Genomic DNA, 72,089 nt, shown 5'->3' with positions numbered 1-72,089 from the left:
AGCTGATTCTGACCAGCGAAAGGTAATCAGACTCAACTTTGGTCCAATATCAACCGCACATGTGGTTTGGCTGAGCTGAGGCGGGGCAGGTGGCCCCTTGCACGGCAGGGCACGCAGCACTCTCTCATGGAGATCTCTCTGCTTTTCAAGTAATAAAAGTAACAGCTGCCTGCTTGGAAACATTCTCCTGGAAGTCTAAATTTTATGCTCCACTGCCCTGTGAAATGCTTTCCTGTTTAAGCAGTGAGCAGCCTGTGAGTTTGGAGGGTTTGTTAAATCCCTTAGGATTTAGGCTGTTTGCATTACACACCAAGGGATTTCTTCAAACTGAGACTCTGTCTTTTTTGGGCGGGTGAGGTTTGTAGGGGGATAATGATGTCCTGCTTGATTTTTACCATGTGACGGGATAAGTGAAAACAAACCTCAACAGCTGGTGCCAGACTTCTCGGTTGGAATGTGAAATGTCTTTGTTGAGGACATAGTTTTAAATATGTCATTTGGGATGGCACGTGAGACCCTGAGATGTGAGAGAACAGGAAGCGGGGTGAGCGATGGCTGAGCTGTTCTGTTTAAAAGCCAGTGAGGGAAAGCCAAGACGAAAGGGGAGTGAGAAGAGAGCCAGCCGAGGCCCAGGATGAAGTAAAGGCTGCAGTGCAGGCGGAGTGAAGCACACAGGCCAGTCCACCTGCCCGCCACCCCCTCCACCCCACAGAAAATCCTCCCCTCTTCCTCTCCGCTGTCCTAGGCCCCAGCTCTGCATGCTGCAGCCTTGCTATACACTCCATACAATCCACTTCCCAGGCTCTTCTGCACCCCGTGTGACTGTGTGACAATGCCCTGGCCAGCACAGTGAGCATGGGAAGGGTGGGACAGCTGTGTCCCTAGAAGGATGTGCTTGGTCTCCTTGCTTGCCTGGTGGGAGTGAAGCCTTGGCTGCAACCAAGGAAAGCAAGCAGTTTCCAGGCCTGGGCCAGGCTCAGAGAACACCTGCTGGAGGCACCCTATGCTGGGTAACCCAGAGACGGCTCGGCAAGAGCCACAGGGACCTCCCAGAGGCCTGGGGTTTTGCACACAGCATGCGGACAGAGGGAGGGTCCAATACCCATGGGTCAGGGGGCAGCAGAACACCCATGGTGACCCGACCCAAAACAGTGGGTCATCCTAGAAGGCAGGCCAGGAAGGCATGGAAGAGAGAAGAGGAAAGATTCTGGAACTGGATTTTGTGGAACTCTGATGTCTACACAGGGAAGTCACCTGAAGTCCTTGTCAAAATTTTCATTTTAACAAGTGTCCATGATGCAAGGTAGCGGAAAAACTAGAAGTAACAGAAGCACAACTGGGCTCTCCCTGTCACTGAAGGTTAAGGTATTCTTGCACAGCCATTTAGGACATGCTTTCAGATCTCTCAGTGAGCAGGTCACTATCCCCTCATGAAGGGGGCGACAAAGCCACAGCCTGTGGTTCCCGTCCAGTCAGTGCCCCAGGGGTATCAAGTTCAAGGTGCATGCACTTTCCCCACTCCTCTCCAGAAGCCTGCTTCTGCCACTGCACTCGCCGCTCGTTTTGTCCTCTCTCAGCAGCCAAAGTGGTCTTCCCAAATCTGAAAGCAATGATTGCTGTCCCTGCTTCTCACACCACTTCCCAGGGCCCCAGGGCGCAGCCCACACAGCTGCCCCCGTGCGCTTCCACCACGGATGCTCTTGGGCTCTCTGGTCACCAGCCACATGTGCTCTGCTTTCCAGAACACAGCTCCTTACCTTTCAGTTCGTCCTCCAACCTTTTCCGACCTGTGATCTGTGGCTAACGCCTAACCTACTTCACATCAAATTCTCCCACCTGCTAAGCTGCCCTCTGGTCCCTGATTCCTCCCCTGCAGGCACAGCAGGATCTCCCCAGCCTATGAAAATTGGCAATGACAGCTGCATGGCCTAGGGAAAACCAGGTAGCTCTCATTGCCAAACCCAGCATAACCATAGCAGCCCATTCTCTGGGGCTCAAGTCCAAGGGGCCAACAGTTCAAATCTGTCTAGGCCAATGGGAGGCAAGCAGAGACGAACCAGCCTCTCTGAGTGACACATGCATCTTCCCCCAGCACCCAGAGCCCCCCTCTCCCACACACACACACTCTGGAGGTCCTGTCACCCACTAAAGACTCCCTGTCCTTTGTAGAGAAGAGAGGCGTCGATTGCTACTTCTGTATCCCCTGGGGTACCAGCCTCTTTTCAGCAGGGGATTTGCTCCAAAGAAGAGAAGAGCTTAAGATTCTGTGGGCCTGGGTTTCAGTCATATTCATCATTCTGAAAACGGCCATCCGCGCAGCCAGGAGCAGTCCTGCCAAGTCTCCGGGAGGTGAGAAAAGGACCAAGCATTGGGCATCCACATTTCTAATATCCCCTGCTCCCTCTTCCTTTTGCCTCCCTTTCACCCTTTCTCCAGCAACTTGGCCTCCAGTGACCTCCCCTAAGGCCCCTTCAGAGGGTGCTTTGGCCTCAAGCATCTGAGAAACAGGTTCTTCCCACTTCATCCAATTATGGTGGAGGAAGGCAAGCCTTGCCTCCATCTGCCACCTCCAGGGTCAGAAAACATGTTGCCCAGCATGCTGTTGACTCTGGTTTTTAAGGCCATTGCCAGACATTACCTGGGGTCTGAGGACAAACTCCTACAGAGGGTGGGGTGTCTCTCACACCCCTTTATTTCATAGCTGGCTTGCAAGATGGAGACCATCTTAGATTTGACAGAGGTGACTATGTCAGAGTGCCCATGTGGTCCAGCCATGTGCTCAGGTCATCACACACACACACACACACACACACACACACACACACACACACACACACACACACACATACACTACCTCAATTTACTCTTAATGATTACCAGGTCGGTACCATGAGGACCCCCACCTAATGAAAGATTATTATCTGAGCAAACAAGAAACTGCTAATTCAAAAAAGCTGAATCACTGGCCTAAGACTTCTCAAAGTTTTAAAGTCAGATCACCTGACTCTACAACCTTGGTGTCCCCAGATGCCACCCACACAGGTAAGAGGACCAGAGTAGACACTTGGGGTTGCTATCAGGCCAGAACTTTCTTTGGGCCCAGAACTGATTGATTGGTCAGCAGGAGGTGCTGCAGACCATGTTGTCATGGGGCTACTTGAATGGCCACCTGTGTCACCAGAAAATGCCAACTATCAGTAGCTGGCTGAGATGTGGGGGCCCTCCCGACTCAGCCGTGGCATACATGCCTAAGGTGGTGGCTGCCTCAGATTTTGATGTGGCTTTCCTCTTTAGACTGGTCTTGCCAAACTGCCTGGGAGAAGAAAAGTCCCTTCCATCAGATGACATCTGGTTCCTCTTGACCACAACCTCCAGGGACGGAAGAAGAGGGAGACAAGGGCACCTGGGTGAGCTTGCTGCTGTGGGTAAGGAGGCCAATGAAGGGGGCTTCCTGAACCTGAAGGCCTCGGGGTGGGGGGTTCTTCTCCTACCCTCAAAATGGAAAGATGCTGCCAGAGCTGGGAGGATCCCTGCAGGCTGCATTCACAGTGCCCCAGACACTGAGCCCTACAGGGACAAAGAGAAACTTGGAATGAAGGAGGGAGAGGACCTTTCTTTGAGCACCTGGTCTTCTGGAGAGTGGAGCTGATCACATCTGCCACTTAGGAAGGTTATATATATATCTATATGTTCTACTGGACTGTGCTGGGCATGTACTATGGGTTGAGGCAGTAGGGAGTCTTTTTCAGTGAAGATATGAATGCTACATGTTCCCCATTAGTTCAGAGCTGGGTGGAGCTACCTGTGATCTGAGATGGTTATATGTTCTTGTGAGAACTGGACATATGCTGGATCACATGTTTTGTTTCTTTTTCTCAAGGTTTATTTATTTTTATTGGAAAGGCAGATTTATAGAGAGGAGAGACAGAGAAAAAGATCTTTGGCCCACTGGTTCACTCCCCAAGTGATTGCAACAGCCAAAGCTGAGCCATTCTGAAGCCAGAATGGGTATCCTCTGGGTATCCCACGTGGGTGCAGGGTCCCAAGGCTTTGGGCCATCCCTCTATTGTTTTTCTAGGTCACAAGCAGGAAGCTGAATGGGAAGTGAAGCAGCTGGGACAGGAACCAGTGCCCATATGGGATCCAGGCACATACAAGGGAAGGATTTAGCCACTGAGCCATTGTACCAGGCCCAAGGGCTTGATTTTTGAGTCCTGCTTCTATCCCGTCGATATGGGATGTAGGAATCCCAAGTAGCAGCTTCTCCACAGTGCTAAGCACCCTCCTGTAAAGTTATCTTTTAATTCCAATAATCCAGAAATATTTTCCATACCCTCTGTGTGTGTGTGTGCGTACGCGCATGTGTGTATGTGTGTGTGACTATACACATTCCAAACATAGCTTCTCCGCGCCTTCTAAAGTGGCCTTATAGTCTCCCAATCCTTAACATTTCCCTTCCCATGTTGGAACATGCTGACAACATGTTTTTAAAAAGTGAGAAAAGACAGCTGGAGGCCCAGATGTCACCTTTGCACCTTTCAAAACCAGATCAGACGACACAGCTAAGAGTGAGAGCTGCCTGATATTGCTCAAACTGGGTGCCCACTGGGAAGGTCACAGCACTGTGCAGACCTTAGGCACAAGAGAGAATCCCGCTGTCCCATGTCGGGCCTGGCCCCAAGACAATCCAGAGCTGAGATGAGCTCAACACACACAGTTGTTTCCCCAGATGTGCTGCCAGACTGGTCGTCCTGGGTCCAGGGCATGCCCTGTATAATGGGGTGGAGAGAGAGATGCCAGACATTCATGAAGAAATGGAAAGAGCCATGTTCCCACCAACAGGCATCTCACATACAGAGAATGCACGGGCTTTGTTTTACGTGTCTGTCAGGACACACAAACATTGGCTGAAGTCGAGACAGACCAGGTTCAAATCTTCTCAGCCAATTACTCTGCAAGTCTGAGCAGATTATTCACCCAGAACTCACAAACCGAAGTGTCCCACAAACCACATCCAGCTCAGACCGGATCTGTCTAGCCCAACAGACTCTGAAAGCCTCTATGTTAGCTGACAACATTTCCAACCTGGGAGAATTTAATGGACCAGAATCCCTGGTTTTTGAAAACTTGAAAGACTTGAGGCAAAAACAGCCTCCATCCCTCCAATTCAGTGCTCAGCGGTATCACCCTACAGGTCTTCCATAAAGAGCTGGACTCTACCTCCACTCTTTGTCTCTGTGTCGGTTTGGTGTCTCATGCTGGCTAACAGTATGTGACCAAAGGAATGCCGCTTCTGAGCCTGGATACCTAAAGAGACCTTGCACATACCTCTTCTCTTTCTTGGAACCTACTGAGGGCCAGATGCATAAGCCTGGGCTGGCCTGCCGGGAGATAAGAGGTCACAACAAATATACAAGAGTTGTCCTGATTGTCCCAACCAAGTCCTAAATTAGGACACGAGAAAAAGCCCGACCAAGATCAGCCCAGCCAGCCTCCAACCAAGATTAAAAGAACCACCTGCCTGACCCGTAGCTTTTGGACAATAATAAATAGTTATTGATTTATGCTACTGAATTTTGGTGTCGTTTATTACACAGCAATGGCTAACAGATGTACCTTGCCATGTTGGGCCTGCTGTTCCTCACAGCAACACTAGCAGGGCTGAGTGGTCCCTGGAGACGAAGCTTGAATTTTGCCATTCTCTACTATGTCCGCTGCTCTCTAATTATCTCCCTGACACAGTAGCTGGGTGGCAGTTGCTATGGGTTATCATGAAACTGTGGGATTTTTTTCTTTCAATATTGGGTTAAATGTGTAATCATGCATAACAAAAATGATATTTCAAGGACAGACTGAATCCTATGATGCTCTCATGAGTTTACAGGGCTTTGTGACATTGTGACTTAATTTGTGTCAGTATTCACTACAATGTTCACACAATAATGAAATTGTTTAGCAACACTTCTCTCAGAATGGATGCTGTTGCTAAGCAACATGTGACTGTGGACTAAAGGATTCTAGTGATTGCTGAAATGCATATCCCAGAGAGATTGAGAAGGCCATGTATTCAAGCAAAACAGGAGATCAGGAATAAAGTATTGCTTGTCCCACACCTCCAATAACCCCCTCTTGCCCTTATTCACTTCGGTTTGAGCTCTTGTTTCAATGTCTCAGACACTTGGTCCTCTCTGCGACATGGCTTTAAATATATGTTTCAGAGGATTCTTGAAAAGCTGAAGGCGAGGACAGGTGTTTACCCCAGCAGTTAAGCTCGCACATCCCAGATCAGAAGACCTGAGTTCTACATCCAGGCACGGTGCCTACTGTTGCCCTTAAGAGATTCCAAAAAGTTGCTTTTGTCCTTTCACTTACAACACATCTTTTTAATGTTTACATTGTTCCAGGAAATTAAATCAATCAAAGCTAACTTTGGAAAAGATGATTATTTTGAAACTATCTTAAGAGAGTAAAACAAAACAAGATTTCTAAAATATTTACATCTTCCAATTTAGGTATATATAAATGCCTTCTGAAGATACCCTAAAGAAATAAGATAAAGGCAGGGAGCAAAGATATTTGCAGCATCTATTCATGCAATGAAATAGTGATAAAAATAAATATCACCACGGAGAAGCTTGGGAAGGGTGCGTGGAGTCGGCGATAAAGAAAGACACAGACACAGATACAGACACTTGGTGTGCTCTCACAACAGCTCAAGAAAAACTGTCCTTTTTATTTACTCAAAACCCCTCTCAAGCTTCTGCACAAGCAACTATTCTATTTTTACTTCAAGACTAGGGGGGCATGTACAGACATTTGGTCACTCTGTCTGCACTTCAAGGCTAAGCAGGTGCCCCTAAAGATAATTCTGCAAAATACTGTATTCATTTTCTTCAAAGCAAGCTATTGTTTATTCTTCAACAGTAGCCATGGAGCAACAGCCAGGACTCCAAGGCCAAGGCACATGCAATTACCTGCTAATCAGTATTACATTCCCACCACATTTCTACTTCTACAATTTACCCATCATTTAATGGGAAAATAGGTTACAAGGGAAAAAACCTAAAATCTAAAACAGAAACTTGAAATGTTAAATCTCCCTACAACTATAGACTCCTACAACCCCATAAACAATAAGACAATAATCAAAAGCATTTTTCTTTAATAAAAGCATCCTTAATTCCTCCAGCTAAAAATTACGAAAGCAGCTAAAACAGTTGCATTTTCTATGCTCCAAAAAATTGCAAAGACAGGCTAGTCTTTGAGATAACAATGACTATATTTATTGCCATAGCAGTTTCAGCTCTCACTCCCATCACTTCCATTACTTTGTAAAATTCTTATTAAGCCATTTCCCAGAAGGCATGCTATATGTCTGGGCCCGATTTCAGAGCAATGGGTAGGTACAGAATAAGATGTCCAGAAATGGCATGGGTTTAATTGTACTCCTGTGTGCAGTTAAAGGCCCACTCACCAAGACATTATCAATAACATTAACTCTCAAGCTCACCAACTCTCAAGTTGGTGATAGAAGCCATCCCACAGGGGCAAACAATGCCTCAATAGATTACAGAATTCTTAGTGGGGTGCCTGAGTGTCCATGCAGCCAGGGGTGAAACAGCGTCAAGGTGGTCAGAGAGAAATCCGCTGGGCCCTGCCAAACAGCTGGAAGCTCCACTGGGCCCTGCCAAGCAGGGGAGCTGTTCTCTTCACACCTTCGTGCCATCCATACCTACTGCATGGATCCCAACATAAAACATATACAGAAAAACATATACAGAAAACATATACAGAAAACATATACAGAAAACATATACAGAAAAATCATGTACACATTAACTGACCTTCTATAAAAATAGAAACATATTTAAAAATAGGATACAGGATGACATAAATTCTAAAAACGTTTAAAATCTGAGAACCATAGATCATATACTACATGCGTTAATAAAAAAGATAAGTATTTGTAGGACATTACTTAGTATATCGCAACCTTTATTTATAATCATTTATCAGTAGAGGATTGGTATGTTGTATTAGGAGACAAAAGCATGCATTACAATAGTACAAATACAAGAAAAGACACTGTTCTCATCACGCTGGCCCTTAGCATTCTCACCCTCAGGGCCTCTCCCCCATTCTCATCCCCCATTCATTCCTTCTTATAGTGGTTTTTTAAAGATTCATTTTATTTATTTAAAAGGCAGAGTCAGAGAGAAAGAGGGAGAGATACATACAGAGGGAGTGATTCCACTGGTTTATTCTCCAGGGCTGGACCAGACTGAAGCCAGCAGCCCACAATTCTATCTGGGTCTCCCACAAGGGCGGCACGGGCCCCAACTGTTGGGTCTTCCTCTACAGCTTTCTCAGGGACATTAGCAGGGAGCTGGGTGCAAAGCGGAGCAGCCAGGACTTGATAAAAGTCTTGGTGTGACATGAGGCTCTCCAATGTGAGATGCCTGCGCTGGCTTAGCCAGCTGTAGCCCAACGCCAGACACCCCTCCTGTGGCTCAAAATCAAAGAGAACAGAACAAAAGCCAGCATTCCCCTGAGCCCTGGAACCCTTTTTTTGAGTGGAACTTAAACAGAGGACCCATCCTGCACTGGCAGTCCTCCTCCAGTGTGGGTCGGGGACTGCTCAACCAGCCAGGAGGGAGGGATAGCATGCTCCCGTCCACCTGGGTTGCTGAGGGAATGCCACACTCAGTATGTTGTGAGCAGAGTGCACCCACTTTCAGCACTTCCCTGTGGTTGCCCGTGGAGAGGACCTCCTCCCCTGGGTTCCCACCATCTAGAAACCCCCGTGCACTCCAACATTCCTTCTTCTAAAGGCAACAGAGCACCACACACGGATTTGGCTGTGGGTCCTTCTGTGCACATGAGAACACAGAGGCCGCGTAACTGATGAGGCTGGCGGAACTAAGTCTTGCCCTGTATCAGGCCAGTTGGATTTCTACTCTCATTTCTCTGTTTTTGCAGATGATGGTGCTGGTGAAAACAACTCAGTGCTCAGACTCCAAGTTAAGCTCTTCACATTCACTCTCCTCACAGAGTGCTCATAAAAAGCCCGTGCGAGGCCTTGGCTTATCTTCATTCTAGAAGGTGATGGCACAGAGATTCAGAGGAGCTGCTTAATTTGCTCAACACATGGCCATGAGGGAACTGGAACTCTGACGCAGCTTCTGGTGCCTAAACTTGGCTTTTAACCTGCACGCTACATGTCGCTGATGTAAATTCATATAACACCAGAAAACGCATGCTAAGCAGCACCACCACCTCCCAAAAAAACAAAGCGGCGTTAGAAGAATAATGAGAAGACACGACCGTTAGACCTTTGAGTGCAGTATTGGTTTCCAAAATAAACTTCGTTTCTGAAGTCCTCTTGCCTGCGTGCGGCTATGGGGGAGCCAGCTCAGAACCTCAGAAAGGGGTTCCCACAGTCGTGGAAACTAATGACTTCCCTTGGTGACTGAAGACCCTGTGGCCAGGGGAGCAGGTCAGGGTCAGGCCACAAGGAGAAACACCGTCCAAGCCTGATTCTGCGAGGCCTCCTTTAAGTCTCTCCTGGCCTCTTCTACACAGCTTTGGTCTCTAGTTTAGATGTTTCTTGGAAGCGCTAAACATTTCATCTGCCCTTTCTTCTTCCCTCCCCTCCACCGCACCCTCCCACCAACCACATCCTTGGGCCCCCCCCGGTCATCAGCAAGCTTTCAGAGAGCTCCACAAGTCACATATTGGTACCACCGGAAGGCCTGCAGGTGTGCTCTTTAATTAAAGGCTGAGGCAGGCCCTCCCCTGTCCCCAGCCCAAGCCGCTCTCGGTCCACCACAGTACAATCTAACCATCTTGCTGCAGAGACAGTGTCCACTGACCTGAAGGAACTGCAGCCGACAGGTCTGCACAGTACCCTGAGAAACTCAGCTCCACAAGTTTTACACGGATTCATGTGGTTACAAAGAAACAAAATAACACTAAGTTAAATACAGGCCGCTATATCACTATATCAGTCGGTACACATGAGGACTGCCTTGGTCTTTAAAATTAATGTTTTTTTTTCCTTTTTAAGTTTCAAAGCTGTATTTGAAAGACAGAAAAGCAGTAAGAGAAAGACAGAGGGAGAGACAAAGACATGGGCACAGAGATCTTCCATCTGCTGGTTCACTTACTAAAAAACTGCAACAGTTGGGGCCAGGCCAGGCTGATGTCAGGAGCCCAGATCCCAATCTGAGTGTCCCAGGTACTTTCAGCTGGAGTTGACCTCAAGGCACTGAAATCCTGGAAAGGAAAGCCATGGTTAAGGGGGATGGGGGTGGACGGTGCATATGTCCATGTGTGAAATAGCTTCCGTTTTACTCATTCTTAGGAAGTGCCAAGTTCATCAAGGCTGCATTGGAGACTCTCTTCCGAGATGGTCAGGGTTGGATGTTAACAGCTGCTGCCCACTGCCCTGCCACATGGTGAGTCTTCACTGAGCAGTGAGGAAGGTCACGCAGGCAGAGGTGGGGTGGGGCTCTCTAAGAACTCTTTCAATGGTTTCTGATCATCAGGCAGTGGTAAAAATAATAAATACAAGTTAGGGGACATACAGGATCCAAATATACTAAGATGGCTGGGGACTACTTCAGGCATTCGACAAACTTTTGTCCAGCACATACTAAGCTTGAGGCACCAAGGAATAAGAAGCTGCAGACCAGGGCAGGCCGAGAGGGGAGGCAGGGAAGAGACGAACGGACAGACAGGAGTTTCAACACACAGTTGGTGGTTCTGTGTTGGGGAAACAAGATGCTGCTGTTTCAGCATAGCCTCAAGTGATGGGGCATCTCCAAACCAAGCAGAAGGGAGGTCAAGAACATGGGGCACACAGCCATGATGCCCACGTGGTAGGCAGCACATTTGGAGAACCAAGCAAGATGAGGTCAGACAGGTGGGACGGGAGGTGTTTAACCCCGACGAGGGAGCCACTTAAGGTTTGGTGGAGATGTGATGAAAAACACTTTCTAGGATGCAGCTCTGCTAACACCGGGAGGAAAGGTGGGCCGGGAGGGTAATGGGATGTGTGCTGGTTGGCAATTAGAATAACAGGATTCTGGGGGACATCCAAGTCAGAGAGGAAAATAAGCATTGCTGTTGATACCCTGTGGTCCCAAAGAAATTAGATAACCTGCTAGCATTCTAGCAGAGGGATAAAAATAAATTTAATAAACCCTCCCTGAACTTTCCATGGCCTGTCCTTAGGAGGTGTTGTGAATGCTGCTACTACAACAGCTCCTGAAACCTGGGGTTTAGGACACGCTTCAAAGATCTGAGGGAATATTTAGTCTCTCCAAGAAAAAAAAAAAAAGATGAATTAGGGCCTGGTGTGGTAGCCTAGTGGCTAGAATCCTTGCTTACATGCACCAGGATACCATATGGGCAACCAGTTTGTGTCTTAGCTACTCCACTTCGCATCCAGCTCCCTGCTTGTGGCCTGGGAAAGCAGTCGAGGACGGCCCAAAGCCTTAGGGCTCTGCACTCATGTGGGATACCTGGAAGAGGCTCCTGGCTTCTAACTTTGGATCAGCTCAGATCTGGCCGTTGTGGCCACTTGGGGAGTGAACCAGTGGACAGAAGATCTTTCTCTGTGTCTATTCTTCTCTCTGTAAATCTGCCTTTCCAATAAAAATAAGCAAATCTGTAAAAGAAAGAAAGAAAGAAAGAAAGAAAGAAAGAAAGAAAGAAAGAAAGAAAGAAAGAAAGAAAGAAAGAAAGAAAGAAAGAAAGAAAGAAATCAAAGAACGATGGAAAGATGAATTAAACAACAGCATCAGCGACTAAGTGGGGCCTGGCAGGAACTTCTTCATTCCTTCCATAGCTTCCATTATCCTCCTAGCTGCTTTCCTTCTTTTCTGAAAAAAGTGCTATTTTGTGAGGAGGAGCAGGGATACAAACAGGCAGACTGTTTTAGCAGAAGGAATCACCTGGGTTATCCTGGAAAAGGTAGCAAACATCCACAAAAGGTAGGGCAAAAATTCATGCTATTCGTGCCCAGAAGGTACTTCTTGGGCAGTGATAGGAGCCAACACAGGGCAGGAAGCAAGTCCAGGGTCCAAGTATAGTGGGAGAGGAGACAGAGAGGTGGCATGGGGTTTTTGGGTGTTTGGGTGGACAGAGTCAAGAACCCTGAGGTTGACTGCTGAGCAGCCCCCAGCCAGCACAGCCAGGACTGAGAGCAGGTTTCAGCTCTTCACTTAGGCCGGTTTCTTGTCTTCTACAGGGCTGTAGGTCGCAGGTGTGTGGTCTGCTCACTGAATGAGGCTCTATGGGAGTGGTTAGCAGAAGCTGGAAGCCCATCTGTGCTGGCAGAGGGCTGGGGCCACTTGCCCACCTGCTGAGCTAGAGCTCTGCCTTCTCTTCTCTCCCTGCCTCCTCCTCCCTCCATCTTGGGGCATGGCAGGGCCATCCACCATAACGCCCACCTCTCCGCCTTCCCAGAGCCTGTGACTTACATTGTAAGAGAATGCAGGGACAGGGCAAACGACCACAAGGTCAAAGTGCTCCTTCTAGTGACAGCGGAATGAAGGCCACCGACACAGTCAGGCCGATCAGCCTTACTTCTGCCCTCAGCCACAGCCTCAGGCTCAGAGAAAACTCATGAAAAAGAACAGCCCAGAAACAGGTGCCAGAACAGCAGCCACAGAATGCAAAGCACGGCAGCACCCTGCCCGCACCCGCAACTGGGTTGAGCCGACTTGGCGAGGTGCCAGGTCCCACACCTGCTGCAGCCCAGGCGCCACACAGTCCTTCCACCTCCTGCCCACTGCACCTCAGGAGGGGCTTTGATAGTGTGGGAAATGTGAGAGCCACCCGACATGAGCCCAGCTGCCCTTGCTGTACCTGCAGCCCCCATGACGTCCATGCTCCCTCTTCTCTCAGGCTTGGTGGTGAGCCAAGGCCTACAGCCGGTTTCCTGGTACTTCCAGAGTCTTTACATCAGGGAGACATATGGGCACCCTTGCCCCAGCTCTGTCATCTTAAGTTTGCAGCCGGGTAGTGTATGTTCATTGAATTAAGAGTTTCTACTTGGCATAGGGCCTTCCCATAGAGGTTAAGTGCTAAAGGTGCTGGTCACAGTGAGTTATTTATACTGAATGGGATGAAGGGTAGCAAGTTAGTTTTGAAGTGACAGGTAAATTATACGGGCAAGGCTGGCCAGCTTAGAACTGTTCCAAGAAGGTCTGTGCTGACTTCCCTGGCTCTTGATTGGTCATCTTTGACGGACAGAATGGAACATCTTTCACTTAGAAATTTTCTCTCTGCGTTTAAGAAACAACACAAATGTCAGAGTGATCTTCATGCACCTGTTTTTTTTTTAAAGATTTTATTTTTTATTTTGAAAATCAGAGTTGTAGAGACAGGAAGAGAGACAGAGAGCAGGGCAGTGGAGTGGAGACTGTCCATCTACATGTTCACTCCACAGCTGACCACGGTGGCCAGTGCTGGGCCAAGCCAGACACAGGAGCCAAGAGCTTCATCTGGATCTCCCATGTGCACAGCAGGTGCCAAGCGCTTGGGCCACCTGCTATTATTTTCCTAGGTTGTTAATAGGGAGCTGGATCAGAAATTGAATACCCAGAACTTGAACAAGTGCCTGTGGGATGCCTGTGTCACAGGCAGTGGTATTACCCACTACACCACAATCCTGGCCTCTTCCAGTGCTTTTAATGTGTCCAGGTAGCACAATATTTTTAAAAAATATTTATTTTTGTGCTCACTTTGGCAGCACATATACTAAAAATATTTATTTTTATTGGAAAGGAGAATTACAGAGAGAAGAGAGACAAAGAGAAAGATCTTTGATCTGCTGGTTCACTCTCCAAATAGCTGGAATAGCCAGAGCTGGGCCAATCTGAAGCTGGGAGCCAGGAGCTTCTTCCAGGTCTCTCACATGTGTTCAGGGGTCCAAAGACTTGGACCATCCTTCTCTACTTTCAGACCATAAGCAGGAAGCTGGATAGGAGAGCAGCCAGGACACAAAACGGTATTCATATGGCTTGCTGACTCTGCCTGGGCTTAGCCTGTCACACTACCGTATCAGGGTGACATGTCCTTAACTCCTCCAGAAACCATGGATCCATGGTCACTGACTCCAGAATGGCAATGCACTGAATCAGGCCAGCCCACCCACCGGCACAAGCTCAGATATGGTTGTCTCCAGATCATGGGTGAGAAAACCGAAAGTCAGCAGCCTTTGACAGCTTGCTCAGTTCATGTGCTCCCACCATCCCCTCACCAGTGTGCTCCTCCCTCAGCTACCAACAGTGTCACTAACCCTATCACACTGTTTGTACCCTGTGAGGACAGTGTTGTACAGTACAAGTTGGTCACACGGTCCCCATGAGGCTTGCACAGGAAGAAACAGATGCCTAGCTGGAGGTCAGCTACACTGGTCTGTCTCCCAGGGCTCACTGGTTTCCCAGAGTGAGTTTTACTCCCATTACAGGGGCTCAGAAAGTGGTACTCAAAAATGCAATCTACATGGCAAGGGTGGGCCTGCAACTTGTCACCAGGCCACTGCAATGGCTAAGCACAGAACTCAAAAGCACACACACTCTCAGAAAATTGATTTACATTTATTTGAGAAGGAAGCAGAGAGAGTGAAGAGAGAACGTGAGCATCCCATCCACCCAGTAATTCCCCAAATGTCCAGGCTGAAGCCGGGAGCCAGAAGTAACTGCAGATCTCCCATGTGGGTGACCAGGACCCACACTATCAGGAAACTGGAGTTAGGAGCTGGAGCCATGAGTCTAGCCCAGTACCCCCAAGTGAGACACAGGTATCCTAACCTAGTGTTTAAACCACTAGTTCAAACACCCACCCGCCCTCAGAAAATTTTGTAGCAAGTGGTCAATGCTCACTGATTGCAATAGTAAGTAAGATTTTCACTTTTAGTAAATATCCTTTTTTAGTAAATACCCTCTTCTGACTTGTCTTTTTGCTTCCCCTGGTTTTCCTTCTTGGAATTCATTTCAAGCAGGATTGACCTGCAACAACTGGGAATCAGAAGAAAACAGTTGGCCTCCACAGCAGATGTTCCATCTCTGAGAAACTGCACCCAGTGGGAAAGGCACCCAGAATCTACTGCATAAACCTTCCCAGTCCAACCTAGCTACAGCGCACACCGTCCCCACCTCAGCCCAGCCCCAGGTGACAGTGGACAGGCAAGCCGAGGTGGCCCTCAGTGCTCCTCATCTGGAGCTTCTTCAAGCCCAGCCAAGCCACAGCTCCGAGGCTCAGCACTCGCACACCCTAGTTCCTACCCCACCCTGAACTTCAGAACCAAGCTGGGGACAATCAGAGACATGTGCATCAAAGCAGAACCAAATCCGAGGCCCTGTGTTGTGGCAGGATGGGGGTTTTCTGCCCCGTGGCCCCCTCCTGTCTTCTTCCCCCGGGGCCCCTCCCAGCCCTTCCTGGGAGGAAGTCGGTGAGATGGCACAAGGTGACTCTGAGAGCCTGGGAGGTGTTGATGAGAGAGAGAGAGAGAGAGAGAGAGAGAGAGAGAGAGAGAGAGATGTTTGCTGGTTTCCTAGCTGGCTTGTTCAGGGCAACTTGAAGAGGTTGAGCCTCTTCCTCCAGGGACATGTGGCAGGGTAGGGGGTAAGGCAACCCCTTCAGCACGGAGTCCAAGCCTGCAAGGAGGGCAGAAAGGTAGAGAGATAGTGCAAAAGAAGCAAAAAGGCCCAAAGAGACCCAAGCTGGAAAGAGGTCAAACCCCATAATGAGTGGACGTGCAGGCCACTTGATGGGAAGGTCCAGGAGTCTCCTGACTGCACATCTCACGTTAGGGAACCAATGGCTGAGAGCAGAGAGAATGAAGTAGGTGCACCACATCTGGAAGCATAGTGTCGAGAGCCCAGGCTGGAACCACATGCCTAGGCAGAGCCTTGACTGCCACATGCTACATAACTTAGGTACGCTGCCACTCCAGCAAGATGTGCATAATGATAGTACCTTTACCGTGGGAACAAGAAGGGAATACACTGATATAGGGTAAGCACACAGTACCGAGGTTATTAGTGTGTGTGTCTGTGTGTGTAGACATGTATATATGCACACAGACACATCACACGTGCACGTTCCACCATCAAGTTCAATAGCAGCTCATGGCCACAAGGAGCAAATGTGCTTACATGTACCAGGGGAAAATCTGGGCTAGCCACCATGGCATTGCTGTTACCTAGTGCCCTGTAAGAGGCTGTGTATTCACTACCATGCTGACACTGAGAGCTGCTCGCCATGGCACAAGTGGAAAAAGCAGACGGCAAATCAGATTGTACCACACGATTCTGGTTTTTTTGGTTTTTTGTTTTGTAAACATACACACATACGTGGATAAGAAAGGGCCTGGAAAGATAGACCAAAAAAAAATGTAACTGTGTAACTGTGCTTACCTGTGTGATTTATCAGACACTCGGCTTCTCTGCTACCTCCAGCCTCATAACAAGAAGCACCAATGTTTGTATACTTGGGATGGGGGGCAGGGCAGGTGGAGAAACTCCCATGTGAAGAACCTCTGTTCTCTTTGAGTCCTGTAACCTGTTCCAGCCAGGCTGCACATTTGAGCAGAGGGGTGGGAGAGCACCCTTTGGTCCTGAAGTGCCAGCCCAGTTAGTGAGAGCTCACAGCGCCATGCTGCTGCCACTGGGTGGGTCCTGTGTCCTCCTCCTCAGTGGCTGTCATGTGGCTTTGCTTCTACGCCCTCCATTGCTCTCTTCCCGCCAGTGCTCCCACCATTAAAGGCAAAGGGCAAACCATGAAACTCCCATGACTGATACCTGGCTCAGGCAGAGACAGGAAGCACAGAGGCCTGCAGAAGAAGCAAAGGCATCCTGGGGGCCAGGGCCTGCCTGCCCCCCAAACTGGGCTGGCTGCACCTGCAGCCAGCTCTGTCCAGGCACAAGGACAGTTCACCTCCTTTTCCATCTGTCACTGCTTGGGGTTGAGCCAAACCCTCCTTGAGGTCCCGTTCAACTCCACCAGTGTGAATTTAGCAAGAAACAGAGGAGCAGAGGAGAAGGTGCTGGCCATATTGACTCAGCTGCTAGATCTTCAAGGGATGCGTCTGCATTCACCAAAGGAGACAGGCGAATGTGCCTGGATTGGCCTGTAGTATGCAGTATGCAGAGAGACCTGGTAACCAGGGTTTGGGGCGGGCAAGGTGAACAGATGATTTTTTTTCTTTCAGACTTGTTCTCTCAATCCACTCTGGCTGCCTTACACTGGGTAATTTATAAATAATGGACATTCATTTCTCAGGGGGCTGGGTGTTGGGAAGCTCAGGATCAAGGGGCCAGTAGCTTCAGTGGCTGCTGAAGGCCTGTTTCTCACAGAGCATCTCCTTGGTGCTGCTTCCTCACCTGGGGGATGGGGCAGGAGGCACCCCATAGTCTCCCCAGGCTGAAATACATATTAATTTACCCAAAGGACAGAGAGACTAAGAGGAAGGGGAGCGCTGGGCTGGGCTGGGCTGGAGCTGGTAGCTGGCAACTCAGTCCCAGCCTTCCTCTTAAGTGGCAGGGACCCCCTCACTTGAGCCTTCACCCCTGCCTTCTGGGGTCTGCATTAGCAGAAATGTTGAATTAGGAGCCAAGGGGGGCGTATTTTTAAAAATTTGTGTTTATACAATGTAGATCCATTTTATAGCTTTCATATATACAGATTTTAGAGCACAGTGATACTTCTAATTTTTCCGAGGGTTTTGAACTGGTGTGTTCCATAAGGATTGCCAGCATCCTAAACTGCTAGGCTAAAGGACTCCTTTTGAAGGCCTGACCTCAGGCCTCTTTTCTAAGGGAACCAGTCCCATTCATGAGGGCATTCCCTAAAGGCCTGACCTCTTAACATCATCAGAGGGTATTGGGGTCCAGGCAATCACACAACAGTATGCCCAGTTTTTAAAAGACACACAGAGAGATTCAGACACCTAGGAGAACATGATACCCTGGGATGGGAACAGGAGCCTCTCTTTGGGTTAATGACCCTGTGCAACCTGGGTCTCAGGTCTCTCACACAGTCCTTGCAAGGTTCTGCTGGCTCCCAGAGGAAAGCATGGTGGAGCAGGAAGATGGTGGAGATCGGTGCTGCAACCAAAAAACTGAGCCAGGCCCGGCGGCATGGCCTAGTGGCTAAAGTCCTTGCTTTGAACACGCCCGGGATCCCATATGGGCACTGGTTCTAATCCCGGCAGCTCCACTTCCCATCCACCTCCCTGCTTGTGACCTGGAAAAGCAGTCGAGGACGGCCCAAGGCTTTGGGACCCTGCACCTGTGTGGCAGACCCGGAAGAGATTCCTGGTTCCCAGCTTTGGATCGGCAGCACCGGCCATTGCGCTCACTTGGGGAATGATTTGTTGGATGGAAGATCTTCTCTGTCTCTCCTCCTCTCTGTATATCTGACGTTGTAATAAAAATAAATAAATCTTAAAAAAAAAAAAAAACCCAAGCCTCAGCTGGACAGCAACACCTGTTGTGATGTCATACAGCCATAAAGCACTCTGTCACCTGTTGCAATGCCAGCTGATTGTCGTAACAAGAGACAGAGTTTAGCCTAACAGTTAAGACACCAGTTGAAACACGCACACACGCCACCTAGGAGGACCCGAGTTGGAGTCAAAACTCTGGCTCCAGCTTTCTGCTAACACGGACTGTGGATAACCAAGTTCCTGCCCCTCCAGATGGGAGACGTGAATTGACGCTTCTTGACAGGAGGAGGAGAAAATGGGGGAGGGTGATGTCTTGAGGTGCACACACAGACAGTGCTTTATATGGCACTCTCTGGAAACTTTTTAGAAACATAATCAGGAGTCTAAACCCTTCACTGCCTGAAGGATGGGTTTTTCAGATGGCAGGTGGCAGGCGCCAGGCGTTAATTCCTGTGACTCACTTGAGCTGCACCTGTCTGTCTCCATCAGGGTGACAACTGCGGAGGCAGCCTGGGGTGCCTGCCTGTGTTATTTTTGACCCTGGAGTTGTAAAGAGCAGGTACAAGTACTGGCTCTTAACAGTCGACTCTTAACAGTTTGACCTCACTGCCTCCTGGGGCTGCGTTGTCACATGCGTGTATGCACAGCCCGCAGATTCTGGAGCCACCATGCCGGGCCGGCAAAAAGCTCTCCTCCTGACCCAAAGCTCACCCTGAGTCCTACTCACTTCCTTCTTGTTGACCACAAGCTCTCAGAAACCAGTTGCCAGGTACGCCCCCTGCACCACTACACAGCAGGTCAGCTTTCTGCTCCGGCCTCTTTGCTAATCTACTCCCCGACCCTGGCGGTGACCCCAATTCATTCATCCTCAAAGTAAAACAGACATGCTGGAATCCCCACAAGGGAGCCCAGCGTGTGTTAACCGTCCCTGCAACGTCAGCAGCCTCTAAGGGCACTGTTTCAGTTCCAACTGTTCCACTTCTGACCCAGCTCCCTGTTAAACATCAGAAGGTGGTCCGAGTGTGTGGAACCCTGCACCCATATGGGAAACCCAAATGGGATTTTAGGCTCTTGGCTTCGGCCTAACCCAGCCCTGGTCACAATAGCCATCTGGGGGAGTGAACCAGCAAATAGAAAGTTTCTTTCTCCCTCTAGTCTCTCCTTACAATTCTTCTTTTCAAATGAATGAATATTTTAAAACAAACAAATAATTAAATACATATATAAAAAGAATCCTTAATGTGGATCCGGTGCCATGGATAGTAGGTTAAGCCTCCACCTACAGTGTCAGCATCATATATGGGTACCAGTTCATGTCCCAGTTGCTCTACTTCCAGTCCAGTTCTCTGGCTTATGACCTGTAAAGGCAATGAAGGATGGCTCAAGTCCTTGGGACCCTGCACCCATATAGGAGACCTGGAAGAAGCTCCTGGTTCCTGGCTTCAAATGGCTCAGCTTAGTCACCTGGGGAGTGAACCAGTGGATGCAAGATATCTCTAACTCCCTTCTCTCTCTATAACTCTGCTTTGCAAATAAGATAAATCTTAAAAAAAAAAAAAAGAAAAAGAAAAAGAAAAGAATCCGCAACGACGAAGGCTTGAAGGCTGGGCAATATCAAAACTGACTTGTGTAACAAGCATGTGCCTCTTTTGGGGCCGTCAGGGTGAGTCTCAGGCCGTTTTCTCTGCCAGCGTGGTGATTAGTGCTAACGCCCCACCATGGACGTAATCCAGCAGTGCACCCAGGCCTCTCCTGCATGAGGCTTCCTGCTCCCAACAAGTTACCAAACATTCATAACGCCTTTTCTTCACAGCACTGGGCACACCCTTGCTGTGAACTCATCTGTCCCTTGACGTAATGGCTGTCTGCACACCTCACCCAGTTAGGTCCCCTGACAGACAGTGGGAACTCTGTCAGCTCTGCAGCGGGTAGTATGGAGACATTCTTTAATTTAAAAATTATATATTTACTTAAAATAGAGAGAGGGAGGGAGAGGTGTCTCACTGTTGTACTCCCCAAATGGCTGCAGCCATCAGGGTGGGTCCGAGCTGAAACCAGGAGCCAAGAACTCAGTGTGAGCAAGTGGCACAGCCCCAAGTACTTCACGAAGCATGGTTCTCCCAACTTGAGATGTAAATACAATGACTAACTGCTACAGCTATCATTCATTGAGCACTTACTATGTACTTGACACTGCATAGCTCTCACCTATACTACCTCCGTTAGTGCTTACTGAGCTACAATCTCATTTCATCCATTTTGCAAGTAAGGAAACTGACATGCTAGAGCTTAGACAAGGCTGTTGAGCTAGTGAACAGCAAAGCTGGGATCAAGTTCAAGCAACATCTGTAGAATGCAAACTCTTAAAAAATTTATAACACACAGGGACTGGCACGGTAATTCCACAGGTTAATTCTCTGTCCTGCAGCAATGGCAGCCCACATGGGAGCTGTTCTAGTCTCGGCTGCTCCACTTCCCGTTCAACTCTTTGCTGACTGGGAATGCAGCAGCAGACGGCTCATGGGAAACACAGAGGAAAGTCCTGGTTTCTGGCTTTGCTTTAGCTCAGGTCTTGCTGCTGTGGGCTTTTAGGGAGTGAGCCAGCAGATGTAAGATCTCTTTCTCTCTCCCTGTAAATCTGCCTTTCAAAATTTAAAAAAAAAATTAAATCTCAGAAACATTTATTACATATGAAACACTGTTTTGGGGACATAATAACAGAAGGCAATTAATCAAGTACCAACTTCTGAACTTAGAAAGCAGAACAGCCCCAGACCCTGCGAGATGCCTGGGTGATCTGCTCTATCATATCCTGCCCTCCCCAGAAGAGGTGATTGCTATGTTAACCAATCCAGTGCTTTTGGAAGATTTTTCTAATCCTAAATATTATGTTGTATTATAAATGGGATCATACTATATATTTTTTCTCTGCATAGTAATCTGCCAAAAACATAATACCACTACTTAAACTGTAATATACAGATATAAAGCATTTCCACACTCAGTATTATACCAAGAGTATCCCAGAAATTATGTTTGAAGATTTATTTAATATTTATTTATTTATTTGAGAGGCAGAGTGACAGAAAAATAGGGAGAGAGGAGACCTTCCATCTGCTCTTTCACTCCCCCAGATGGTTGCAATAGTTAGGTCTAGGTCAGCCCAAGGCCAGAGGCCAAGAACTCCATCCTGGTCCCTCACATGAACGGCAGGAACCCAAGCACTTGAACCGCCTTCCACTCCCATCCTGTGCACATTAGCAGGAAGCTGGATCATAAGCAAAGCAACACTGATTTGGAATGCTACCTTGAAAGCTGCGGCAAAGCCTGCTGTACCACAACACCAGCTCCTAAACCAGAGTGAGCATCTTTAAGAAAAGGAAAGTGAAGCTGAAAGACACACAATCCCCAGCAATGTCTACATTCATCTGCTTGGATATACACAGCTATGGCTCACTCATTCTCATTGCCACATAGCATTCTGTGTGTGGACACAGCAGAATTATTTAGACATTCTCTCTTGATGACTGGATTGCTTCTAGCTTTGGTTGCTTCGTAATTCACTGCCAAGACATCCTCATACAAGTTTTCTGGGAAATACATGCAAGGATGTCTCTAGAGTGTGCAGGATATTCCTCCCAGCTAAGTAATGCCAAAATGCTAAGGTCAATTTGTATTCCCACGAGTTCCTGTTATTTCCTGTCTGTGTTCATGCTTGATACTGTCATATTTTCCCATTCTTTTGCAGATGTGGTTGTTTGAAAATGACATTTGCTTGATGGATTTGTTTTTCACATTTCCACAAGTACACAGGAAATTAAGCCCAATTTCTATTGTTTATTAGTCATGCATATTTCCTCTTCTGAAAAATATGCATTTAAATTGGGTTGTTTTTCTCATTGATTCATTGTCATTCTTTACACATTAGAGATAGTAGCACAGTTTCTTAAGTATATATATGTCATCAGAAGATTTGTAATTCTTGAATATTGTTATTTTGTTTCCTCAGGTTGTAATTACTTCTCACACTGCTTTCTTTCTGAGCATACAGATTTTGAGAGTGGTGTTTCCTGGGCTTGAAAGCTCAGGAAAGAATAGTTACAAGATTGCCAACCCATAGCTTTGGAGAGAGGCTGAAGTAATTCAAATACTCAGTGATTCTATCAAGTGTATTCCCAGGGATTCAAATGCAAAGACTGGCATGAAGGCTCCACCTGCAAAGGTGAATTCAAAAGCCCACAGCAGATTGTCACTGCGCCCAGTGACAGTCACCAGCAAGACACCACTGGCCCCTTTAGGAGGAAAGAGCAAAGGAAAGATACGCAAGAGGCATCAAAAAAATCTGTGGAAAATGGAATTTAAAACTTTCTTTTGTGCAAAAAGAAAAAACCCTACCTTGAAAGTGGTGCATGTTTTTTTTCCCCATGAACTTTGAAGCCCCCTTTATACTGTGCACGAGTGCAAAAGAAACTATAGCCATTGAGAAATGCCCCCAATATATTTTTTTCAAATAAGCAGCACCAAAGAACAAAGGTATATTAGGGAAAAGCTCACCCAGCTGTTCTCTCCAGAAGCTTCCATGGGCTGAGCCTAAAGAGAAAGCAGCCAGGAAGAGATCCTGAGGTCCAGTCCCCAGTGATAAGGCTCCAAGGCACCGAGAAGGGAAGAGACCCGCCAAGACAGTGGGACAGGAGCTACCTGAGACAAGTGTGGGGAGGACAAGATGCGGCACAGCAAGGAAGGCCGCTGTGTCCTCATCAGCCACCTCCACAGCATGCAGCAGGGATCATACTCACCTACTCACCATCTTGGCCAAATTAGCAAGTATAACAAGCACTCAACAGGGTTCATCCAGAACTTTCAGCTGGTTAAGTATGTTCTAAGATTACATGGTACAACTGGGATGTTTAATCTATTTATCTGAGACTGCTTCTTACCAAGAGAAAGTCTCTCTCTCTCTCTCTCTCTCTCTCTCTCTCTCTCTCTCTCTCTCTCTCTCTCTCGTGAACGTGCTATGAGCATCAAGAGAGGGGATGCATGTGGAGTGCCTAATACAGGGCCTGGAACCTATCAGAGCCATTCAAATGCTGTCTGTTGCTATTATCACCAACCTTATGTAAGTATCATTTGCCTCATGGTACTCTGGTTGACAATGTTACAAATGGAGTCTACTTTTGAATGGATTTCCCATCATGTGGCCCACTATTGACAGGTTCCAGAAAATTCTAATCTGATCTAGAATATCCAGAATACCTATCTAGAATACCTGCATAGGGATCTACTAAAAACATAATAGCCCCATTGGTTCTGTAGTTTAGAGATATAAAGCATTTCCACAATAATGGCTGTACCAATACTTGAAGAGTATCTGAAGAATTACTATTTAAGAAACTGGGGACAGCACAGTGATGTAGCATGCTAATCCTCTCTCTGCAACATCAGCACTCCCTATGGCGCTGGTTCCAGTCCCAGCTTCTTTACTTCCAATCTAGCTTTCCACTTATGGCCTGGGAAAGCACCAGAGAATGGCTGAAGTCCTTGGATCCCCGTACCCACATAGGAGATCTGGAAAAGCTCCTGGGTTCAAATCAGCTCAGTTCTCACCATTGTGGCCCTCTGGGCAATGAACCCACAAAGATTCTGTCTCTCTCTTTGTCTCACCTTTTCTCTCTGTAACTCTGCCTTTCCAACAAATTAAAAAGAGGTGTGTGTGGGGGAGAGAGAGAGAGAGAGAGAGAGAGGCTGAAAAGACATACAACCTATTTTTCTTTTTCTTCTCTCCAAAACACATCACAATTATCTGGACTCTCACTCCCTCATTATGGTTTCCTATCCACCATTTACAATTAAGTTGCATAACAGGACATAGTTTAGAATCTTCCAAAAAGTTAATGTGAACTTTAGGTTTAATCAAGTACTACTTGCGCATCTATATCATATGTCCTTCCCATGACTTATCTTCTTTTCTAAAAGACTGCTCAAGATCTTGGCCAGTGATGATATGTCTTATCAGAAAAAGAAGTCTCAGAGGCAAAAAAAAAAAAAAAAATCCCCACCACATGTGCCAGTGTTATGGTGTAGCAGGGAAGACTACCATCTGCAGAACTGGTGGCCCCCACGGGCAGCTGTTGGGGTCCCAGCTGCTCCACTTCCTGTCCAGCTCTCTAGTGACGGCCTGAGAAAATCAGTAGAAGGTGGCCCAAGTATTTGGACCCCATCCCCACATGGAGACCTGGGTGAAGCTCCTGGCTTTGGCCAGTGGGAGTTGTGGCCATCTGGGGAGTGAACCAGAGATATAGGATCTCCTTCTCTGTACATCTCTTAAATTAAAAAAAAAAAATCCTCACCATTGGTTGTGCTGATCACAGTCAACCCAGTAAGAATTGCTTTCTCAGCACTGGGAACAAACGCTTATGGATGCCTCTCTTCTGTCCTGTCGTATTCAGGCCCACATGCTCAGCTGCAGTCCTCCCGGACCACGGCACGCCAGGCAAAGAACTCTTCACGAGTTCCAACCCCTGGAGGGACAAGCATTAAATTCCCTCTCCTTGGTCAATCTCTCATTTCTGGTACCCGAAACCAGAGTGCTCCAAAAGCAAGGTTAAAAGAGGATTGCCCAAGCTTTTCTAAGCATCAGCTCCTGTTGTATTTCACACACATGTTGTAAGCAAGGTGTAACTGACACACCATCAGTCTAGGAGAGCATACTGAAAAGCCCAAGAGAATAAGAACAATGGCACATGATGGTGCTCTGTGACTTAGGTGAATCCTGCTCTTATTTCCAGGAAGAAAAAAAAAAATTAAAGGGAAGACTGTGATCAGACTTGGAATCTTTTGTTTTGACAAGTTTTTAAAACACAGGCCACTTGCCTAGTGCCTGTAAGCTACATGAGATCGGATGTGGCAAGGCCAGTCAGTGAGGTTGCTCTAGGAGGAAGTAGGGCCCAGTGGTTTTGAGCAGAGCTTTGGAGCCACGCAGAACAGCTCAAGACTCCTGGTGCTAACACTCACCTGCTATTTGGCCCTAGACCTGCAACATCAGCATGCTGGCCCATGGTGTCTTGGTGTAACATGAACTCATCTGAATATTATTTGCTGATGCAATCCACATCTAAGTGCTAAATGCAGCCAACACACTCAAATAACTTTAACCTTGGGATGTTTTCAGCATCCTTATTGCTCAGTCTAATATTATCACACTGAATTGAGCTGCCTGGAAGATTCAAAACAAAAACAGAACAGTACCTGGCCACTCTGACAGACTGACCTCAGACTTCCGCCTCCAGAATTGTGAGAACTAAAGTATCTGTCATGTAAGTCCATCTCCATTGTAGCAAACAAGGCTGAGTCAGGAAGAATTACTTAACCGCTCAAATCAACTCTTCAAGATAACAGCATATTTAATGTTGCAATACAGAATAATTAAAAGTAGACATACAGAGTCTCCAAAAAGGTGCCACAAAATTTGAAGTGGGAGAAACATGCTGGTGGGCCGGCAGACTAAAATCAGTGTGTTTGTGTAGAACAATCAGTGACAAGGACAGCACCAAGATGACCTATTTTCACTTCTTAGGCCTTCAAGGCCTGTGTGGGTCTGCTTCCTTTCCACAACCACTTGTGCCACAGAATCCTAGTTCCTGTCCTCTCTCCAATTCAGTTCAATGCAACTTGGCTTAGTTACAGCTGTTTCTCTGTGTGAGGTCCCGAGGATATCAGGAGGTGGATCTACTGTCAACACACAGTCAAGCAGGGCAGAGAGAGATGCCAATTGGCTCATTTTATGCAAGTCCTGTCACTGGGGACAGTCCACACTCCGATATCTGGTATCATGTGTGAGGGTTCCCGAGGGAATGTCAACTTGGCTCCTACCAACAGACGTAGGTGTCATGTGTGCCCTTGCCCCAGTGATGGCAAAACCATCTCTCTGCCTGTGCCCTCTTGGGGCTTCCTTTCCTCTTCTGTTTACGCCATGGAACTGCCACCTCTTTCCTCATTTAGATCTAGGCTCTTTCCACCTGCAGATACCCAACCAGGAGGAAAGTGAAGCTTGGGGAATGGCCAAGAAATGCAGTCCTACTAACACGTTAAATACTCCCTATCCCTAAGATTGTTTTGAAACCCCGTGTTAGGTATTTTAGGAGCCCTGGTATTTGATCCCAGAAGCAGGATCACAAGGACACCAGGCATAAGAGCTTCCATCTTCTCCTCCTCATGGGTAGCTCTCCAGACTGCTAATCAATGGCAATACAAAGGGCTGGAGACAGATCAAGGGACACGGTGACACAGTCAAGGGTAGGCTTTAAAACTAAAGGGCTCAGATGTCTGGGTGATGGCACATGTGTCAACGACACAGAGCTGAAGCAATCCTCTCCCCAGAGACTGAGATGTGGGTCCCAGGCCTTTTACTGGATGCAGAAGAGAGAGGAGAAGAAAGCAGTGTAGCGATGAGCACAAACTTGATTTTTTACATTGATTATTGTTACAAAGAATTGATCATATTGGAAAACTGAGAAAATTGGTTTCCTTATGTCCTGAGTGAAACGGAATGGCATAAATAAGAACTACTTTTCCTTAATTCACAGAACTAGTGGTAATGTAAAAATCATAAGGTATCACTAAATTATTTTACATATGGAGCTGTTTTCCATTTATAAACTCTAAATAACAGACAGGTGGAAAATTAATTTCAGGGACCAATTTATGGTCATTTTAAAATTTCATGACCTAGAAAAATCCACCAGCCAAGTATTTTCAACAAAATTACTGCTTTGAGCAAAAACACAAACACAAGGCAAAACTCTGAGAGGTCATTTTACCCCTTCAGCAGTTGGTGCTGGCAAGTAAGCAGGAAAAGCTTTCTAAGTGTGAACACTAATTATACACCAAAGAGATCTGTATTGTTCTTATTTAAATGAAATGTATCTCTGAATGTGGAATATTTTTAAAAACTCACTTCATTTCCAAAATGACAAGGATTATTTGGGTTTTTTTTTTTAATTAAAAAGGAAAGGCTCATTACAGTTTCCCAAGGAATTTTTAGTTGAACATGGGGTAAGGAGTCCATTTGTGGAGTGCAGAACATCAGCCAGTGGTCAAGTCTTACAGATAAGAGTCCAAAAGGTAAGGCGCCTGGGATGTATCTGGGAAGAGACTCAGCCCTTGCAGGTGTGCCAGCTCTCCTTCTCCCCATCAGTACTGGGGTGAGTGTGTGAGCGGCAAGTGAAATCTCAGGGGGTGGGGGAGGTGGGGCAGGTTAGAAGATCTTGCACTCATTAATGGAGAACAGCCTTCGCCTATTCCGTCTCCTGGCCTGGTTGACTGCAGTTCGGACGGCACACTCAAATACCTGCTGGACTCCCCGGTTGCTAAGGGCTGAGCACTCCAGGTAGCCCTTGGCCTTCACATCCTGGGCTAGTCTCTTCCCTTCAATAGCGTTGATGCAGGCGGCCCTGTGGGGCCCCATCTCCCGCTGGTCAGTCTGCGTGGCCACCACCAGCACTGGGGTACAGGGCAGGTTGCTCCTGATTTCCCCGATCCACTTGTTCTTCAAGTTCAGGAATGAGTTGTGGTTGGCCACAGAGTAGCACATGAGCACCACATCTGCCTGCTGGTAGGACAGGGGGCGAATGCTCCGGAAGGCATCATTGCCAGCTGTGTCCCACAGGCCCAGGCTGATCTGGATGCCATCCATGAAGACGTCCACACCTGTGTTCTCATATACTGTTGGCTTGTAGGCTTCAGGGAAGGTCTCAGAAGTGAAACGCACCAGGAGGGAGGTTTTCCCCACAGCAGAGTCACCCACCAGCACACACTTAATGGAGCTCAGCATCTTCCGTGCCCAGAGTCCTTCTGTCAAGGGCAGAATCACAGGGAAAGGAGCTCTCAATGGGCTGCAGGGGCCAATGCCATTCAACAAGGAGAATGAAACCAGGGTCCGTCCCGCAGAGGTACTTCCTCCAATTGTCCTCTGGAAATGTGCTATGTACTTTGAAAAGCTTCCACGTCTGGTCTGTAACAGAAAGAGAAGAGGTGGAAATTGAGTCTTCTGTGTTTCTCTTTTTTGATGTCAAGGAGCTTCCTCACCCACAAACTGCTGAAATGTGGATCTTAGGATCACTGTGCAAACCTCATTCCTCAGCAAAGGAAGCTAAGATCTGCTGGCCTCCAACACAAGCACCCTCCATGCCTCCCAGGCTACAAGCAGATGCTGGTTTCATTTCTTAAACACCAGTCCAGGGACTAAAACACAAGCAACTGCTCTGATGGCAACATGAGCGGGGGGGAAAAAAATCCTCAGTGGCAACCTGGGGTAAAGCAGAAGTTTTCAACCAACTCTCAATCGTCTTCCACTCCAAGAGGTGGGGGAGATGGCTGAGTGTGCTCTCAGTAGCTTGGGTTTCTGGCAGATTCCAACTGCTTCAGGAACTATAAGAAAGAGAAGCATGATGAGCAACACACTGTGTGCCTTCCCCTCCATTCACCAACTCTGTGGTTCATATGAGAATTTCTGTTGAGTAGGAGAAAAGAAATCACCACAACACTAAAATTTTGCTGTGGTTTTCCCCTGAGGTTTGTTTCCAAAAACTGGCCACACTCCTAACAGTCCATCCTTGGAGTTTTCTTACCCACAAATAGCACAGCTTTGCACACATTGCTTGAACCTCAAGTCTCGGTGGAGACCTCAGCAAGGCTGTGCTAACTTTAGGAGCCACTTCTCAGACACAATGTAAGAATTCAACAAGTGCTTTCTCTCAGTGTTTTGGCAGACCTTTAGTGGGTGAAGGTCAGCTGGCCTCCTGGCAGAATTCAACACTGGCTGGAAAGCAACACTCCTCAGGTGCACAACATGAGTTAAACAGGATTGCATGAATACAATGGAACCTCAGCATCGTGAATGGGTCAAATCAATCATCCTTGAAATCCTGATGTTCCCCTCCAAGATGTTTTCATCCTTGTCAGACCACAGGCTTTATATACAACAGCCTTTACAAATTAGAAAGTTAAATAAGCCACGTGATTTTTATATGTTCTTTTTTAAAAAAAAATCCACATAAACCAAGGGATCCAAGACAAGTGGCCTTAGCTCTCTGAGGTTATATCTCTCATAAAAATGAGCACTACAGGGAGCCCTTATGGTAACTATTTCCAGTACCATCGTCTTCAAACACCAAATACTGACTGTCCACGGCAGGGAAGCTGGAATGTCAGCTGCTCAGCCAGATTCCAAAGATTCCCATCAGGTATTCTCACTGGATGTCCATCTGTCACTTGACCCTTGATGAAAGAGGCTCTGCAGGGTCTCAGACGTTAGTTCCCTAGACAGAGAGGCTAGCATATATATTCTCGATGAGTGCAGAGTCAAGTCAACTTAAGACATTTTTGAGTTTTGTTTTGATCCCAATGAATCAAGACCAGGACTATGAAGCATATGCACATATCAGGCTGATGGCTATTTAGATGATGTCTTTCTAATAGAATGGGTCGATGTCAGATGAATGGTAAAGAATAGGGCTTCAAATCAGGCTCACGTGGAAAGGACTCTAGTCTGTCACACCGACTACCTGTGTCAACCAGCCAGGAGATGCTTCTGGAAAACGTTCTTCTAGAAATCTTGGCTTTCTCCTGTGTAATGTTTCCTGGTTAATGTTGGCACCACAGGCTTTGAGGGCTGTTAAGTGTATTGTGCTTAAAGGTATACTACAGATCTTTATCTCAACATGCAATATAGACATACTGCATGGATAACATTGCTAAGTAATAATTACTATATATAATAAGCATTTGTTACTAGAGAGTGATGCTTTATGTATCTTATACCCAGTTGTGACAAGGAGAGAGAGAACTCTTCTTGTAGCACAAAGGCACAGAGATTCTATAACAAAAGACATTGTTAGCTGACCTTGCCCTCATGGGATACCAGGCAGTAGGACTGAAGAGACAGGCTTTACTCCCCCAGGTCTGACCCAGGGCAGCCCAAAGCACAAATGTGGCAAGACAAAGTGAGCCGTCATGGTTCTTGTCAATCAGCCATAGCAAACATAAGCACAGAAGTTGCTGCCTGATGACCAGGTGTGAGGGCAGTGGCAAATCTCAGCTACTTCAGCAGATGGCCAGAGGCAGAGCTGAGGGTAGCAGGTTAGAGCAATACCCTGCAGAGAGGGAAGATTAACCACATGACATGAAACACACGCCCAAGGCTGTGGCTCACATGGTCAGTACGTAAGGATGATAGACCAGATTTCAAGGCACTTTCCCTTTAGGCTGAAGTGACTTGCAGGCAAAAGGTGAGTGCAGGTTTTCAATGGTATCCATATAGACTTCACTGGCAGGACCTCCCCAGCTACATGGCTCTCCAGAAGAAGTCTTTCCTGCCTGTGTCTCCAGAAGGGATCATAAGTGAGACTGTTCTCCCAGGACTTTCCATCTCAGAACCTCCAGGGTCTCAGAATCGGACTGTTCTGGTCCTTTCTCATCTTTCCACCATTTTCACAGTCAGCACCTTCCTCAGCTCCGTGGTTCAAACAGACTAGGAGGGGCAAAGCAAAGGCTGCAGGTGCTCTGTCCTCACTGACAGATGGACGAAAGCAGGCAGAGAAAGGGGGAGGTACCTTGGAGAACAAGCATTCCAATCCATTTCTGTCCTGCTGGCAATCCGACCTTCCCTGGCCTCCATTCCAATGGGTGTCCTGAGACACCACCACTCTTCTCTTTCTGCAGATAGACTCTGTGCCTCTGTATGCCCTTCCCTCCTCTCCCTGCTTCCATCCCATCTGGAAGGTCTTTCTGGGCCATCCTCACACTCCTTTTCAGCCAGAGCAGGTGCTTTTGCTGCATGTCCCAAATACCTTCAGCGTATACTTGACACATTCACTCTGCTGAAATGGTTGGTCCTCCATGTCTGCCCTTCTTCATTTGTGAGACTGGAATGAACCCTGCCCCCAGTCTCTTCATAGGGAGCTTGCAAGGATCCGGCAGAAATGAGAACAACATGGCAATCATTTGTCTGCCTGGATTTGTCTGACATCTTGTACACTTGGAAATGCTGCTTCAGTTGTTTGGGGAGAAGTTGTTTGGGGAATGTCTTTTGTTGTCTCTTTAGAAGGAGACAACGTGAATAAAACCAAGGCAAAGTCAGACTACTAGCAGTAAACTAGTGCTACTGTATTTCTCAGGGTAACAGGGCTTTGGGGCGGTGGGGGAGGGAGGTGGCTCATTTCAAAATGCTGATGGATTAATCAGCTCTTTTAGGAAACCCACATCAGTCAGTGGCCAGTAACGGCTTGCTCAGCTACAAAGACCACATCTAAATGCTGTCCTTTGCAAAGAGTTTTGGGCAGCCAAGGACTGGCGCTGGCAGCAGCCAATTAATTCACTAAGGGAACTGAGTCTGCTCTGAACCTCACCCACTCAGATGAGGAAGCCATCATGATCTCAGCAACCTGTCTTCTGGTGCCCTCTGCCAGCAGCTGCTGCCCAGCCGTGCAGGGCCATCACAGCAAAGGCCATGCTCAGGGCCACTGAACCAAGGCAGAGAGTGGCCCATGTGGCAAGGGCCAGGAACCATGCTTTCATTTCCTTTTATTTTTAACAATGTTTACACGGCTGAGAAAGATGCATGCCCATGTGAACCACCAATTAGGATGGGGAGGGTTGAGGAATTGGGGGGGTGGGAAGCAAATGAGACAACTGCCTCCAATATTTTTCTTCTTGTATCTTGGGAAAGCAAGGAGGGTAGGAGAGAGGGTTGCTGTCAGTAGCCCAACCACATCAGTACCCAGGAATGGAGGATGGCTACCCAATGTCATCCCAGGATCCCCAATGTGGAGCACTCAAGTGGTTTTGACAGTCCTGAAATGCTGTCAATCTCGCCAATCCAATGATGAGAAAATCCTTCCAAGGTGTATTGGTTGACATAGTCCACCTTAGAGTCTCAATTCACCCAGATACTTGCTGTCAAAGCTTGACCAGGAGAGATGTCCAGTTTGGTTTGCCCCCATCTTCTGCTATGGTACTAGATGTCCTCTGCAGGTCCCAATGGACTGCTATATCCCCCAGGTACATTTGGGAATGCCATTCATTGCACCATCTTCAGCAACTGAGGAGGAGCAGTTCTCCACAGTTCGACCACAGATCTGCTGATTCTCCCCCTGGTTGGAGTTCTGAGTCCAGTGGTCCTAATGGAGGGATCCCCAAAGAAACCTCATCTGAGATGACCCCAGAACTAACTCCTGTATGTACTAGTCAATATGGGGTCCAGCTCACTCCATCACCAACATCAGCATATACACACTGGTAGTTGTTGGGTCAATTCTATTTTCAGCCCCATCTCTTACACAAACCAATGGATGTTGCAGCCCAGCCCAACCCACTCCACTGTATCCTCAGCCCTCACATACACCAGTGGGAACTACAGCCCAGTTAGAGCAACCCCCAGTAACCCTCACCAGGCCTGCCCCCAGACCTGGTTCCTATAAATGATGGTATGTACAGCAGACTGGTCTAGTCTGTCCTGCATCCCATTGGCTTTGTACACACCAATGGGTGGTGCTGCAGCCTAGCTCAGCCCAACCAACCCCACCATCCAGCTCAGACTTATACTGGCAGGTGCTACTGCCTGTCCAGCAAGGTCCACCACCAGCTCTTTCTGGTGGAAGCTGCAGCCCATCAGAGAGGTACCCACAGTTTCCCTACTAGGTCTACTCCCAGCCCTGGATCTTGCACTTCCAAGGTTGTTCTACAGTCTAGTTTGACAGGCCTTGCCCCTACTCTCAGCACTTGCCAGCTGATGCTGAGGCAAAACCTGACCAGCCCACACTTGCTCCAGTTTATGTCTGCATAAGTGGATACAGTCACTTAGCCCAGCCTGGCTTTCCTCCTAACCAGTTCACATGCAGGCCAATGGGTATTGTATCCCTGCTCAGCCTGGTCAACCCCCAGTCCCAGTTCTCATACTCACCAGCAGGAGCAGCAGCCCAGCAGCAGAGTCCTTACTGCCCTACTACCGGACTCACAACCCATCCCTGGGCCTTACATGCACTGGGGGGTGCTGCGGCCCAGTCCAGCTTGTCTTGCTTCACCTCAGCATTTGCCAGTGGATGCTGCAACCTGGCCTGATCCAGTCTATCCCCAGTGTCAGCTCATGCTGAAGGGTGCTATACCCAGCCCAGCCTGGAGACTGCCACTAGTCCTGGCCCTAATATGAACTGCTGGTGTTGCAGCCTAACCAGGACTATCCTGTACCCCTTCATGGTTCTCACACCTGCCCATGGGTGCTAGGAACTGGCCCAGCCTGGCCTGCCCACAGACCTGACTCACTCATATGCCGGTGGGTACTGTTAACTGGCCTGTTTTGGGATGCTCCTAGCCTTGGTTCTTGGGCTAACCTTCAGGGACTGAGTCCTGACAGAGGTGTTTTCCAAGCTCTTCTATCAGGTCACCTCCCAGTAGCAGATCTCGTGCACACTGGTGTGTCATTGGCCCAGCCTAACTTGGACCACTTTCTGTCCTGTCAGGAACAGTGTCCTTGTCCAACCAGCCCATGCCCATTCCTGCTGTTATAGTTGAGTGCTACAGCCCATGCAACCTGGTCCACCCCCCAGATCCAGCTCTTGCATGGTTAAGCAGCAGCAGAGACCTAGACTAGCCTGTCCTACACCCACCATGTTTCGTGCAACCATCAGCGGGTGCTGGTCTAGCCCAGTCTGGTACACCCCAGACCCAGTCCACACCCATGCTACAGTCATGTTCAACCCAGTTTACCACCCCCATTCTGGTCCTTGTGCTCACCAGTAGGAACCACAACCCAGCTGGTATGGTCCTTAGTTCCTCAACCAAACCTGCTCCCAGTCACAGTTCTTGCATATGCCAGTGGTTGCTCTGACCATGCTTAGCAAGGTCCATTACCTTTCTTAGCCTTTGCTATAGCCTGGCCCTGCCCAGCCCACCCCAGTCCCAACTCTCATTGGTGGGTGATACACCCTAGCTCTGCCAAGTCTGCCACCATCCCTGGCTTTCATGCAAACCAGCAGGTATGATAGCCAGCATAGCCCACACTCCATCCTGGTTCCTGCACATGCCAGTGTGCTAAGGTTTGACCCAGTCCTCCAATAACCTCCTATCCCCAGCTAAACAACCCACATATTTGCCAACAAATGGAGCTGCTGACCAACACTCAGGCCTAAATCATATGCTCCCCAAGTTCCCCCACTAGGCCCACTCCCAGACCCAGAACTCACATGTGCCAGAGGGTGCTAGGCCCTTACCTGGTATAATCTGCCCCCTGTCTTGGCCTGTGTGCGTGCTGGTGGATGTTCTGGGTGCTACAGCCTGGACCAACCCAGCCTTTTCCCAACCTCAGTACCATGAGTGTCTTGGGCTTCCGTGGTGATACCTAGCTCTACCCATCACTACCCCTAGCTCTTGAGCAAAGCAGCAGATATTGCAGTTGCACGTGGGTGATCCCACATGTTCCCCACAGAATCTGCCCCAGATCTGGTTCTCTCATGTGCTAGTCAGTGTCATGGCCCAGCCTGACATTACCCATCCATTATGACACTCACATACATCTCCCATATGGCAGGTGTATCAGTCTGACCCAGAAAGGTCCTCCAGCTTCCCTCCTCTAACCACTCAGTCTCAGCACCCTTGCTTACCTGTAAACACAGTGGGCTTGTTGGCAGAAGTCCCCCCAGAGTCATTTCTTACCTATAACATATTCCCTCAGTGGTGCCCCCTCCCACACATGCTATACCCCTTCCCTGATCAATCCACAGCCCTCTGTACCTGTGAGTACATGGGGTTCCCAGCCCGGTCTTTCCAAGCCTCGTCTTCCAGTAGGACGGCACACCCACCAACCAGGGACCCAAACTCCTGGCACACATGCTGGCCTGGGACTCCACCTCTGCCCACCCAGGATCCAAGCATGCTCACAGCTTCCCAAATCTGGTCCTCCAGCACACCATGCCATTGCAATCTAGGGCTCTCCTTTCCCCACCCACCCTGCTTGGGATCAAGCACATGTGGAAATCTCCAGGCTCTGTCTGGGTACAAGCTCCCAGGTCCCCACACACCCCCGTCAGCACCATTCTCCAGGCATCCTGCAAGCCCATACTCCCAGAACCCTTACGAGTCTGTTGGCGCCAGCAAAAGCCAGACGCTCGTGCCGGCAGAAGCCTGTGCTTTCATTGCTATGTCTTCTGGGAGAGATCAATGTGCAAAATCTTGGGCAATGTCATAGGAGAAAAGTATAACCACCTCTGAACTGTGTCACTCTCAACTTCACTTCTATTCTCCAGTAAACATAAACTAAACATATTTCAGATCTAAATTTTTTTGTTCCAACAAGGTCTGCATAGTTACCACTTTCTAGCTACACTGCCTTCCTGTTGTTTCAGAAATGTATAATTGGGCAGTTACTCCTCACTCATAGGATAGTCTGAGATTCAGTATTTCATGTGTATGAATATGTATATGTCATATTACATATTTTGTGTTCCTCTGTATGTCACCTTCATGTGAGATGATTTTCTTAGGGTACATACTCACAAGCGTGTGATATTACTGAGTCAATGGCTCATTTTGTGACTTTTTTTATCTCCTGAGCATCTTCCAGGTTCTGCACTAAGTACTCTGCATGTATCAGTCATTAGTCATTTTATCCATCCAGGCTTCCTGTGGGGCAGCACCAAGTTGGCTTCTGAGGCCCTGACAGCGAGCAAGAGTCGCCATGGGCATGGAGCTTCCAGGTGAGAACTGTACCAGCTTCACGGGGTGGAGGATCTTGTCCTACTCACACAGTAGGGAGATGACAGAGCAAAGGTAGTCCCAGATAAAACCTGACTCAAAAGTATGGCCCTTCCGTGACTCACCCACACCTGTAACTCCTGTGAGCCTTCTCCATGCTATCTCAGTACCTGCCATTCCCATGCAAACCCAGCTGCAAGACACTTGTCCTGGCTACCATTCCCGCCAACCGACTCTCCTCCTGCAAATATGCCAGTGCTAGAGATTCTTAAGGAAGCCATATTTTCTCTCCAGGTGCGCACTGATTCCACAGGTGGGTTCACATACAAAATTTTGAGGTAGTGCATGGTGCAGCAGGGTAAACCTTCATCTGAGGCTCTGATATCCCATAGGGGTGCTGCTTTAAGTCCTGGTTGCTCCACTTTTGATCCAGTTCCCTGATTATGGCCTGGGAAAGAAGCAGAGAATGACCCACAGGTCTTGGGATCCTGCACCTATATACATGGGAGACCTGAAGGAGGTCCTGGCTCCCAACTTCAGACTGGCCCAGCTCTGATCCTTGCAGCCATTTGGGGAGTGGACCAGCAGAAGGAAGATCTCTCTTTTTCTCTCCCACTCTCTCCGCAACTCTAACTTTCCATGTAAAATAAATAAATCTTAAAAAAAAAAAAAAGACTATTCTGAAACGTGCTTGCAGCGTGCCACCCTCAAGTGTCAAGTTCAAGGAAAGTCACATGGTCTCTGCACTTGTCTGTAAAGAATGGACACGAATTCACTGAAGAACTCTTATTTTCTTAGTTGGGTATGCATACCTGACACCTGGGCTGAATCATTCGAGGAAGGAGAGCCAAGAGGCAAACAAATGCATGCCTAATCATGATGTCACAACATTACACAGAATGTGGTCAGTGCCCCACTCACGGGCTAAATCCAGCCCACTATGTATCTTTGGTTGAATCACCAAATAAGAGTTATTTTTAGTTTTGTTGTTGTTGTTGCTTTTTAGTGATTGGAAAACTCAAAAGAAGAAAAATATTTCATGATGTGGGCATTATATGAAATTTAGTATCAGCACTCTTCAAGAACATTTTACAGGATCACTCCTTCATTCACACATTGTCTAGGGCTCATTCATTCACACGCCATCTATGGCTGTCTTTCCCACATAACAGACTATATGGCCTACAAAGTCTGAAATATTAACTCTGGTCTTTTACAGGACGTTTGCCAATCTTGCTTTGAAGAAAGTGGTTTGGGGCTGTGGTGTAGCGGGTTAAGCCATCACCTAAAATGACAGCACCCCTATAGTTCCGGCTGGAGTCCCAGCTGCTCCACTTCAGATCTCCAACTCACTACTAATGCAGTGGAGGATGGCCCAGTATTTGAGTCCCCGTATCCCAGTGGTCCTTCCCGGCTTTAGCCCAGCATCATCTCGGCTACTGCAGCCATTTGGAGTGTGAGCCAGTGATGGAAGATTTCATTCTCTCTCTGCCTCTCCATCTTCTTGTAACTCTGCCTTATTCCAATAAATAAATAATAAGTATTTAAAAAAAGAAGAAAGGCAAGCCCAGACCTGAGGCAGGCAGGCTTGGGTTTGGCACCAATTGCCACCACTGAATGTGCTTCAATGTCTTTGCCACCAGAGGCAACACAGCACAGTGCTGAGTGCACGGACACTGGCACCACACAGGCACCACCCGGCCTCCCTGCCCCACTCATCACCAGCCATGGGACCGACACATCAAGGTCACTGACTGTCAAGCCTCCTGGTATCCACTGCAAACTCGCAATGATGATGATCCTGCCTTACAGGTGCCTGCACAGGATTAAATGAGGACGATCTAGTAATGACCCACCACAGTACCTGGCACAGAGAGCTAAACATGTATTTCCTATTATTCTGAATTACCTCGAAGGGTTGTTGGAGCATTATTATGAGTCCATGAGCCTAAAACAAACACCAGCAAAGAGCAGCTGTTCTGATGCCAATGACAGGAATCAATGCAATAAAGAACCGGAAGAGGAAGCTATAAGTTCTTTGGAGATGGGAGAAAAGCACAGTGATTTGGGAACCCTGTGTTTAAAAAGTGAAATCTAGGAACTGGTATGGTGGTGTTGCTAACTAGTCCTCCGCCTGCTGGCACCAGCATTCCATATGGGTACCACTTCAGGTCCTGGCTATTCCACTTCCAATCCAGCTCTCTACTTGTAGCCTGGAAAACAGTGGAGGATGGCCTGGGATCCTTGGATCCCTGCATCCATATGGGAGACCTGGAGGAGGATCCTGGCTTCCAGTTTTGGATCAGCTAAGCTCAGCAGTTGTGGTTATCTGGGGAGTGAACCCACAGATGGAGGGCCTCTCCATCTCTCCTTCTCTTTCTGTAAAAAATTGCCTTTCCAATAAAAATAAATAAATCTTTGGGGGAAAAAAAGGAAGAGCTAATATGTAAGAATAATAAGATGTGGACAAAGGAAAAGTAAGACTAGGCTCGGTGTGGTAGCCTAGCAGCTAAAGTCTTCACCATGCATGTACCAGAATCCCATATGGGTGCTGATTCTGTCCCAGCAGCCCCACTTCCCGTCCAGCTCCCTGCTTGTGGCCTTGAAAAGCAGTCAAGGATGGCCCAAAGCCTTTGGATCCCGCACCCGCATGGGAGACCCAGAAGTTGTTCCTGGCTCCTGGTTTCAGATCAGCTCAGCTCTGGCCATTGTGACCACTTGGGGAGAGAAACGCAGAGGGAGATCTTCCTCTCTGTCTCTCCTCTGTATATCTGACTTACCAACAAAAATAAATAAATCTTTAAAAAGAAAAAAACAGGGCCCGGTGGCGTGGCCTAGCGGCTAAAGACCTCACCTTGAACGCTCCAGGATCCCATATGGGCGCCAGTTCTAATCCCGGCAGCTTCACTTCCCATCCAGCTCCCTGCTTGTGGCCTGGGAAAGCAGTTGAGGATAGCCCAAAGCTTTGGGACCCTGCACCTGTGTGGAACACCCGGAAGAAATTCCTGGATCCTGGCTTCGGATTGGCATAGCATTGGCTGTTGCGCTCACTTGGGGAGTGAATCATCGGATGGAAGATCTTCCTCTCTGTCTCTCCTCCTCTCTGTATATCTGACTTTCCAATAAGTAAAAAATAAATAAATCTTAAAAAAAAAAAAAAAGGCCTAGAAGGAGGAGAGGGAGGGGAAGCTTGTACAAGAGCCCAAGGACGGGAAAGTGAAGGAGAAAGCAGTTCAGAAGGGCTGCACTGTGGGATGCCCAGAGGGAGCAGGAAGTGGACAGTGGATGGTTTTATAGATGAGTCTGTTTCCACACAGATGGCTTCCATCTGCATCTATAGTATGCAGAGAGCTCTAGTTGACCCCTTAGGGCTTTGGCACACAAACTATTCCGATCTACTACCCTCTAACTTAAATATTACTCGCCCTTTTTAGACCTCCATATTGAGGCTATGGAGTTCAACAACGCAGCCCCTCTGTTAAGAAACCTACTAACAGGCATGGCGAGTCATAACAGCCAACAAAGGTCCAGGAGGGAAACAAACAAGTGCCCACAAAGGAACACAGCACTCCTTGCCAGAGGTAAGAATCAGGCAGGTCTTTGTGGAGGCCATGATGCTACAACACAACCCTTCCGATAGCTGAGCTTGAGCTGCTCAGAGATGAAAGAGAAGGAGGAAAAAGGACCCACGCAGAAAAACCCTGGGGGAATGGAAAAGGCCAAGCAGCAGCCCCACAGGGTGGGAAGGAAGAAGGCAGACCAGGAGATGACGCTGGGCAGTGGAAAGCTCCTTCCTGTGGCAGGGTGGGCAGGACCAAGGGAGGAAGAGACTCCCGGGTACCACAAGAGATGGGGAGCAAGGCTGGCTTCAGCCAGAGCAGACACTATAAGAAGAGAAAGCAGGGAGAAAGCCTCCAGCAACATCAGGGAGGCAGAAATGACACCCAGGCCGGCAACTGATGAGATGATTCTCAGACTGCAGGTGGAAGTCACTGGCAGACCCAAGAATTGTTGGAGAAGAGAGGCAGGTCTGTGAGAGGATGGCATGCCAGGCTGTCTGTCCATGAGTCACAGAGATCTCACTCAGGAGAACTGAAGGGACTGTGGCCACGAGACAAGGTTAGCCCTGAGCCAGTGCATGGGAAGCAAAGACCAGTGGCTGTGACAACACGAAACATTTGCTAAAACAATGTTCCTTTTCTGAGTTGCTTACAACAACGAAACAGACTCTGCGGTTCTTGAACAGGAGTTTGTTCCTACGAGGGACACTCTTCAAAGCAACGATGTACCAGTCTATTAGCTGATGCAGGGGAACCCTTCCTCAGCTCGGAGGGCGGGGGGATAGGCATGTTCCAAGTGACATCATTGACGGGAGGGAAGGGAGAGTGGGTCCTGCCCGAGTGAAGTCATTGATTGGACACAAAGGAGAGTGGGTCATGTGAAGGTAGATTGTTCCCGAGTCTTGGGACTGTACATGATCCTCATTTTCTTCTCCTGACTGATGTGCACTTAAAAACATATCTGCAACAAGCACTTACTGCTCGTGTCACCTTGAAGGAATATTTTGTATGTTTCCAACTCTAGCTCAGAAAAAGCAGCAAAGGGCTGACCCAGTACCTTGAAACTAAAAAGCATTCCTGTAAACCTCTCTCACAGTCACTGTCTTTGATAGAAACTTTCTGGATCTGGAACAGGATTTGTGTAAAATCCCTTGACGCTCCATCTCCAACTCCTTCTTGTTGTTGTTTTAAGTTTGGCTCCTCCTCTCCTTAGGAAGGAGACAGACGTGAGCAAAGCTGAGCATTCTGCTCTCTCTCCTGTCACCACTGCCCACACTTACCCTCAGCCCCACACTCAGACCTGCATTTGCCCTTCTTCTTTACAGTTTTTAAAAGTCTTCTACATTGACTGACTGGTTTTGTATGCCAAAGGGATCTCATTGGCCAGTTTCACTCCTCCAAATGCCTGTATAACCACCAGAACTGGGTCACGGCCCAAGCCTTAATCCAAGCCTCCCACCTGGGACCCAATCACCTGGCGGCACCATCACTGTTTCCCAGGGTCTGCCAAAGGAAGAAGCTGGAGTTTTATATTATACATATTTAATTATATATTGATTAGCATATATGTGCAAATATCCCCAATTTTTAAAAATGAAGTGAAAAAATTTTCTTCTGCCAAACATGTCCAATGAAGAATTCCCAACTTGTATATATTTTTGAAGTTCTTATCTGATACAGATGTAACAGAAATAAAAATGGGATTTATTTTTATCATTCTCTAAATATAGAAATAAAGCATAGAATTATTTTTTTAAAAGTTACGCCTTATGCTATAGCAACTTCTTTAAGTATCTAAAGAAATATTGTTGGTGTGCCCTAGAACAAATGAGGAGACAGAGAAGGAAAAGCCGTAAGTACAGGTAAAGAATCCAACACAGGCTGTGAAAGAAAACCCTGCACTTCCAGTACACACTCCACCTGCACCGCAGGAAGACCTTGAAGTACAAGCTACTCCAGCCCCAGGATGCATGTGATGTTCCTCCCAGACCACCCCATCTCTGAGCCCCCTTCACTGGTATCCTCACCAACCTCAATCTGCAGAATTAGCTCTTTGCAAAAAACTGAAAAATCATAATGAGAATAACTGAAAAGGAAAAAGAAAAAGAAACTCAAGGGTGAAAATGTGTTCCCCACAGGAAACGAGGTCACTGGGAGAGTGAGACGCTCCTCCGCCCTGGAGGTCTTTGATCTGAAAAGGTGAACAAGTCCGAGGGGGTTTCTGCTTTTAGAGTTAAGAGAGCTCCTTAAAGAGGCTCCTTGCCTGATGCCTCCTTCCCGTGAAAATATGAAATACGACCTCCACCAAGTCCCACTCCACAGCACCTCTGAGGACAAGAAAATCAGTCCAACCCTGGGTTTGCCCACCCCTGCACCTCCACCGGGGAATGCCCTGTTGCTAATTTTTATTTGCTGGTCCAATCAGACCACAGCTGACCCTTCATTATGGCTAAAAAAGCCATACTTCACACATTATGTAACATTTTGAAAACAATGAATAATTAAAAGGAGAAGGCAGAAATCAATTACCACCTGGAACTATGAGCTATAAAGTATTTGTGTATCATGTTTTCTTTTTAAATGTATCATCGCCTTTTTTCCTAAACTAACCTTGCATTTCACGTGCAGTTCAGCATCTTGATTTTTCATTTAATAATTCTATGAAGTACATCCTGTACCAAGGATCTTTCAACACAATTTGAATGACTGCATGAAATTTCATGATATGTGGGCCGGCATGGTGGTGCTTAGCCATCATCTTTGACACCAACATCCCAGGTGAGCACCAATTCACTTCCAGTCCAGCTCCCTGCTAATGCGCCTGGGAAAGCAGCAGCAGATGGCCCAGAGGCTTGGGCCTCTGTGCACCCAGGGAGGAGGTCCTAAAGAAGCTTTTGTCTCCTGGCTTTGAGTTGGCATAGCCTCAGTCATTGCTACCATTTGGGGAATAAACCAGCAGATGAGAGATCTCTGTATAACTTTGCCTTTGAAATAAACAAACAGGGGCCAGCATGAGGGCGCTTCAGGTTAACCTCCTGCCTGCAATTCCAACAGTCCATATGGTTTCCAGTTCAAGTCCTGGCTGTGCTACTTCCAATCCAACTCCATGCTTATGGCCTGGGAAGGCAGAAGATGGCTCAAGTATTTGGGCCTCTGCATCTATGCCGGAAGGCCCAGAAGAAACTTCTGGCTGCTGGCTTCAGATTAGATCATCTCCAGCAATTGTTGCAGTCATTTGAGGAGTACATCAGCAATGAACAATCTGTTTCTCCCTTTCAAACTTTGCCTTTCAGTTAAAATAAATAAATCTTCTTTAAAAAGAAAATTTTAAAAGAATAAATTTCATAATATGAACAAAACACTATTTTTTAAACCATCAGCCTAATGCTGGATATTTTAATGATCCCTAATTCTTACAGTAATAGCATTGTGAACAGTTTTACAAAATTTGTATAAATAACAGGCCTGTGATTATTTCCATAAATAAACAGGTATGAAGGCAATAACTGGGACAAAAAGATGGCAAGTGGCCCAACTTAACAAAGCTGTGTGTGAGGTAAACATTTCATCACACCACAAGCGATCAGCTGCCACAGGGTATGATATTTGACCATCTGACTTGTTTTCATTTGACTTTCACTTATAATTGTGAAATTCTGCATTCTCTCATCTGTCCTGGGGTCCCATACACTTTTCCTTTCATAAATCATCAAAATATTTTAGCAAGGGGGAAGGGAGTCTTTTTTTTCTTACTGCTGTAATCTTTTTATGAGATTTCAAAGAATATTCATCTTTTTCTTAGTTAACAATATTGCAAATGTTTCAAATATGGTGTGTCCCCTAAGTATTCTGGGAATCCCCCAAATTCCTGTTACTCCCCCAACCCTAAGCAGGCTCTTGGGGCTGAACCTAAAGCAGCACATCCCCTGGTCCCTCACGGTGGAAAGAAACTCAGCAGAGGTGCCCAAAAGGTCACCTCGGCCGGCCCACTCACTTCCCCCAGGAGGAAACCGAGGGCTAGGATTGGCTGCTGGGCCAGCCTGAGGCCCAGTCACGGAACCAGCTGAGTCAGCACACTTTCCACACACACACACACACACACACACACACACACACACACAGAGAGAGAGAGAGAGAGAGAAACACTTCCTAACAGCAAATCTGCTGTTTACATCCCCATACTCCACTGCCCACTGTTTTGAGCACAAAGTCGAAAGAATGAGCAGGATGGGTCTAGTCAGGAATAGCTGAATGACAGCCGTACAGTTTGAGGAACGCATCACTGGGGGGCTATCATTGTGTAGTCATCCTAGAGTGCACATCACAAACTAAAGTGGCTACACTCTCGCCAGGCTATGTCCTCTTGTTGGACCGTCATCAGACATGCAGTCCACTGAACGAACCACTGCTATGTATCACATGACTTATTTCAAATTGCTCATATCAGTCGCTACCAGGCTAGCCTTTCTCCAAGCAAAGATTTTCTTGTGTTCTGTTGGATTACTACTCAAAAAAGTAGCTCTCGTGTTAATAGAAACATCCTCTCCAACCTGCTGCCACCTTTCTCCATGAGTTCCTTCAAGGCAGCTGTGTCTCTATCAACCATCGTTAAGCTCTCCAGCCTTCTCCAGAGGGATCTTAATTTATGAACTGGTTAAACTACAAAACAAGTTCTTAGATATTTAGCACACAGCACTGAATGGACAGACAATATTTCCAATGAATACAACTGCCAGCAGGCATTTGCAGAGAACCCCAATCGTGGGATGGGTGATCGGTTTCAGTCTCTCTCTTTCACTGGTCAGTCACAGAAACAGAACTGTGAACATTGTGGGTAGTGACGCAGAGTTGGCAGGAAATTAAGGTACTGGGAAAGAGCTAACCTCCCTCACCTAGCGGAACGCCTAACGTCTAGTAGATAAGTACAGTAAACACATTTGTTGGTACTGTCTCAAGTGCTTTATAAAAATGACCTCATCTGATCATTCCAGCAATACCACATGGTCAGTAGTGTTTTTGCCTCATTTAAATCTAGAGAAAACAAGGCCTAAGGAGAAAAGTGCCATGCCCAAGCTGACAAGCTTGTGAGGAGGGGTGCTGGGGTGTGAACCAGGCCAGGCCAGCCCTTGAACTTGAGGTGCTGGGGTGCTGGGGTGCTGGGGTTTGGACCTGGCCAGGCTGGCCCCTGAGCTTGACCTGCTGATCTACACAGCTCTCTTTTCCTCTTCCCACACTGCCATTCCTTGCAAACCTGACAGAACTAAATAATAACGGAAAGAGGGGAGGAAGGAGAATCAGAAAGACACTTTTTTAGCTGATGGGTGATTTCCTTGTTACTATAGTCCTGGTTTCTAACAGCATTTGGCAGATATATTTCTAAGATTTTTTTTGTTTTAACTTGAAATGCAGTTCCAGAGAGAAGGAGAGACAGAGATCTTCCATCCACTGGCGCACTACTCAAATGGCCACAGAGACAGGAGTAAAGCTGGGAGCCAGGAGCATTTTCAGGGTGCAGGGTCCCAAGGCCATAAGCAGGGAACTACACTGGGACTTGAACCGGCACCTATATGGGATGCCAAAGCCACAGACCGAGGATTTGCCTGCACCACATCGGCCTCAGTGGCTTTCTTTCTTATACAGACCCTATAATATACCACTGGCAAATGTGTCAAAAACTGATATCTTTCTAGATAGCCATTCAATAGAATATAATGGCATTTTGAAGTGTGTTTGATACCCAGAGCTGGTCATTTTTCAACCTTTTTTTTTAATGACAAAGTTACTTCCAGCAATGTGTAGGAGTCAGGAGCAACCATTATTTTCTGAATCTATTCTTCAGCTTGTTAAAATTTTAAAAAGGGGGTGGGAGGCTGGCACAGTGGCATAGTGAGTGAAGCGGCAGCCTGCCACGCCAGCATCTGCTATGGGAACCAATTCGAGTCCCAGCTGCTCCATTTATTATCCAGCTCCTTAGTAAGAGTCTGGGAAAGCAACAGAAGATGGCCCAGGTCCCTGAACCCCTGTACCATGTGAGAGACCTGGATAAAGCTCCCAGCTTCGGCCTGACCAGCCCTGAACATTGCAGTCACTTGGGGAATGAATTTACAGATGGAAGATTTCTGTCCCTTTTTTTCTCTCTCACTTTGTCTTTCAAACAAATAAGTACACATTAAAAAAAAAAAAAACACAAGAATGATAAATTTGAACTTTAAACATAATTAAGATTCAGTTTAATATTTCCTGTATGAACTAAAATTTACACCTATCAGAAATATTTATGCCTTGTAGTTTGTGCCCTACTTTCCTGCTTTAAACTTAAATTCAGAACTCCAAGAGGTCAACAGAATAACACAATTGAAATACCTAGAATTCTGTTTAATGGTGCTATCGCTTATTTCTAATCTATTGTTCACACTTGGAAATACTCAGAACCTTGGTGAGTGGAGACAAAATTTGGCCATAAAGCTCTAGCGGAATCCATGAACACCAGCAAACACCTACCCTGACTTCACCACTCCAGCACACAGGGACAATAAAAGGGAACCATGTGGGTTTCCTTGTTGTGCTTTAATTCTAATGATGTAGTCCCTTATTGCCTTATATCACCTCCTCCTTCTTTCCCTGCCAGTATCTAGCAAATGTTTCAGATGCATGTGCCTCTTCGTTCAGCAATTTTCTCTGAACATACTGTCCTGATGCACCTGCACAAGTCATCAAGCTGTGCAAGAATATCCAAGCTTGCATTATTCATAACAGCAGAAGGGGAAAAGGACTGGAAATAATGGAAAGGTCCATTAAGAGGCAGTGGTTAATTCAGTGAGTCAGATCCATGCAGAGGAATCCAATAGAACATCAAAATAAATAAATAATAATTATTTTAAAAGCCAGCCCAGTGTATTTGTATTGCCCAAGAAGATATGAGATATTAGCAATGAACAATCTGATAAAGGGTCTCATTAATGCAGCAAAATAAATATGCAAATCTACTCTGGTGTACTTCATTAGCTCCATTCTCTCTTGCCCACACTGATCCAGCCAGAGAAAGGCATCCATGCAATGGTAGGTGAACCCAGGCTTCCTTGGAATTTCCAGTTCCCCTTCAAAAAGAACTATACTAGACACATTGTAGCTATTTCCTAATTTACCTACGGGAAAGAAGGAACAAAGAACAGTAATCTGAAAATGCAAGTATAAACATCTTCTTTTTAGACTTTAAAAACCCCCTTTGGGAGCATACATGTGTGTACTTTCAAAAGAGTTACTAATTGATTTGGAAGGTGGCAGAGGAGGGGAAAGAGAGCCGGAGAAAGGCCTTCCTTCCACCAACCACTTCTCAAAAGACAGAAACAACCAGTGCTGGTCTAGGCTGAGGCCAGCAGCCATGAATCTAATGCAGATCTCCCACGTGGGTCACAGGGATCCAAGTACTTGGGCCAACTTCTACTGCTTTTCCCAGATGCATCAGCAGAGACTCTAAAATAGGATGCAGGTGTCCCAAGCTGCAGCCCAAGTTGTTGTACAACAACGCCTAAACCACGTGTGTTATTTTGAATGCACGTTATGTCTCAGATATAATGCATACTTATGGGATTAAGTATTTCCCAAGATGTTCAGTTTCTAATCAAGAACTTAATCAGAAAGATAAACAAACTGGAAAAAATAAATTTGCAATATCCCTGAAACTGCCAGGATATGACAGTGCAGAAGTTTTATTCTTTTTTAATACACACATGCATATATATATATACATTTACATATATGTCATATGTGTGTGTATATACATATATACATATAATTAGTATTAAATTTCAAGAATATAGTAGTCTAAAAAAATAAGAGAATATCATCCTTTAATTGGTTGGTAACTAGGCCTACTTTTAAAGATCTTAATCAGGAACAGAAGCTAACAAAGAGACTAGGCCTAGAGGTTTTAAAACTTTTTATCTTTTTTTTTTACTTAGTTAATTAATAATGTAGTTGACCCTCACTTTTGTTTGTTTGTTTGTTTGTTTTTCTCTGTAGAATAAATTATTTTTGCAGAGAAATCACAAGATGGTTATGTAAAAGCAAAGACTGTGCTGGGCTCCAACATAATCAGGCGACTTCAAACAGGGAGCTTGGAGAACAAAATTGTAATAGAAACAGGACAAGCAATATTCTACAAATAAATTACCTCCCAGCTTCACTCCACCAAAAATCAAAATTTAACCTCGTAAATGCTATAATAAAGGCAAACACAAAATGCCAACAGGACGCAGGGCACTGGAATGGAGGACCAATGAGGAGTGGTGTTTCAACTCCATCTTGGAAGACAGCAAACAGGAACAGCAGCCCTCCTCGGCTGCCGAGGGAGTGGCCAGGATCCAGGCCTGTACTTGGAGCGAGCCTGGGAATGTGGAATGGAGAAGCCTGGCCCTAATGACTGATGCTCAGGTGGGGTGTGACATTGGAAAGGGACACTGGGACAAATGTGTACAGGGTCCTTCAAGTCACATACCCTCCCCCATATCACCATTGCTCTGCCTTTCTGTAGGTGGCATCCTCAAATCCACCTGCCCTCACCTGCTTCAACTACCTCAGTGAGGTCCATCTCATCTTCTAAAACATGACCTATCCCACCCTCATTCTTGGTAAATGCCCATCTTCCCCAGAGCCCAGCTCACAAGCCATCTCCTCCATGAAGCCTCCCCAAAATAGATACTATGTTTCTCCCTTACATTTTTTCTTTTCTTCTTCTTATTTTTTAAAAAATATGTCTGCAGTAAGATTCAGAAAGTATATCTCCCTCCTAAGCCTGCCCCTCAGCACTTTCCCAGAGGGGACCACTGCTCAAAATTACTCATTTTTAGCTCCAGAGCTATTATGTGACTGCACACATTCACATGCGTGTAAGTTATTACAAACACACATCCTTGTTTATATCCAAACTATGATATACTACAATCCCTGATATCTTTCTCACAAACTAACATAAGATTCTTTATCATAGATTTTGAGTTGTTTGAGTCTTTCTAAATTCTTAAAGGTGAAAGATTAGCCTATTGAGCCACAGTACTGGCCTCTCAAGTTGCATATTTTAAGATCTATCTGTAACTAAGGAAAAATGGCTCAACTAGCTAGTCCTCCACCTCCAAATGCCAGGAGCCAATATGGGTGCCAGTTCGTATCTCAGCTGCTCCACCTCCCATCCAGCTCTCTGCTTGTGGCCTGGGAAAGCAATAGAGGACAGCCCAAAACCTTGGGACCCTGCATCCACATGGCAGACTCAGAGGAGGCTCATGACTCCTGGCTTCATATTGGCTCAACTCAGGCCACTTGAGGAATGAACCAGTGCACAGAAGATCCTTGTCTCTCCTTCTCTCTGTAGATCTACCTTTACAAAAAAAAAATAAACAAACCTTTTTTAGAAAAAGAAGAAAAGGGCCCGGCGCGGTGGTGCAGTGGTTAAGTCCTCGCCTTGCACGCCCGGGATCCCATATGGGCGCTGGTTCTAGTCCCGGCAGCCCTGCTTCCCTTCCAGCTCCCTGCCTGTGGCACCGGAAAGCAGTCGAGGACGGCCCAAAGCTTTGGGACCCTGCACCCGCGTGGGAGACCCAGAAGAGGCTCCTGGCTTTGGATCGGCATAGCATCGACCGTTGCATTCACTTGGGGAGTGAATCATCAGACGGAAGATCTTCCTCTCTGTCTCTCCTCTCTGTATATCTGCCTTTCCAATAAAAAAATAAACAAAAATAAATCTTAAAAAAAAAAAAAAAGAAAAAGAAGAAAAGTACCAAGGAGCTGACAACACAGAGAGGAACTGTGAGCCTGTGAGAAAAGGAAATTCAGTGAGGGCAGAGGAATCTTTTAAGCTACCACAAATGAAAATAGAAAAAATGAAAAGTGAGCAGCCATAGTTCTGATGGCCCCACAGGCAAGGATGACAGAGGCAAAGTGCAAAGTCCACACAGGTGGACGGCTGAATGACCCCTAAGGTTTTAACTGGAACCTCTAGGGTTCCAGAAGGGTTAGTATGAATCAGGAGTAGACCTTCCCTCTTACCAATCTCAAGGAATTTAAGCTGTAATTAGACTGTGTCTGGAACAAAGAAAGAGGGAGGGAGGCAGGAAAAGAGCAGCAGGAACAAAACAAGCCATGTGGTACTTGAAACATCACAACCCACCTGCATAGCCTGGCCCAACTCTTCAAATCCTCTTCAAAGAAACAGAACTTCAGGGCCTGGCGGCATGGCCTAGCGGCTAAAGTCCTCACCTTGAACGTGCCGGGATCCCATATGGGCGCTGGTTCTAATCCCGACAGCTCCACTTCCCATCCAGCTCTCTGCTTGTGGCCTGGGAAAGCACCCATGTGGGAGACCTGGAGGAAGTTCCTGGCTCCTGGCTCCTGGCTCCTGGCTCCTGGCTTTGGATTGGCAAAGCACCGGCCATTGTGCTCACTTGGGGAGTGAATCATCGAATGGAAGATCTTCCTCTCTGTCTCTCTTCCTCTCTGTATATCTGACTTTGTAATAAAAATAACATAAATAACATAAATCTTAAAAAAGAAAAAGGCACAGAACTTTATCCCAGGCCCCTGGAAAAGCATAAATATAATTTCTCAAGGGCAGTGAGGAACACAAAGATGATGTTTCTGTCATCCTAAGGTGTATGTTCCCTAAAGCAGGAGGGACCAAAGCAGACAGGTTACCTTGCTTATTAGCAGTCTCCTATCTGTGCCCCTGGCAGGACTCCCTGGTGTTTGGAGGAACCTTACCTAGTGTGCATGCTGCAGTTTGAAGCAAAGTGGACAACATCGCCACATAGCTTCCTTCAACTTAATAAGTTTGCCATGGCTTTTGGCCTCACCTCACAACCTCAGAGATCTGATTATCCCTGCCAGCTTTGGGGTGTCACCTGTGACATTAACATCCCGTACTGCAGTACTGGTTCAAATTCCAGGTGGACCACTTTAATGCAGTTCCCTACCAATGCACCTGGGAAAGCAGCAGATAGAAGGTGCTCAGTGTGGGAGGCCCAGCTGGAGTTCCAGACTTCTGGCTTCAACCTGGACCAGCCCTGACTACTGTGGCCACTAGGAGAGTAAATCAACTGACTGATCTCTCTGCGTGTCACTCTGCTTTTTCAAACATATAAAACACATTTCTTAAAAAGAAAGAAGGAAAAGGAACACAAAGAAATTGGATTCTCTCTAGCAACAAGAAGGTATCTGACTTTCTGGGGTGAGGCTGACTTTAACCAAGAACAGATTGATTAATATACCAAGACACCAATCTTATCAACACAGTCCAAGGCCATCATCTAAGATTCTTCATCTACTCTCAAGGCATGCACAGGTAATGCCAAGGCTCCGGTTTGCTCGTTCCCTATGTTTGCAGGGATGATCAACCTCCTTCTTTTGGATGAATACTTCTCCATAAAAATGCACCTGCTTCTCCTAGGCTTCCCTAGTCTCGCCGTAGGGGTACGTGGGGATGTGCATATGTGATAGGGGAAGGCGGTATTTCTGTAAGGGTGTATGTGTAGGTATGTAAGGGGATGTGGGAGATGTGGGGAAGTGTGGGAGGTGTGAAATCAGGGACCAGAAGGGTGAAACCCATGCTCACCACTTTTCTCAACCAAAGTCCAGGGAAACCCTGCTGTTACCAAGTCAGCCATCTCTCTGCACATGTGACCTGCTTCGTGCACCACCATGCACGTGATGAGGGAGAGGGCTTCCTTTCTCCATCACCAGGGATGTCGTTATCTCTTCTCCCTTTGGGGCTATTATCTGGGCTAACCTCCAGTGTCCCCACAACTGTGAGTCTTCACTGCCGTTGGGCCCAAAGTAGAGTGGTGCAGGTCCCCCCCCCCTTTTCTTTTTTAATATTTATTTTTCACTTGAAAGAGATGAAGTTTGGTGTTTTTTTTTTAAGATTTATTTGTTTTTATTGAAATGGCAAATTTACAGAGAGAAGGAGAAAGATCTTTTGTCTGCTGGTTCACATACAAAATGGCCGTAATGGCCAGAGCTGGGACTATCTGGAGCCAGGAGCCAGGAGCTTCTTCCAGATCTCCCACAGCCTTGAGCCATCCTCTACTGCTTTCCCAGACACATTAGCAGGGATCTGGATCTCAAGTAGTGCAGCCAGGGCATGAACCTGGTGACCCTATGGGATCCTGGCACCTCAGGTAAAAGGTTAGCTTGCTATACCACCGCATAAGCCTCTGGGCCCCTTGTTTTTAAGAAGGACAAAGCAAGGTAATCCACAACATCCAGTAAGATCCCAGCAGTGTGTGTTTTGGCCTGGGGTTCCTAAGAGGCTCAGTATATGTGACTCTTTCTCAGAGACAGATGGCAGAGAAATAGCTTCCCAATCTATCAGCAGCAGCTGCCATCTCCATTGCTAACAATCCAGACAGCACCAGTTTTGCACTAGTTGGCACAACAGGTACCCAGCAGAGGCTAGCCTTCCCAGGAGGTAGCAGCCCCTGCCTCCTCCCTCCCCCGTGGGCCTCTCACCAAGGAACAGCCCCTTCCCTGCAGCTCAGTGCTCTCCTGCAGTACAATTCTCTTTGCCATTTCCACAATGACATGAATTGCTTCCAATCCCATTTTTTTCTCTAATCAGGAAGGAGGAAGTCCTGAAAACAACACATTTATGTACATGACAGGTGAGGCATCAGAAGAAACATTTTATTAGACCACGATCCCAGTCTCTGACTCATTCTCCAATTTCCTAGACAGCTATAAACTGATCATCTCAACTGCCTTTAACTGGAACTCAATAATGCCGATCAAATTCCTTCTTCAAACATGTTTTACACTCCAATGACGTTGTCAACAAGATCCTGGATGTTTCACAGCAGTCAAAGTAAACAGAAAATCCTATGCTACCCCAGAGTTTCCCCTGAATGGATGAGGCCCAGTTGGGTTCAAAACACCACCCACACCACCAAACGCCCAGGGAGCCTTCAGCATTTCCCCTAAACAGCACAACAAAAGTCACCCCGGGAGGGCACTTCAGATGCTTTCCTGGGCCCCTCATGAGATATTCTCATGCAGGAGGAGGAGTAACTGGAACCTGGGCGCTGCGTTTTGAAAGTATCAAGAAGCCTCAGAAACACAAAAGACCCCTGTGCGCACAGTTCATGGCTTTCCTAGCCAGCCTTCCAGCACAATTAGGAAAGGAAAGATGTTGCCGCATATTCCCACTTAACAAGAGGAGCAGTTTAAGCACAGAAACACATACACATAATGAGATCAGAAAACCAAAACAATGTTTCTCAGGGCTGGCACAGTGGCATAGCAAGCTAGTCCTCTGCCTGAGCCAACAGCATGCCATATGGGAACCAGGTCAGGTCCCCACTGTCCCACTTCTGATCCAGCTCTAGGAAAGCAGAGGAGGGCCCAAACCCCTAAACCCTTGGACCCACATGGGAGACCCTGAAGAAGCTCCTGGCTCCTGGCTCCGGATCGGCACAGCACCAGCCGTTGCACTCACTTGGGAAGTGAATCATCGGATGGAATATCCTCTCTCTCCTCTTCCTCTCTGTATATCTGACTTTGTAATAAAAATAAATAAATCTTAAAAAAAAAAAGAAAAAGACTATGTTTACATAGCTAAGAAGGATGCATGCCAATGTGGACTACTGAATAGGGTGAGAAAGGGGTGAGAATCAGGGGAAAGTGGATGAGACCATGGCCTCCAATTTTCTTTTTCTTCTTCTGTATCTGAGGGAAAGGAGGAGTGGGAGGCCATACCTTCCAAAAAATTTTAATTATAGAAGTAGAGCTTTCAAAGCATTAGGATTCTCCCCAAACACCATTTTCATGTCAGAATCATTTTACTAGTTGTATTACTAACCTCACAACAAAAACTGAGTTTTTAAATAATTGCTAACCTTTTAAAAACATATGCTAATTCTGCAAATTTTCTGTGAATATGGAAAAAAAGTTTAAAAATGCTTAAAAGTTATATGTAATCTTACCTCACAGTAGATAACTCTCAACATTTTGGTTTACCTCTACATTACAAATTCAAGTACTTCTATAAATACATAAGGGGACTGGTGCAGTAGCCTAATGGCTAAAGTCATTGTCTTTCATATGCCAAGATCCCTTATGGGCACCGGCTGATGTCCTGGCTGCTCCACTAGCCTTTTAGATCCCTGCTTGTGGCCTGGAAAGGCAGTAGAGGAAGGCCCAAAGTCTTGGGATCCTGCACCCATGTGGGAGACCCGAACAAATCTCCTGCCTTTGGATCAGCTCAGCTTCAGCCATTGCAGCCACTTGGGGAGTGAGTCAGCAGATGGAAGATCTTTTTCTCTGTCGTTCCTTCTCTCTGTAAAATCAGCCTTTCCATGAAAAATAAATTAAAAAAAAAAATTAACAGCTTTCCTTTATTTTTTTTTTAACATTTATTTATTTGAAAATCAGAGTTATAGAAAAAAAGAGAGATCTCAGCTGATGGTTCATTTCTCCAATGGCTGCCATGGCGGGAACTGGGCTGGTCCAAAGCAAGGAGCCAAGAACTTTTTGGTCTCCCACATGGGTGCAGAGGCAATCTTCTGCTGCTTTCCCAGGCACATTAGAAGGGAGCTGGATCAGAAACGGAACAGCTGGGTTCAAACTGGCACGCCAGCACCACAGACAGCAGATCTCCTTGGAATACCACAGTGCCAGTCCCCCAATCGGCTCTCCATTAAATGTATTTATCTGAAAGGCAGAGAGACACAGAGACACAGGCAACTTCTGTCTTCTGGCTAATTCCTGCAATAGCAGCGACTGGGCCAGGCCAAAGCCAGGAACCAGGAACTCCACCAGGGTTGCCCAAAGAGGCAGCAGGACCCAAGTAGTTGAGGCATTACTTGCTGTCTCCCAGCACGTGCATTTGCAGGAACCTGGAGTCAGAAGTAGAACTGGGATGTGAAACCAGGCACTCCGGTATTGAGACGCAGGGATCCCAAGCAGTGCAATGGTGCATACACCATTGATCTGTATATAAATAGGATTTCCTATTCTTATTTTCTCACTTATCACTAAACATGCTTCAAAAAACACTGCAACTAATGCTTAACAGACTGAGACAATGACTAATCCCAACTCCGCAGAACATTTTAGGTTGTTTTTTGATTTTTCTACTATTTAAAGACTCATTGTGTTGAAAAGCTTTGCTCTTATTATAATAAAATACCTCATTGTGCTGTTTTTCTTTGGAACAATGCTTGGAAGTGGTCAAAGGCTATGAAGATTTAAAAGCTAATCATTCACACGTCCTAACTACTCAGAACATTTCTGAAAAGGGGCCTTCTGGAAGCTTCCTGAAGGCACTGGGCAGGGCGCTGGCTGCGTGAGATGTCCCACATTCTAAAATATGATTTAAAGTCTTAGCTGCCGTGCTTCCTATTGTAGAGTCTTACTAGTGCACACCCAGGTAACAGCTCACGCGACTGGATCCCTCCTCACTCCCCTGGAGATCCCAGTGGAGTTCCAGGTCCCTGACCACAGCCTGGCACAGCCCAGGCTACTGCGGGCATCTGGGGAGTGAACCAGTGCAATAAGGACTCTCTCTTTCAAATAAAATGAAAATAAATAAAAGTTGTTTTTTTTTAAAAAAGCCATATCAAATAAATCAAAATAATAATATATAATAGACCATAATAAGAGGCAAAAACAAGGGATAGTTTTGGTCCTCCTTGAGTGACTATGACTATTGTTTATAAATTATACTGCAGCAAATATTTTATGTAAAAAAAGTTAGGTAATAATAGAAAAATATTAAACCAAACCTTAAAGTCAGTAAAGACAATTGAAATCATCATTTATTTCCATTTTAGCTGGTCATTAGTTTGTCAATGATACTGTACATAAGAGTTGGTATCCTCCCTCAAAATTGGCAAAGAAAACAGGAAGTTATTATGATTAGTAGCTAAAATAATGAACTGGGGGGGGGGGAGCTCAATGCTGTGGCACAGTATGCTAAACTTGCACCTGATATGGGCATCGGTTTGTATCCTGACTGCTCCACTTCTAATCCAGCTCCCAGCTACAAACTGGGAAAACAGCAGAGGACAGCTCAAGTCCTTGGGACCCTGTACCCATGTGGGAGACCCAGAGGAGGCTTCTGGCTCCTGACTTCAGATCAACTCAGCTCCACTCAGTCATTGGGGGCCATTCTGGGGAGTGAAGTAGCAGATCTTTCTCTCTGTCTGTCCTCCTTTCTGTAACTCTGCCTTTCAAATAAAATTTAATAAAAACCTATATACCTGTTGAAACAGAAAAATCAATCCTGAGCAAATTTATAAATGAGCACTAATTCCTTAATTTCAGAGTGAATGAATGAAGAACACTTTTAAAAACACAATCATTTCAATGTTCCATAAAAAAATAGTGTATCAGAGGAGCTTTAAGACAATATCAGTTCATCAGACTGTCTGGTTCTAGATCAAAGAAACAACACAGAGTAGGGGATTTGGTTTAGAGGGTCGGACACTGGCAAGCCACATCCGAGTGTCTAAGTACCTAGACTCAACACCAGGCTCCAGTTCCTGACTCCAACTTCCTGCCATGCAGACCCTGCTGCACTACAGGGATGGCTCAGGGAGTGGAGTCCTGCCACCAACACAGGTGACCTGGAATGAGACCCTGATTCCTGGTTTGAACCCTACCAGCCCCACCAATGGTGTGCATCTAGGGGAATGAACCAGTGAATAAGAACACTTGCTCACTCATTCTTTCTCTTCTTACTTTCTGTTTCTCTTTCACAAACAACTATGTAAAAACAGCCAATCATGAATGAAAGCTGAAACATTCTTGGTTTTTTTTCATAGTGGCACTGTCTAGTTTTTTAAACTGAAACAAGTGAAACAAAGAGAAACTTGACTTTTCCTTCCATATCTGTATATGAAGGGTCTTTCTTGGGTGACGTGTCAGATGAACACCCCTTGAGAAAATCCAAAACTACTGATGTGGGTTTTGAACATTCAATCTGTGTTTTACACAGTTTTACAGAGCCATGTAAAACTGTTTTCATGGCTCATTTTGAACTTCATAGAAAGACAGCCATTTTAATTGCTTTAGCTGAGATTAACAGTACATAAAAAAGGACATTTTGGGGATTCAAGATAGTTATGGCTACTCTTCACTAAATTAAGTGATCTTTTATTAGCTGCATTTCTGTTGTACTAGGAAGCTTCCTTCTGTAGATGCAGCATATCATGAAGAAAAAACACCTGAATGAAAACAATTCTAATCCAAAAATTGTTAAAGAGTGGAGTGGGCACTTGGAGAAGCAATTAAGATGCTTCTTAAGATGCCCACAGCCCATATCAGTGCCTGGTTCAAGCCCCAGCTCTGCTTCTGACACAGCCTCCCGATGACGCACACCTGGGGTAGCAGCAGCCGACAGTACAAGGACTAGGGCCCCTGCCACCCATATCAGCAACCCAGATGAAATTTTTGGCTCCTGGTTTCAACCTGGCCAGAATGAACCAATGACTGAAATATCTCTTTTTCTGTCTCTCTGTCTTTCAAATAAAATGAAAATAAATTTTTAATTAAATATTCACAAATAAAATTTATATAAGCATCATTAAAAGTCATATGCTAGAATACAGATATACCCCATAACACAAAGTATTTTGTGTAAGCCATATGCTATTATATTTTTAAAGCCAATCAAGATTCTTCTCTGACATTGCCAGATACTGGGAATAGGATCATAGTGACAAAGCTGTTTTGGCACACGTGGGAAATTCTGGTGCTGCCAATATACAGGGCTTTCTTCCCCACTTATTATTTCCTGTACATACCTCCAACACCCCCTTCAACTCTCTTACCACAAGTAGAGAGACTATCACTATAAAACTCAGTAAGTTACTGCCCAAACATACCAGAACTTGAGGAAAACCAGATTTTGCAAAGAAAAAGTATGCTAAAGGCAACTGCTAGATCCCTTAAGGTTTTTGAATTCATGGTAGCAGCTTTACATCATCCACATTTTTTTTAAAGATTTAGTTAAGTTGAAAATCAGACACACTCAGAATCTGCTGGTTTGCTTCCCAAATGCCTCCCTCTTGCTCACTAGAAGGGAATTAATCACAGGCACTGCTTCACTTCCCAGGCGCAGTCCGTATCATCTTCCTCTCTGAAGGGGAACAACATCAGTCGAAAGCTTGGTGGTGACCGAGGAGAAAGTTCGTGGCGAAGGACGCATCTTTAGAAGTGCCTGAGAAGGCGCTAACTGGACCAGGAGTGGGAAAAGACAAAGACACAGAAAGAATCCTGCCTGGAAGAAAGGAAAAGGCGCAAGCCAGACAGTTCCTGCACCAGTAACCAGGTTACTAGCTGTAATGAGGAAACTGGGAGAGCCATCTCGAGGAGGCGGAGAGTGAGGCATTGCTCGTGGGCCTTGCTATACGGAGTACAGGTGCACCTCCCCTGCATCCACATGCCCATTCCATGTTGAAAATATCATTAAGTCAAAAACCACATTTAAGGGCCCGGCAGCGTGGCCTAGCAGCTAAAGTCCTCACCTTGAACGCGCCAGGATCCCATATGGGCGCCGGTTCTAATCTCGGCAGCTCTACTTCCCATCCAGCTCCCTGCTTGTGGCCTGGGAAAATAATGAGGATGGCCCAAAGCCTTGGGATTCTGCACCCACGTGGGAGACCTTGAGGAGGTTCCTGGCTCCTGGTTTTGGATTGGCACAGCACTGGCCATTGCGGCCACTTGGGGAGTGAATCATTGGACAGAAGATCTTCCTCTCTGTCTCTCCTCTTCTCTGTATATCTGACTCTCCAATAAAAATAAATAAATCTTTAAAAAGAAAAGCATTTAATACACCTGACCTGCCAAACATCACAGCTTCAGCATGTCAGAACACATACAGTGGCCTACAGCCAGGAAAAGCATCGAGCAGAGTTTAGGTGATAGCAAAGTATTGATTCACTCATGCAATTTATTGACTACCGTGCTCAAGTGAGAAACAGAATGTAGGAGCATCGTCATAATGTAAAATGGAGCTATCATAATCAGGGTGTTTTGAGAGCTGTAACTCAGGTTACATACTGCAGCAGCATAAACACACACTGAAACTGGCAGTGAGGTCAATAGTTACCATAATGACGGAGGCCGAGAGGCACCGATCAGAGGAATGTAATTTTAGTCTTTCATTTTCCCACCTCAAGACAATTACAGTTCTCACTCTAACCCGGAACAAGATGGGCTTGAATTATGAGTGCTTTAAAAAGCTCACAAGAAATGGATAGCTTTGGAGGCCAGTTCTGTGACTCAACAGGCTAATCCTCCACCTTCAGGCATCAACATCCCACATGGGCACCAGTTCCTGTCCCAGCTGCTTGGTTCCCCCTCCGGCTCCCTGCTTGCAGCCTGGGAAAACAGTAGAGGATGGCTTAAGTCCTTGGTACCCTGAACGCACATAAACCTAGAGGAAGTTTCTGGCTTCTGGCTCCTGGCTTGAAATTGGCTGAGCTCTAGTTGTTGTGACCACTTGGGGAGTGAACCAGCAGATGGAAGATCAGAAGTATCTCTCTGTCTCTCCCCTGTGTAAATCTGCCTTTCTAGTAAATATAAAGAAACCTTTTTGTAAAAGGAAGATAAGCTTACTTTGGTGCAAAAAAAAAAATTAAAATTCCTGGGTTGGGCATTAGGTAAGTAAAGACACCACTTGGGACACCTGCATCCCTTATTTGGTGCCTCGGTTCAAATTCTGACTCTGTTTCTGATCCGGCTTCCTGCTAATGTGCACTCTGGGGGGCAACAGTGATGCCCTGCCACATGTACGGCAGACCCGGATTAAACTCCAGGCTCCTAGCTTCAGCCTGGCCCAGTCCTCACTGTTATAAGCAGGCATATGAAGATAGAATCAGTGAATGAAAGATTTCTGGGTGTGTGTGTGTGTATGTCCTTTAAATAAAACGTCCAATCCATGCCTGGGGGTCAGTATTATAGTATATCATGTTAAACTGCTCCCTACAATGCCAGCATCCCATATAGGTGTCAGAATCCCGGCTGCTCCACTTCTGGGATCAAACTTCCTGTTAATGGATTGGGAAAAGTCATGGAAGATGGCCCAAGTATTCAGGCCATATTATCCATGTGGGAAACCTGCATTAAGCTCCTGGTTCCTGGCTTCAGTCTGACTCAGCCCTGACCTGTGGCTACTGAGAAAGGACACAGTGGATGGAACATTTCCATTTCTTCCTTCATCTGTAATTTTGGTTTAAAAAAAAAAAAATCCATGCTTAGCTTTTTTTTAAAATTTCTTTATTTTTATTGCAAAGTCAGATATATAGGGAGACAGGAGGAAAAACAGAGAGAAATATCTTCTGTCCGTTGATTCACTCCCCAAGTGACCGCAATGGCCAGTGCTGTGCCAATCCAAAACCAGGAGCCAGGAACTTCTTCCAGGTCTCCCGTGTGGGTGCAAGGTCCCAAGGTTTTAGACCATCCTCGACTGCTTCCCCATGCCACAAGCAGCGAACTGCATGGGAAGTGGGGCTGCCAGGATGAGAACCAGCACCCATATGGGATCCCAGTGCATGCAAGGCAAGGACTTTAGCCACTAGGCTATGGCTCCAGACACCATGCTTAGTTTTTCAATAAACTTTTTCGAAGTGCCTAATAGTTCACCATGTATTTAGCCAACCTCTCACCTTTTTCTTTGGAGGGTTGGAAATGGGTTGCATTTCCTTCCCATCTGATGTGAACCATGGTTATAACATGATCTTACCACCTCCAGCAGAGTTGGCTAATACAAGCATATGGCTTCAAGGTCTCCCCACTCTGCCTTTATCATAGGCTGAGCAGACAAGAGATTAACTGAAAGCAAACCAGTTCCCCAAACTGGTCGGAGACCCACAAACGGAAGATTTCTGAGTGGGCTTCTCTGATCAAAGGGCTACACAGGAAGAGGATTATCTCCCAAGTCATCCCAGCCCGATGTGCAACTTCAGATAAGAAAACCTACATCTTTTGCTCAGAAGCAAGCATACTGTACACCTGCTAATGTGTGTGTGTGCACGTCATCCCGGGTGAGGCCTGACAGTGAGGAAGGCACTCAAGTGGAATCCTGAGAGGCTGCTTCCCAAATGGGAACAACCCCCGGCTTCACACAGGAGGTTTCAGAATCCACAAAGAGTAGATTTATCAGATGGTTTCTGCAGAGAACCCATTCTAGCCCCACATGCCCTTCACTTAAGGCTCAGCTGCTGTAAAGCCGTACGCGCTTCCACCATCCTAGCCTGTCACCAGCTGCAGAGCCTGCGTTTCTGCCTTGGGTCTTAATCTGACATTGAAGTTATTTCCTCAGCCCTGCCAGGCTCCTTTCGCTGTACCGACAGCCTCTACACTCGGGAGGCCAGGGATGGGTCTCAGAGGGTCCCTACATGCTCTAAATGCTGCAGCAAGTGAGTATGTTCGTGCCTAAGACTACATGTATTTCGTAAGGAGAAGATATTTGGTTCTCATCAGAACTCAAGAGAATCTGTGCCAAAAAAACAGCCTCACTTACAAGACACACACAGGAGCACCAGTTGTACAACTGGTTCACTGGTTAGCATGTGGTACTTTCACAACCGTACAAGACACATACACATTTCTTGGACCAAAGCAAACAAATGCCTTAGTGCTTCTCAAAACATGATCTGCATATCACCCCATCAGAAAGTTAGACAACGAAGGCCTTGGTCATATACACTCAGTCTCACCACCCTACCTCCACCAACGGACCCTGTCAGAATACACAAAACCAGGCCCAGTGTAATAGCCTAGTGGTTAGAGTCCTCGCCTTGCAAGCCTGGGATCCCGTACGGGGGCTCATTCATTTCCCAGCTGCTCCACTTCTCATCCAGCTCCCTGCTTGTGGCCTCGGAAAACAGTGGAGGATGGCCCAAAGCCTTGGGACCCTGCAACCATGAGAAAGACCTGGCAGAAGCTCCTGGCTCCTGGCTTCAGACTGGTTCACTCCAGGACCATGGCACATCCAGAAGTGAGAGATGTGGTAACAGCCCCTTCACACACTCAAACGTTCAGTATTTTTCCATCATTTCCATTTTTTTCATTGGAAAGGCGGATATACAGAGAGGAGAGACAGAGAGGAAGATCTTCCGTCCGATGATTCACTCCCCAAGTGAGCGCAACGGGCCGATACTATGCCGATCCGAAGCGAGGAGCCTCTTCTGGGTCTCCCACGCGGGTACAGGGTCCCAAAGCTTTGGGCCGTCCTCGACTGCCTTCCCAGGCCACAAGCAGGGAGCTGGATGGGAAGCGGGGGCTGCCGGGATTAGGACCGGCGCCCATATGGGATCCCGGGCGTGCAAGGCGAGGACCCTCAACCACTTGCGCCACCGCGCCGGGCCCTGGTTTGCCTTTTCATTGTAACTACTTTATGGGTTTTGACAGTGCATCCACGCTCAAAGCAGAGTCTGGTATTTGAAGCTGGAACCATGGAGTAACTTTGTGATCTAGACTGATGATGCCAGCTTTCAACGGCTGGTTATCTTCATCAGTGACACTGGGTCGGTGAGCACGGTGCTTAGGGGGATGGTGTGAAGTGTCATTTGCTGCTGCAGCCTCTTGGGGAGTGAACCAGTGGATGGAAGATCTTTCCCTCCTTCACTCTGTAAATCTGACTTTCCAATAAAAATAAAATAAATCTTAAAGAAAAAAAAACAGAATACACAAAACCTAGGGTACTACAATTTGTCAATTCGTTCCTCACCCAGCCAGGTGACTTTAGCCAACTGCAAGTTGAGGATTCACCATTTAGAAGAATCATGTTCTCCCTGTTGGAGCACTTATGGTTTCTCATCAAAATGCCACAATTTTCACCTGCAACTTGCTCATCTCTAAAATCAGTCCCTCCATGTCCCTCCGGGCTCCTCCCTGTTTCCCTCTCCTTTGACACAGCTTTCCTCCGGGCTATTCTCCACGGCCACAAGCCGCAGCAATCAGCCTGTCCCTTCTTCCTCCTTGCTGAGCTCAAAGAAGGTCAGCTTAGCACGCCTCACTCAGGACAGCCTGGGTCCAAGGCCCCGCCCGGACACTCCGCCCGGACACCCCGCCCGGACAACCACAGCAAGTCTCTGCAGGCTAAAGGCAAGCATCCGCCAGCCCTAGACACTCCCAGTAGCCCTCCTCTGAAATACAGATTATTCAAGGTTACTTCCTTATGGGCATTATGCAAAATGTTTAAATGCACATATACCATGACCACTATCCAGGACCTAAAAACCTACCATCTCAGCATTGTAAGGCACAGAATGCTGTCCTCCTTCATGGCTCACATTTAATTCTCATTCCTCAGAAAAATCGAATTGAAAACAATCTTTTTCATCCTGATTTTATAATTCGATATCATATCAAATATATTTCATAACTGTCACAGCCTCAGAATAACCTTCAATTATTCTAGTGTTAACGCTGCCAGAGCGCCTACTGCTTGGTGTTGAGGTAATCTGCAGAATTTGCTGTAATAAGTTATAATGTAGAGAATGTATTCAGGCATGTCGCTTATTCCTTCCTCAAGTTATTTATTCCGAATAAATCTCCAGGGATGCAAGAATCAGATCACAGTGTATGCACATTCTAATGGCTCTTGATATGTGCGGCCAAACTGCCATATTTGTACAGTCAGCCACGCAGCTGAGACTCAGCATCCATGGACTCAACCAACTGCAGATCAAAAACACCTGGGAAAAAGAACTGCACCCACACTTAACAGGAACATATTTTCCTGTACAAAACAGTATGAAAGCTATTTACATAGCATTTCTATGGTATTAGGCATTATCAATCATCTAGTGATTACTTAAATTATGTAGGATGATGTGCACACATTAAAGGTAAACGTTAAACTGGGCCCTGCTTGGTAGCCTAGTGGCTAAAGTCCTCTCCTTGAATGCACCAGAATCCCACATGGGTGCTGGTTCTAATCCCGGTAGCCCCACTTCCCATCTAGCTCCCTGATGTGGCCTGGGAAAGAAGTCAAGGACAATCAAAGCCTTGGGACGCTGCACCCGCGTGGGAGACCTGCAAGAGGTTACAGGATCCTGGGCCCGGCGCGGTGGCGCAGTGGTTAAAGGTCCTCGCCTTGCACACCTGGGGTTCCCATATGGGCGCTGGTTCTATCCCGGCAGCCCCGCTTCCCTTCCAGCTCCCTGCCTGTGGCCCGGGAAGGCAGTCGAGGACGGCCCAAGGCTTTGGGGACCCTGCACCCGCGTGGGAGACCCAGAAGAGGCTCCTGGCTTTGGACCGGCATAGCATCGGCCGTTGCACTCACTTGGGGAGTGAATCATCAGACAGGAGATCTTCCTCTCTGTCTCTCCTCTCTGTATATCCGCCTTTCCAATAAAAAAAATAATAAAAATAAATCTTTAAAAAAAAAAAAAAGAGGTTACAGGATCCTTGCTTCGGATCAGTAGAACACCAGCCATTGCGACCGTCTGAGGAGTGAACCATCAGACAGAACATCTTCCTCTCTCTTCTCCTCTGTGTACATCTGACTTTCCAATAAAAATAAATAATTTTTTAAAAATGTAAACATTAAACTGTAATATAAAGGGACTTGAGCCGTGAGGATCTGGGTATCTGTAGGAGCCATGGGTGTTTGGGGTTGATTGTATTTTACACAGCAACCCCATGGCATACACTGGCCCTCACGCAAAACAGAAAGGTAGGACAGCAAACTTGATCTACTGAGTGTGCTGATTTCCGCAGTGCAAATTACTCCAACCATAGCCAGTTTCAAGCTACCTACGTGGCATCACTGAACACAGAATTGAAGAGATGCTTGAGTAGCACACCATCACCTGGTACTTCCATCACACAGATAGCAGTAGTAAATTACTGGCTTGCACCGTTTCTGAAAATACTGCCGTTAGCTCCAGCAAGCAAGTACAGGCTGTTTCTAGAACCTCACTATAAATATATCACTTGCTATTTTATAAAAGCACTTTTTTTTTCCCCATTGAAGAAACTGAAAATTCACTTTATTCCCTTTGGTTCAATGAAGGATAAACACACTTTCAGGTCGTGGAGTATTCAAAATAATGACTAAAACAGAATGCAGAAAAGGGAAAGAGTGAGCCAGCTAACACCCATGTGGGATGATTTATCCTGGCTACTCACTCCCACTCGTTCATCTTACAGGGTTTCTTTTTTTTCCATGAGGTCATGTATACAAGCTCCTCAGCCTCCTGTCGATGCTAACAGTGAACTGAATGGATGACTGTGTAATTCTCATGGCAAATGTGATGAGAACCACGCTGCGTGTTACCTAACCATTCTCTTCCTGGGTTTTCTTTTCTGAGAACTGGGGAAGAAGTCACTGCTGACTTCAGTTTTACGAGAAGCAAAGTGTAGAGATAAGAGGGCTCCAATTTGTGCTCTAAGAAGCGATGGAACATTCGGTAACGCTCTGGACATTTCTTTCAGAAGTCATTCATTAGTATTCTACGTTACAGGAAAAGGGAGATGGAGAAGTGATCGTGCACATTTTTGGCTTGAAAGCAAATTCCTCCCTCTGGGCTTCCCATAGTAACACTACACAGCTGCTCCGGGGACACAACACCCCAGAGGGCTATTCTTTTTTTTTCCAAGCATTGCCTTACATTTTATGTAATTACAATTGAGCTTAATATGCTCACATTCTTGACCCACTCTCATCCCACTCCCAGGAACTCATGCCAAGAAGCAACTTCATAACACAGGAAAGTCCTTTTTCTGTGCAGATAATAATCACAACAGAGAGAAGGTTGTTCTGTCTCCTGTCAGCATTTAATTCACCATTTCAGTGCTTAGGACCCTAAGATTTCTGGATTAACGGCATCAAATTCCCAAGTGTAAAGCCACCATCTTGGAGTTGTGTCAGGTCTGAAATAGTCAGTCATACAGATTTCTAGACCCCACTCCCGGGGAGAGGTATGAGATAGGAGAACTCTGAGTTGTTTAAAGTTCTAAAAGTGATTTTAACATCCAGTCAGCTTTTGGAACAAGGATTCCAGGCCAGGACCAGATAAATCAATGTCATCTCTGAACAACTGGTCACATCCAGGGAGCAAGGCAGTTCTCAGGAAAGCCATCCATAACTAAGGGAATTCAAGCATGTTAAAATGAAGCAACTCAGGCCCGGCACAGTAGCCTAGTAGCTAAATCTTCACCTTGCATCTACCCAATTTCATAAGGATGCCAATTCATGTTCCAGCTGCTCCACCTCCCAACCAGCTCCCTGCCTGTGGCCTGGGAAAGCAGTGAAGGATGGCCCAAAGCCTTGTGACCCTGTGCCAACAAGAGAGTCCCAGAAGAAGCTCCTGGCTCCTGGCTTCAGATCAGCTCAGCTCCAGCCATTGCAGCCACTTACAGAGTGAACTGGCAGATGGAAAATCTTTGTCTCTCCTTCTCTCTGTAAATATGACCTCCCAATAAAAATAAATAAATCTTAAAAAAAAAGAATGAAGCAACTGGTGCGGCCAGGACAGTAGCACAGCAGACTAATTTAATGCCTGCAGAACTGTTCTATACAGAGGCCAATTCAAAATCCAGCTGCTCCACTTCCAATCCAGCTCCCTGCTTGTGGCCTGGGAAAACAGTAAAGGATGGCCCAAGGCCCTGGGACCCTGTACCCACATGGGAGACCTGTGTGAACAAAGCTGCTGGCTCCTGTCTTCAGACCGGCTTGTTTTGGCCGTTGCAGCCATTTAGGGAGCAAAATAGTGAATAGAAAATTTCTTTTATTCAAGTAAAAACAAGTAAATCTCAAAAAAAAAAAATCAAATGACTGGGGCCAGTGTTGTGGCTCAGTGCATTAAGCCACAGTCTGCAGTGCTGGCATCTCATATGGGTTAGCATCCCATAAATTCCAATCGCAGCTACTCTGCCTCTCATCCAGCTCCCTGATAATGCACCAAGGAACGCAGCAGAAGATGCCTCAAGTGGTTATGCCCCTGTCACCCATGTGGAAGACTCAGATGAAGCTCCTCACTTTGTCCTAGCCTGGCCCTGGTCATTGTGATCATCTTTGGGCGGTGACGAATCAACACACAGAAGACCGCTCTCTCTCTGCCTTTGCCTCTCACTCTATAATTCTGCCTTTAAAATAATAATCGAATCCATAGAAGTAAATAAATAATCCAATGACTGAAGGTCTGGAGAGGGAACTTGTATTTCTAGCCCCGCTGCCTTCCCTCTTCGCCCCTTCCCTTCTCTAACACCCTTTCTCTCTCTGCTCTCCCCAGTGGCACCCTGTTCTACTTGTACCCACGCCCTTCCCACACAAAGCCCCCAAATGTCTCCTCATATGCACAGCCAAGTCCCTAACAAAAGTCATGTTGTCTATCGAACGTTGACAAAGACACCCAGCAGACTATTTCCCAATTCCATATCTCATTCATTTCTCATCAACCCTCAGCACAGGCATTATTATTATCATTATCATCATCATCACTGTCATTAGAGCTATTTTATAGGATTTTTAAAAAATCTGAGCATGGGTCTGGTGCAATGGCTCAGTGGTTAATCCTTGCCTTGTGCGCGCTAGGATCCCATTTGGGTGCCGGTTCATGTCCTGGCTGCTCCACTTCCCATATAGCTTCCTGCTTGTGGCCTGGAAAAGCAGTAGAAAATGGCCAAAGCCCTGGGACTCTGCACATTTATGGAAGAGCTAGAAGTTACAGGATCCTGGCTTTGGATTAGTTTAGCTTCAGCTGTTGTGCCACTTGGGGAGTGAACCAGCAGACAGATCTTTCTCCCAGCATCTCCTCCTCTCTGTGTAAATCTCCCTTTCCAATAAAAATAAAATAAATCTTAAAAAAAAAAAACAAAACCCTGAGCATTGAAGAAGTTGAACTTGTGCCAGTCTTCCACAGCCCAGAGCAACAGACCCAGGAGTGAGCACACGGCAGTCTGGCCCTGGGATGTTAATCACCGCACTGCACCCTTGTTGCCCTATGGATTCAGACAGCTCCCGGTCCCAACTAAAAGGGCTCAGACTCACCAGGATTCAGGACCCTTGAAATGTCACAGCCTCCAGGAAGAGACCAGCAGGGCATCCACATCATCTCCTTCAGACACAGAAGGGGAGTTAAGACATCATCTGTGGTGGCTCTGGACTGGCTTTAACCTTTAAAGATTTGCCTATGAGCCTTGGGCCAGCCCATCCTGCTGAGAAAGGTCACTGCCATGAGCAGATGGTTAAACAAACTCAACATGTAGATACTGGCAGTGGAGGACTGACAGGTACCGCAGACACATAAACCGGTCTCCACATAAACATGTTCCAGAGGAAGAGAGCACGGGACAGAGAGGGACCACAGGTGGATGTGGGAATACAGAAAGCAGCACAGCACAAGGGGCGACTCTCATCAAACATCCTCTGGAATGGAAGACACCTGGTGCTGTGAGCACGGACCAAGAAGAACCCAATGGCGCATCAGCAGACGAGGACCCCGGCAAACAGAGTCGGCTCTCCTCAACTTTCTCATCTCATTTCCTGCTCTGTGAAACATGAATATTCTTCCATTTTGGTACTAGGGTCTTCCTCTGGCCTCATGGTCCCTAAGTCACAATCTGTGTGCTTCCCACACCGTCCCCCCAGTCTGAACCAACTGTCTCCCTCCCCAGCCACTCCAACCTCACACCCTTCCAGGGCCACTCTGCCCCTGGCTTGTCCAATTTACCCACAAAGTCCTTTCTTAGAACTCCCCTGACTCCTTAAAACCCATGCCAGGCCATTTATCACTTGCTTCCTAAATTTGATCTCTCACCACATCTCCTAGATCACAAAGATCCCTCACCATAGAAATTTCTTTTCTGCTTCTCTTACCTCCATGGCAGCACCAACCCAGAATCAGTAAGCCACCAACTGCTTGTTGCCTGCCTATCTCGAGTGCCATTTTGATCTGGTAAGACACCCTAGACTGGTGATTTCCCAAACTTCCATTGCTTACAACACAGGCAAGCAACCAGAACCTCAACAGCATGTTTCCAAACTAAGCCATTTCAAAAATCTAAATTTACTATTTAAACTTAGGCCCATCAATATCACAGAACACTTTCAGAAAAAAAAATTAGCATTGGCAACAGGGAAATAGACTAGGAAATTCAGACCCTAGTCAACCCCATTTCTTGAACCAGCAAAAAAAAATTTAATTCATATTAAAAGGATTTTTATATTTACCTCATCAAATATTGTGTGATACTTAAATGACCTCATAGTGGAGCTTACTCACAACCCATCACAAGCAAAGAAATCTCCAGTAAACCAAGAAGGCTATGATTACAGTTTTTAATGTTTCAAAGACTGAAAGTACTTCATGAAGACGTTGGGAGAGTGAAATAGGTCTTTCCCAACCCACAAAGCTGGTTCCATCCTTTCCAGCCGTAGAAGACCAAGCAACTCCAACACTGAGCCCAAAGTAAAAGCTAAACAAGCTTAGAAAGGTTTCTTTGGACACTCAAGCAGTATTTTTTAAAACATAAAGTCTTACCTATTGTAGAATGCTGTAGAAACTTCTTGACACCAAAATGCTTGACTCCGGAAGTCAAACTGGTTCAGTGCAGCGAAGGTAAAAACCGAAGCAGCCCAAGCCTTTTCACCGCAGTGAGTTCATGCCTACCTCCCGGACAGCACACCTGACTCACACCACGGAGCTGAAGGCATAGGGAGCGACTCCGATCTAGGACACCTGGGTTGGGTGCTGCTGGCGACTGGGGCAGCAGGAACAATCTGAATGTGACAAAAGAAATTAGCAAGTTCCTGTGCCTCAAGTCAGTTTCCTGTAGCGGCTTCTCCGCAAGGGAGGTTCCTGAGTGTGGCTTTAGGGGCGCTCGAGCCTTTCTGCGCACGAGAGCCTTTCTCCCCCATGAGAACACAGGACTTGGCCAGGTGAGAGGCAGAACGAGGTGTTTGCCGCGTGGCTGATTCGGGTTTCATTTATGGTTCCTTTTCCCACCCCGGCTCATTTCTCTCTGCCCCACGTGCCTCCAGCACGTCACCTACTTAAGTCAGGAAAGGAGCAGTAAAGTGCCAAGATGATTCCCTCAGGAAGCAAACTGCAGTCTCCCCTTCTAACTCACACACAAAATGTGCACTTCACTGGCCAGTCTGGGTGAGGTCAAGCTTCGAGTGAAAAAACTCCCTAGAATTGACGTACAGGCGTGGTGAAGCCACTAACTCCCAGGGAAAGCACAGGTGGGTCATCTGCTTTGCTTTATTAGTAACTGCCAAGTAATTTGGCAAGAACAGCCTCAGCCACAAGTGAGAGCCCGGGCGCCCTCCACATATCCGTCCTGGCTCAAACTGGCACCTGTGTCAGTAGGTGCTTCACTATGAGTTGTTTTCAGACTCCTCCGAGTTTCATGTTTGCCTGAAAACACAAATTTACTTGTTTTGGTCTTTAGAGCGAGCCAGGTGTGCAGACCACCTGCAAACATTTAAAATCAGTGACGGACTCACCACCCTAAACCAACACTCCAACCTGTAATAACTTGGATGTGACTATCTCTGATTCATAATACTGCTACTACCCAGGGTGGCATCCTGCTCAAAATACTACCCACACATGAGAAGGTAAAATCTACTCAATTCAGCAAACACGGAGAGAGCCCCTCCTATGTGAGCAGGAGGGCTGGGGTGGCGGCTGGGAGCAAGGGCTCACGCCCAGATGCAGACTCCTGCTCCTGCACACAAGAGAAAAGCCCAAAGACCAATGCCAACAGGCTCTTGCCTTACACCACCTGAATTCCAAGATCGTTTTTCAGGAAGACAAACCAAAATCTTCAAATGCAAACAATCATTGTAAATGAGAACGACCACAAAGCAATTAAGAAAGCTAAGCTACATGGCATAAAAATGAACCGCAGCCGTGAGGTGATGACACCTCACGGGGGAACCTTTAACCAGAGACTTGATGCCAAAGTATTTCTCCGCCTTGGCCAAATTAGCATGCTAAGAAAGATCAGTACCTGGGCCCCAACCACAAGAATTATAATTTAACTGTCTGGGTTGGGGCCTGCCCATCAGCATTAGTTTAAATTCCCCCCAATTATTGCAAAGTGCCACTTCCGCTCTAAGGGATGATAGGAGGTGGCCTACGGAGAGAAGGAATAGTCCAAGCAGAGAGGAAAATGCATGAGCAAAGGCCCTGGGGTGAGAAAAATATCTTCAAGGAAGCAAGGGGAGACTCATGTCCGTGTGGAATGTCACACGGAGTAAGCGGTATAAGCTGAGCACTCCTGGGGACAGTCAGCAAGCTCACAGGAGGCCCGCAGGAATCCAAGCATCAACGTGTTAGCGAAACTCCACCTGCCAACAGAGACCTCTGTGCTCTGATGGGCAAATAATCTCCTTCTAGAAAATTCTCTGAGGAAAGCCAGCTCACTATTGTGATGTTATGAGTAGGTGACCAGAAGATACGGCTTGTGAATACTTTTACTTTCTGGTTTTGCTCCTGAGAGGATTCAGTTTAGCAACACACAACTTAAAAGCAACAAGAAACGCTAAAGACAGACCAAGAGAAATAAAAACAAAATGTGAGCTAAAGCAAGAGGTGAGGTTAGCATAGGAGACGAGGCTCTGTGCTTCTCAGAAACCATCATGAAGCAGAGAGAGTTCAGTGCCTTCTAGAAAAAAAGAAAACGAACAGATTGGGGTGGCGGGGTGGAGTACCAAGGGCCTTCATGGATGCCCAAGGCTGACAGCAGGTCATTTCGCCCCTCATCTGAGGTACGGCTGAAGGAAACTCCTTGGATGGGTCCAGGACAGCCAGCAACAGGTCTCATGTGGTGGCTCCTGCCATTTGTTCTCTCAGCGTTCAGCTGACTGCATTTTACCAAAATGTTCACCACAGCCAGGCCGCGGCTGCGGGAGGGGAGCTCGCGAAGGCCTTGACTCTCTCTGGAAGTCTCTCCCAGGATGCCCCCAGGACATTCCATCTTAATTCCCACAAGGGCCTGCACATGTGTTCCTAAAAAGTCGGGATCAAAGTTTAGAGGGGCGTGAATGTTGTTGTTTGCCCCCATCCATATTTCTGAAGGATTTCGGGGGTGGCAAGGAGTTCAAAATTGGTCGTACCTTCAGCAAGGGGCCCAGCGGTTCCCTTGGTGTCCTTGAAGAAAGCCGAGGAGCTGGAGGTGGCAGTCAACACCCCGCGACCTCCACTACAAGAAGTGGGGAAACAGAGCAAGAGGCCCCAGGAGCTGCGCTCACACAGCCGGGGCTTCGGGCCTAAGCCATGTTCAAAATGGTCGACCCGGGCAGACAGGCTTGCTTCAGGTCAGGCTGGACTGGGAGTGTCCCCCGCACATCCTGGAAAGCGCAGCGGGGTCTCCTC

The 72,089-nt window shown here is 46.8% G+C and overlaps 1 protein-coding gene across 4 annotated transcripts; it reads right to left on the bottom strand.

Moving 5' to 3' along the window:
• Positions 1-26,758: 26,758 nt before the first annotated feature.
• Positions 26,759-69,832, bottom strand: RHOH (ras homolog family member H). 4 transcript variants are annotated; one of them, XM_040966360.1, is made up of 3 exons: positions 69,246-69,832; positions 28,765-28,885; positions 26,759-28,469 (listed from the first exon to the last, which is right to left on the bottom strand). In XM_040966360.1, exon 3 carries the CDS (start codon positions 28,287-28,289, stop codon positions 27,714-27,716), a length of 576 nt encoding a protein of 191 aa, XP_040822294.1. In that variant the 5' UTR covers positions 28,290-28,469; positions 28,765-28,885; positions 69,246-69,832; the 3' UTR covers positions 26,759-27,713. The 4 variants fall into 4 exon arrangements, with proteins under 4 accessions (XP_040822294.1, XP_040822295.1, XP_040822296.1 ...); XM_040966361.1 differs by lacking the exon at positions 69,246-69,832 and adding an exon at positions 67,754-69,212; XM_040966362.1 differs by lacking the exon at positions 28,765-28,885.
• Positions 69,833-72,089: the final 2,257 nt, after the last annotated feature.

This window comes from Ochotona curzoniae, unplaced genomic scaffold, assembly GCF_017591425.1.
Source record: "Ochotona curzoniae isolate NIBS_2020 unplaced genomic scaffold, NIBS_Ocur_1.0 scaffold_4505, whole genome shotgun sequence".
Classification (NCBI taxonomy): Eukaryota; Metazoa; Chordata; class Mammalia; order Lagomorpha; family Ochotonidae; genus Ochotona; species Ochotona curzoniae.
Note: the sequence above shows the minus strand (reverse complement) of the source record. Positions and strands in the feature narration are given on the sequence as shown.

Excerpts from the sequence above, each read along its gene's own strand:
- RHOH (XM_040966360.1), bottom strand. The coding sequence starts at position 28,289 with ATGCTGAGCTCCATTAAGTGTGTGCTGGTGGGTGACTCTGCTGTGGGG.